Source organism: Diabrotica virgifera, chromosome 1 (assembly GCF_917563875.1).
Source record: "Diabrotica virgifera virgifera chromosome 1, PGI_DIABVI_V3a".
Classification (NCBI taxonomy): Eukaryota; Metazoa; Arthropoda; class Insecta; order Coleoptera; family Chrysomelidae; genus Diabrotica; species Diabrotica virgifera.
Genome location: NC_065443.1, coordinates 52123163 through 52184110, shown reverse-complemented (window position 1 = coordinate 52184110; position 60948 = coordinate 52123163). Strand labels below are relative to the sequence as shown.

At 34.3% G+C, this 60948-nt stretch overlaps 2 protein-coding genes and 1 long non-coding RNA gene across 3 annotated transcripts; 1 reads left to right on the top strand and 2 right to left on the bottom strand.

Moving 5' to 3' along the window:
* Nucleotides 1-6599: 6599 nt before the first annotated feature.
* Nucleotides 6600-26742, bottom strand: LOC114325532 (nucleoside diphosphate kinase homolog 5-like). The gene is made up of 4 exons (XM_028273604.2): nt 26552-26742; nt 24358-24624; nt 7917-8226; nt 6600-6812 (listed from the first exon to the last, which is right to left on the bottom strand). The coding sequence occupies exons 1-4, from the start codon at nt 26693-26695 to the stop codon at nt 6610-6612; spliced, it is 924 nt and encodes a 307-aa protein (XP_028129405.1). The 5' UTR covers nt 26696-26742; the 3' UTR covers nt 6600-6609.
* LOC126887012 (uncharacterized) lies at nt 23002-23832 on the bottom strand. The gene is made up of 2 exons (XR_007698918.1): nt 23503-23832; nt 23002-23446 (listed from the first exon to the last, which is right to left on the bottom strand). It is a non-coding gene; the product is annotated as an uncharacterized LOC126887012 (long non-coding RNA).
* A 13069-nt stretch (nt 26743-39811) lies between the features above and the next one.
* Nucleotides 39812-47742, top strand: LOC126879276 (uncharacterized). Its single transcript, XM_050642354.1, has 2 exons — nt 39812-40173; nt 47376-47742. Exons 1-2 carry the CDS (start codon nt 39964-39966, stop codon nt 47673-47675), a joined length of 510 nt encoding a protein of 169 aa, XP_050498311.1. The 5' UTR covers nt 39812-39963; the 3' UTR covers nt 47676-47742.
* The last annotated feature ends 13206 nt before the right edge of the window (nt 47743-60948 follow it).

Sequence of the window (60948 nt, the reverse complement as noted above, 5' to 3'; positions counted from 1 at the left end):
AAAATAAAAATATTTTGAGAAAATAAATTCCACAAAATTGTACGAGTTTAGTGTACACTCCCACTATTTCCATTAATTCTTCTTTTTTTAATGAAAGAGTAAGTTTATTTGAGCTTTTAATAGTGTGAGGTAGGAATTGTTGTGCTGTATGTTTCGTACTCTGAATCTGTCAAAAAGAATCTCGGTTGCACGTCATTATCTACGACAGAGATCCAAGTTAACATTGGTGTCAAATTACAAATCAATTCCCGGATTCATTTTAAATCAAATATATCACAATTATTACAGAACTGGATTATACAACAAAATAAATTAATATTCAATGTAATTAAATAAAAACATTAGAAATCGAAATCAAGAATTAACTAATAATCTTACGTTAAAGTAAATAAAAACAGTAAATATAATAAAACAATTATTTATAGTAAATAATAAAAACAAATCTGAATTGTCAACACCGCAACTGTCAAATAAGTGTTACCAGCTTATGTCAAAATGTCACCTTCGTTTGATTGCAGTTAAAGTGTGATCCGGACCAGTATGCTTTATAAAAACGGTTTATAATTCACTTACACAAATTAAATGAAATCAAGCTATGGTGTATTTCTTTAAGTTTATATTAATAGAAATCTTCAAATATTAGTTCCTATGGGGGTTAGGTGGAAGAGCAGCTGTACATTGCTGTCCTGCAGTGATTTACAAGCTGAACCTCGCCCTACAGACCGATTAATATTTTTGTTGTATACTTTTTGGAATGAAGACATTTATCCCAGATTTAGCCATACGGCTCACACTCCCTCTAAGGGGAAAATTTACTCATCCCAGATACCTACGGTATCAAAAGGATTGAGCTCTGGTGGGACTCTTTCCGTGTTATTGAGCCCTAGGTGACTTGGAATGCAGGTGTATCTCCCAAAAATTTTCGTACACTTCTGGCCGTCGCGAGTAGTACCGCTTTCTGCATGGTCTTATAAAGATGTTCATTTAGACCCAGCTTTTTGATGCTTTCGAGGAGGGTCTTCGGAATGACTCCAGTAGTAGACATAATAATCGGTATTGTCTGGGTACTTTGCATTCTCCATTGTCTCCTTATTTGAATTTCCAGATATCTGTACTTATTATTATAACATATATATTATGGCATAATAACATATTTATATTGAACTTACTTGCACATGGTATAGAAGTGCCAGGAATAAAGAGTAATGTAAAAAAAATTGCAAATATTTCAGAAATGTACATTTTGCTAGTGCAAAATTTAGAGGCTGGGGATTATGCTCTTGTATTGCATCAGGATATTCGTTGGAATACTTTATCGGAATGCTTAGGAATTTACTTAAAAAACTGGCCAATATTATTTCACGTTTGCTCAAACTATAGAATAAGTATTGCTAAAGATGTAATAAAGCTTGTAAATGATACAAATTTAAAGACAAATGCCTAAGACTATTAAAAAAATTAAAGTATATTGCAGTTGCTTTGGACAAAGTCCAAACCAATACTTGCACTATAGGAGAGGCTGTAGAGATATGACTTCTTTTCTATGCGAACTTTTCAGTAAATTTAGTACGTAGATTATTGTTGTTAGGAATCGCCACATCAATGAATGTTGTTTGTCTCGTTAATTTATTGACTAATACGAGATCTGATCTATTATGTGCCACTGTTTGGTCTGTGAGCACAGTGCGGTCCCAGTATAGCTTATAGTTGTCATTCTCAAGCATACTCTCAGGAACGTATTGATAATATGGGAGATGGTCCGTTTGGAGAAGTCCCAGTTTGATAGCTATCTCTTGATGAATGATCTTTCCAACTGAGTCATGCCGTTCCTTGTATTCAGTTGCAGCAAATGCCTGGCAGCCACCGGTAACATGTTAGATTGTTTCTTGGGCTTGACATCCATATCGGCATCTGTCGTTCTGGACTTGAGGGTCTTTGACGATGTATTTCAGGTAATTTCTGGTTGGTATAACCTGATCCTGAATGGCCAGTAATGAACCTTCCGTTTCGGGGAACATCTTTCCTGATGTTAACCATTAGTTCGACCCTATATTGTCGACATATCTTGGCTGACCTCATTGGGATGTCGCCCGTGCAGAGGTTTACCCATCCAGGTGCGCACTTCTTCGTCCTTAGTAAGGTGGTTTATGCGCAAAGACATTTATTATTATTATTACTTCTACGCCTATATAATAAAATATCTCTAGTGGGTGTAATTCCAGTGCACTTGGATAAACGATTCTAAAAAGGAACAGACCTACGACTTAAATATTTTGTGTTGCTATCATGTGACGTCACTTGCTATGACGCTGATGGCGTGCAATGGTATTTATACTGTACGAACGATACAACCATAACATGTCATTGAAACACATATTTTCTCCAAAGTGCTGCATTTGCTCACAGCCGACCAAAAACAATGAATTAATGATTAGTCTCGGTTTATTGTCATAAACAGGAGTTTTGTGTCAATATGTGACAATCGATGAAACATGGAGTCATAACTGCACTCCGACTCAAACAATAGTTAACTGAATAAATAGCAGCGCATAGTAGTCCGAAGAGAAAAGACTCAAACATTAGTTGGCAATTTTTTGACTTATTAAAATAATTATTGTACATGACCAAATTTGTATTGGCCAAAATGATCCCAAAAGTCACGCAAACTGAAAAGTGTATACCTGCCTATAATTATCTTAAGATTAAATAGAAAAAGACAAACTAGAAACAGAGTTAAACAGGAGAATAGGACTAACATGGACAACTTACGGAAAACTGAGGATTTTCATCAGTTTTTTTCTTGAAGGTTTTAGATCAGATATTTCCATGTGTTCGAAAAGGAAGGTCTTTGATCAATGTGTGCTTTCGCTTCCAACGTATTGGGACCGTGCAAGTTCGGCAAAACGACCTCTATTTCTACGCTCTGTACTTTTATTCGCACTTTTAATTATATTAGTCCTGGTTGCTGGATAATTGTCAAGGCCATAGTCCAAAAAAAATTAAGATACAGGTTATGTTATGCAAACGTAAACAATTGTATGTAGTAAATAAAATTAGTTATTAAAATGCAGTACTGCAAGCAAAATACAATTAATTAAATTTACCTTTATATAATAATTGCATATCATATCAATATTGTGGAGCAATATATAATTTTTCTGCTTCAATGACAGAATGTATGAAATATACGTCAAATTGACAATTTCAATTGACAATATGAATTATTTAAGATAGTTGCAATATTTCTCCGCGACTCGCGCACGGTCGTTTCTCGTTTCCCTTCCAAGTACTTGCACACCGCGAATAGGGAAGAAACACCGACTTTTACTAGAAAAGTAATAAATAAAATAGAAGTGGAAGAGAGATCAATATTGAATATATCTCTCAGAGACAGAGTTTCAAATCAAATAGTTAGGTATTGCGGACGCAATTTAAAGAATTTCAATACTGAAATGGAAATGAGCAGGCCATCTTGCCAGAGTTAGAGATAGAAAATGGACCAATTGAATGTTAGAATCGAGACCTAGACACGATGCTTATCGCACTCGAGAGCGTCCTCCAACAAGATAGTCGGACGATATCAAGCGCACCCAGCAGAACTGGATTCAATGTGCTCAAGACCGAAACCTATGGAATTATTTGCGAGAGGCCTATGTTCAGCAGGGGACTTCAAACAGCTGATGATCTTTTACGAATGCGACCGATTTCAATAATACGAAACCAAAGAAAAAGGCAGCATCTACGATCAGTCTAACAGAAAAAATGTATATACCGGGTGGTGAATTGGAAAACGGGCCATAGGAAACTCAATGTAAAATTCTAAATTGTTGAATTCCTGCTTCCCTAATTATTTTACATCAAAAGTCATGACGAACTATTTGTAGAGGATTAAAATCTGTATTAAAAACAAAAGTTAAAATTGTTCTACGATTTAAACAGAGTCCAAAATTTTGAAAAATAGAATCCATTTGCCATACCTAAGTAAGTGCGTAAAAGTAAGGCCACACGTTACTATTTCTGACAGTACGCAAACTATTGACTGAATAAAACATCTTTATTGTTACTACTTTCTCCTCAACTGGGGACATCTTTTCGACTTTATTGTTTTTTAAACAATAAAAAGGATAAAATAAAAATACTGACAGTTCAAAATATTGTTAATATACACGGTTCTTAGACATTACTACGGTTGCCCAGATCGACTAACCAATGAACATTAAGGGTGCGATTACGTCACGAGTATACTGTCATTTGAATCGTAATATGATTTTTTTCGAATCCTGAGAAAACTAGTATTTTAGAAGAATTTAAACGCAGAATGAAAGATTACGTTATTACCGAGGGCTGAAAGTCCCTTAGAGTAAATAAAAAGTTTCTTTGGAATGAAATATTTGTAATTAAAAATCACACTTCTCTTTTATTTTAAGCCCTGTAACTTATTAAAATAAACATTATAGAAGTTTTCAGGGACTTTTGGCCCTCGGTAATAATGTAGTCTTTCATTCTGCGTTTAAATCTTTCAAAAATATTTATTAGTTTTCTCAGGATTCGAAAAAAATGAATACATTTAAAACACATTGAGAATTTTGACGTGCGTCAAAATTTTGCATTTGGCTCCATTCCCTTAATCGGTATTTATATGTCTTTGATGGATGGAAAATAGTCAAGATAGTTAAGAAATAAAGATGTTTAGTGGATTATAATACCTAATTATGGAAAACTGTTGATATTTATCCATGCAATATTTACGAAAATCTAGGACTTCAATCTCCATTATACACTGAAAATTTGTCGATGAATTTCCATTAATACTGGATTAACTATTGAATACATACTATCCTTAGAGGTCAGCTAGGATTATGTGAATTAGAATTACTTGTATAATTTATTGTAAAAATTTAAATAATACGTACCTAATAAATTTGGCCACACTACCTGACATTCTAAAATATCATCAGCATTATTATTACTTTAATACATAATGGGATTTTAAAGTTTTCTACCTTATAAATATATATTCTTATTTAAACTCCTACAATAGGTACGTTGTACAACTTTCATGAATAATTCAAAATAAGTGTTCATAGGAAACAACACCAAAATTACAAATACAAAAATATACAGTAAACTAGGATATACCGGTACCGGGTGGTGAATTGGAAAACGGGACATAGGAAACTCAATGTAAAATTCTAAACTGTTAAATTCCTGCTTCCCTAATTATTTTACATCAAAAGACGTTAGAAACTATTTGTAGAGGATTGCAATCTGTATTGAAAACAACTGTTAAAGTTTTGCTACGAATTAAACGTATTCCAAAATTTTGTAAAAATGCGTAAAAATACGTTTTTCAGCCCAAAATTAGGCCACACACAGTGCAATAATGTGCCACAATGAAGTTATTATTTTCACATTTTTAAACTCTCAATATTTTTATTTTATCATTAAAAGCAATACAGTTGATAAGATACCCTCAGCTGCGGACAAAGTATTAATAATAAAGATTTTTTATGCAGTCAATGGTGTGAGCACTGTCAGTTAAATAGTAACGTGTGGCCTAACTTTTACACGCATACCTACTGTGGCAAATGTATTATATTTTTCAAAATTTTGGAATGCGTTTAAATCGTAGAAAAATTTTAACTTTTGATTTTAATACAGATTTCAATTCTCTACAAATATTCTCTCATGACTTTTGATATAAAATCATTAGGGAAGCAGGAATTCAACAGTTTAGAATTTTACATTGAGTTTCCTATGGCCCGTTTTACGATTCACCACCCGGTATAAGATAAAATGTGTATTATTTGTCTTATTATTTGATAATAACACAAATACTACACATATATACACAATAGCCCGCATTCAACGATCGAAAATCATTTAAAAATATGAGATTCTGTATTCTTGTGACGTAAAGTCAAAAATTTAAGTCTCCCCACCACCGTCGATCATGCGCAACCGTAGTATGTCTAAGAACCGTTTCATTGTGACCGAAGGTAACCTTATACACATTCTTGCACTGTGTGTGGCCTAAATTTGTGCAAACACTTTGATAAAGTTTATTATATTTTACAAAATTTTGGAATGTGTTTAATTCGTAGAACAATTTTAACAATTGTTTTCAATAAAGATTTCAATCCTCTACAAATAGTTTCTCATGTCTTTTGATGTAGAATAATTAGGGAGGCAGGAATTCAACAGTTAAGAATTGTACATTGAGTTTCCTATGGCCCGTTTTCCAATTCACCACCCTGTATACGAAAGGCACTACAAAAATAATATGAAAGACCAAAAGACACATAGTTGAACAGTCCATAACAGGATGCTTGGATGACAAGGAGGATGATCTGAGATTGATGAACATAGTAGGATGAGGAAGAAGGGCACATGACATAGAGTTATATGACCAAAATACTGTATTCAACACGGCTAGCTCTCACTTTCTAGCGAACATTGACGTTTGTTCAAAAAGTTATATATAAAGCACCTGTTCAGCCAATCTCTAAAAATTGAGCACAAAAAGTTTAAAATATAAACAAAAACTAGATAAAAATAAACTTAAAATTAGCTCTATATAGAACATTTATTCTATAACTATTGGTGTAGTTAAAGAGGACTCAGAGCTATTTTTTCAGGAAACTTCGGCTGGTATGGGTTATTTTGCAGAAGCCATTCCGCTAGAGAGAGAACAGGATCGATTGGTTTATTTTTAACCACTTGTATCAAGCCTTCTAATAAGACAGAAGCTATACGATTCTGTATATAGTCCGAAACCTTTTCTTCATATATAGGTATGGGCTCCAAAATATCTATAATATAAACAATATAAGAAACAATAGTACACCGAATTATGTAGCCTAAAAGGCATACCTTTAATTAAAGCCTTCAAAAAAATTGGAATATTTATCAAAATTGGATTAAAATTTAATAACTTCATCATTTTGCTTATGTATTCGCTCCGTGTGTGACCATGGTGGGGATACACGAAGCTATGACAACTTTGGCGAATAATGATTGAATAATAATTTTTTCCAATAGATATTTCCCTTACCATATTATTGCCGTTTTGATTTTTAATACATATTTATATTTTCATACTGACTTTCTTTCCTTCCCGATCTGGTGGTATATTCCTATCGTCGTCTATATTCAGTTTGTGTGTATTTGACACACACACCACAAAATTAGTAGTTCAATAGACGCAGCTAATGTTAAAATCTGTTACTAATTCACACTGCCTAATTATTGCTTTCGATGTACACTTAACTAATGTTAACATCGACAACTGGACTATAACAAAAAAGCAAAGAAAAACTCTTAAAATTGATATTTTCTTCAGAATACTTCCAAATATCCGCTTTTTAATTTGACGTTTATTTGACACTCGAACTTATTGTTTGTATAATAAATTTTATCAAAAATGGTAAAATATTACATTAACGTCAAATATGTCATATGTGTATCATATGTTTAACGTCAAATTGTGTTCGCCAAAAATTTCAGGCGACTACGCTAGGTGTCACGTCAGTCATGCACGGAGCGAATAGGAGTAGGATAAAATAACATAATTTATAGTGCAGTTACTGAAGGATTCACCTCTGATTTCGTTGAATCGCCATCGATTTTCATGAAAATTTGTGACTGGTGAGTAGTTAGAGGATACCTCAAGAGGCAAAAGTTACAAGGTGACAACTTGCGTTTTTATCTTGAGGGTGAATGCCACCCCTTCTCGGAAGTGAACATTTTTTACACTAATACCCAACAGGTATTAGTGCAAAAAAACCTGTCAGTGCTCTAGAATTTTCTATGAGTTTTAATCAGATAAAATCTGCCACGGGAAAAAATTACCATGCCCTTTTAAAAGCTACGCTTAAATCCCTTTTGTTGTAGAGGACTATTTGTAAAAAACTTACTTCGAGGAAAAAAGTATCTGTTCTCCCATTTAGCTTCTGTAATATTTTCTGAAGCATGTAGAACGTCCGTAATATCTGACTGAATTCCGAACCGAGTTCGAATACTGTAGGGAAAAAACCATTCCTCTCTTAAGAGCCCATACGGCCCGACCATAGTTTTCCATTTGTCCACCACGTTTTTTTCTGCAAGCGACAGCACTAATATCGGTGAAATACTCACTGATATTACAACGTGAGGAAATGAGGGGGTGCCATATTGCTTAGCGTAAATTTCTGAAACTTGTTCGGGTGATAGATGGACGATTCTTTCCTAAAAATTAAACAATAAAAATTAAGTTAATTTAAGTAAGTACATATATGTGTATATGGGATTGGGCCAGAATTATTGGTGTAATGAAAATTACATTTTTCTATGGATGCTATACAATGTGCATCTTCTCCTACTACTTACATACATTCAAAACGAACAATTTCTCACGCAGTGAGAAAAATCGGCCATTTTTCTCACGGGTTCTCCGCCCTTTTTCCATATACATATGATCGCCGTTTCCATGGTAACATGCAGAATACAAACACCATTAGTGTTGTTAAACAAAATGTGTTGAAACAAAACTTACCAGGAATTACATTTTAAAACTGTTCAACTATAACTGTTAATTATAATTTTAAATAAATAAAGTAGATATATAAATATTAAGAATATTAAATACCTACATGTGTATAATGTATTTTGTTTCAATTTAGGCTTATATAATATACCTAAAAGCACCTAAATGATTTAATTTTGAAGTTTGAACTCTTGACAAAAACGCATCCATGGAAAAAGTACAGTGTACAACACGTGAAAAAATGACATATTTCTCCCTCGCTTGATTTGCGAGACTTCACAACAAACTTCTGCGCCCGTGAGAAATATGTCTTTTTTCTCACTTGCTGTACAATATACTATTTTAATTAATTAACTAATGTTTGATAGAACAAATGTATTGAACAAATTTCTGATGGACATCAACAATAAAGAAGAATCCATCAAATTCGCCATGGAACAGGAAAACAATAATTATTCACTTCCTTTTCTGGATGTGCTAATTACAAAAGAAGATACAGGATTATGCAACCAAAGTCTACAGAAAACCAACCCACACAAGTAGATATTTAAATTACCCATCCAACCACAACATAAACATCAAGATAAGAATTGTCAAATCCCTATATGATAGGGCCTAAAGTACCTGCTAAAATGAAAATGCATTTCAGGAAGAAAAAAACCTGCTTTTAAAAGCTTTTGACTAAAAATGACTACCCGTTATCATTCATAAACAAGGAATTCCACAAGATTACATACAAGAAACAACAAAACGCCACAAGCATTCCAGAGACACTGACAGGAAGGGATTTAAAGATAAGAACAACACTATATGTAAACAGTTTATCAGAAAAATTAAAAAGGACGGCAAACAAGTACCTACAACGTACAAGAACAACATTCAGAAAAACCAATACTCAGATCTATCCTGTCCAAAACTAAATCCAACAACACACAGGAAAGATCCAAAACCTGCATACTGCATCTATAAAATACTCTGCGAATGCAGCAATTTGTATTTGGGAGAAATTTAAGACCACTTTAAGTGTCAGGGTAAACGAACATGAAAAATACATCAGGAACAGAGACTTCGAGAAATGCCAGATACGCAAACAGGGGAAAGGCGGGCAAAATGGGATACTTAAGGTTTAAATTGGGATTTAAAAAAAATCTGTAACTTTTAAGGTCTTAACATAAGACAAATATCCTTGTTATAGTAGTAACTATTTATTAATATAATTTAAATTTAAAAAAAGTCAAAGTTTTTTTTGTTATATGAAAAAACAGAAACTAATGTAAATTGCCCCATTATGCCCGTCGTATAGGGTAAAATGGGGTACCAAATTGAAACCAAGAAAAGCCTATTGACAAAATTCGTATACAAGTACTACTTCATCATACTCATCTTCTACACCTGCACATGAATTTTTAGCCCATTTAAGGCAACTGGATCAGCTTATCCATCCTTCTGTGGAACTTGAATAAAAGTTTCCGCAGAACCAGTCAGTGTCACTATCTTCGCCTTCTGAATCTGACTCTACTTTTTTAGTTTTATTCAATTGCTATTTCTTACTCGTCTGTGATTTGGATTGATCATCGGCTATCTTATTTGGTATGGTAAAAGGGTAAAGAGTACCAATAGGTATGGTAAAAAGGGTACCCCATTTTACCCTATACCTATTGGTACCCCATTTTGCCCAAAGAGCAGATTTTGAGATTATGACCTGTTTAAATTATTACAAGTTTTTATTTTTTAACATAATGACAAACGAATACTCTATAATACATTCACTGTTCGTTGTAAGTAATGATATTAAATATAGTCTGGGCTGATTATCGGAGAATAGGCCATTTTTGGGAAAAGTTATTTACCAGAAATTTTATTGCTGAAATCGAATTTTATGATTGTATATATTAATAATATAGATATGCAAAGTCCGCAGATAGTGTGCTACTTTTTTTATAAACAAAATGGCGCCCGAAAATCGTGTTTTTTTCAATTTTTGCTCTATAACTCCAAAGATTTTTAACTTTACACCAAAAACACCCAAATAAAAATTCACCGCAATTAAATTCTGCATAGAGATGTGTTTTTTCCGATTTACTTCGACGAAAACTTTCTCCGGAAAAAGCGGGTTTTTCCAACAAAATCTTTAATTTTCAACTAAAGTTTTAGATAAGTAGTTGTTAATCAATAATTAAATAACTTGGTAACGTAAAAGCCCTTTCCGTATATATTATAATTCCAGAAGCCGATGGAAATTGAATGAACAGTTTAGCAACAATTGAAATGTTAATTAAAAATTTACGGTCGCTATAATAACGACAATAATTATGATGCATAAGAATAACTGATTTTTTCATAAAAAGACACTATACCTATCTAATGTACTTTACAGAATTGAAATTGGGCTATTTAAGCGGCCTCAGGAATATTTTAAAATTATAAACAATTTTTTGGCTTATAAAGAAATAGAATATCTCGGGAAATATTAAACTAAATTAAATTGTGAAAACGGTATTCGAAAGACAGCGGCAGGACGCTTCTTCTAAAAGAAAAAACTTTTAATTATGACGAGTGGTTCCTGAGATACAACCGGTCAAAGTTGACCGAAATTTACGGCAAAGATATAAACAATAGGATAATAAAAATCAAAAATGAATAACCATTTTCAATTTCGTTGCAAAACGAAAATACAGCCGAACCATATTCCAGTCCAATCAGAGAGTGCTGCAAGCACCTCTACCGGTTTCGAAACTTATTAGTCTCTCATCAGGAGGCACATATGCTGCTCTCCCTGATCCAACCAAAACAAACCCCAGCGTGCAGTCCCGAATTGCAACGAACGAAATGGCATAGATGCCCTAGCGGCAACTGCTAGCAAAAGACTAAGTTTTCACTCTAATGGCATATAACATATCCCACCAGAATGAAAACAATGGGAACCTTCTCTGGTTACACCTCCGAGGCTTCTACAATTTGCAAGCCATACGGATGCTGAGACTAAGGAAGATGAGGGAATTCTACAATTTACAATTCACGTCACATCTGCTCAGCGCGGTAAAGTTCCAACGAGACTGGTTCCCTTCATACTCCACACAGAGTAAATGTAAATCAAAAATGAATAACCATTTTCAATTTCGTTGCAAAACGAAAATACAGCCGAACCATATTCCAGTCCAATCAGAGAGTGCTGCAAGCACCTCTACCGGTTTCGAAACTTATTAGTCTCTCATCAGGAGGCACATATGCTGCTCTCCCTGATCCAACCAAAACAAACCCCAGCGTGCAGTCCCGAATTGCAACGAACGAAATGGCATAGATGCCCTAGCGGCAACTGCTAGCAAAAGACTAAGTTTTCACTCTAATGGCATATAACATATCCCACCAGAATGAAAACAATGGGAACCTTCTCTGGTTACACCTCCGAGGCTTCTACAATTTGCAAGCCATACGGATGCTGAGACTAAGGAAGATGAGGGAATTCTACAATTTACAATTCACGTCACATCTGCTCAGCGCGGTAAAGTTCCAACGAGACTGGTTCCCTTCATACTCCACACAGAGTAAATGTAAATCAAAAATGAATAACCATTTTCAATTTCGTTGCAAAACGAAAATACAGCCGAACCATATTCCAGTCCAATCAGAGAGTGCTGCAAGCACCTCTACCGGTTTCGAAACTTATTAGTCTCTCATCAGGAGGCACATATGCTGCTCTCCCTGATCCAACCAAAACAAACCCCAGCGTGCAGTCCCGAATTGCAACGAACGAAATGGCATAGATGCCCTAGCGGCAACTGCTAGCAAAAGACTAAGTTTTCACTCTAATGGCATATAACATATCCCACCAGAATGAAAACAATGGGAACCTTCTCTGGTTACACCTCCGAGGCTTCTACAATTTGCAAGCCATACGGATGCTGAGACTAAGGAAGATGAGGGAATTCTACAATTTACAATTCACGTCACATCTGCTCAGCGCGGTAAAGTTCCAACGAGACTGGTTCCCTTCATACTCCACACAGAGTAAATGTAAATCAAAAATGAATAACCATTTTCAATTTCGTTGCAAAACGAAAATACAGCCGAACCATATTCCAGTCCAATCAGAGAGTGCTGCAAGCACCTCTACCGGTTTCGAAACTTATTAGTCTCTCATCAGGAGGCACATATGCTGCTCTCCCTGATCCAACCAAAACAAACCCCAGCGTGCAGTCCCGAATTGCAACGAACGAAATGGCATAGATGCCCTAGCGGCAACTGCTAGCAAAAGACTAAGTTTTCACTCTAATGGCATATAACATATCCCACCAGAATGAAAACAATGGGAACCTTCTCTGGTTACACCTCCGAGGCTTCTACAATTTGCAAGCCATACGGATGCTGAGACTAAGGAAGATGAGGGAATTCTACAATTTACAATTCACGTCACATCTGCTCAGCGCGGTAAAGTTCCAACGAGACTGGTTCCCTTCATACTCCACACAGAGTAAATGTAAATCAAAAATGAATAACCATTTTCAATTTCGTTGCAAAACGAAAATACAGCCGAACCATATTCCAGTCCAATCAGAGAGTGCTGCAAGCACCTCTACCGGTTTCGAAACTTATTAGTCTCTCATCAGGAGGCACATATGCTGCTCTCCCTGATCCAACCAAAACAAACCCCAGCGTGCAGTCCCGAATTGCAACGAACGAAATGGCATAGATGCCCTAGCGGCAACTGCTAGCAAAAGACTAAGTTTTCACTCTAATGGCATATAACATATCCCACCAGAATGAAAACAATGGGAACCTTCTCTGGTTACACCTCCGAGGCTTCTACAATTTGCAAGCCATACGGATGCTGAGACTAAGGAAGATGAGGGAATTCTACAATTTACAATTCACGTCACATCTGCTCAGCGCGGTAAAGTTCCAACGAGACTGGTTCCCTTCATACTCCACACAGAGTAAATGTAAATCAAAAATGAATAACCATTTTCAATTTCGTTGCAAAACGAAAATACAGCCGAACCATATTCCAGTCCAATCAGAGAGTGCTGCAAGCACCTCTACCGGTTTCGAAACTTATTAGTCTCTCATCAGGAGGCACATATGCTGCTCTCCCTGATCCAACCAAAACAAACCCCAGCGTGCAGTCCCGAATTGCAACGAACGAAATGGCATAGATGCCCTAGCGGCAACTGCTAGCAAAAGACTAAGTTTTCACTCTAATGGCATATAACATATCCCACCAGAATGAAAACAATGGGAACCTTCTCTGGTTACACCTCCGAGGCTTCTACAATTTGCAAGCCATACGGATGCTGAGACTAAGGAAGATGAGGGAATTCTACAATTTACAATTCACGTCACATCTGCTCAGCGCGGTAAAGTTCCAACGAGACTGGTTCCCTTCATACTCCACACAGAGTAAATGTAAATCAAAAATGAATAACCATTTTCAATTTCGTTGCAAAACGAAAATACAGCCGAACCATATTCCAGTCCAATCAGAGAGTGCTGCAAGCACCTCTACCGGTTTCGAAACTTATTAGTCTCTCATCAGGAGGCACATATGCTGCTCTCCCTGATCCAACCAAAACAAACCCCAGCGTGCAGTCCCGAATTGCAACGAACGAAATGGCATAGATGCCCTAGCGGCAACTGCTAGCAAAAGACTAAGTTTTCACTCTAATGGCATATAACATATCCCACCAGAATGAAAACAATGGGAACCTTCTCTGGTTACACATCCGAGGCTTCTACAATTTGCAAGCCATACGGATGCTGAGACTAAGGAAGATGAGGGAATTCTACAATTTACAATTCACGTCACATCTGCTCAGCGCGGTAAAGTTCCAACGAGACTGGTTCCCTTCATACTCCACACAGAGTAAATGTAAATCAAAAATGAATAACCATTTTCAATTTCGTTGCAAAACGAAAATACAGCCGAACCATATTCCAGTCCAATCAGAGAGTGCTGCAAGCACCTCTACCGGTTTCGAAACTTATTAGTCTCTCATCAGGAGGCACATATGCTGCTCTCCCTGATCCAACCAAAACAAACCCCAGCGTGCAGTCCCGAATTGCAACGAACGAAATGGCATAGATGCCCTAGCGGCAACTGCTAGCAAAAGACTAAGTTTTCACTCTAATGGCATATAACATATCCCACCAGAATGAAAACAATGGGAACCTTCTCTGGTTACACCTCCGAGGCTTCTACAATTTGCAAGCCATACGGATGCTGAGACTAAGGAAGATGAGGGAATTCTACAATTTACAATTCACGTCACATCTGCTCAGCGCGGTAAAGTTCCAACGAGACTGGTTCCCTTCATACTCCACACAGAGTAAATGTAAATCAAAAATGAATAACCATTTTCAATTTCGTTGCAAAACGAAAATACAGCCGAACCATATTCCAGTCCAATCAGAGAGTGCTGCAAGCACCTCTACCGGTTTCGAAACTTATTAGTCTCTCATCAGGAGGCACATATGCTGCTCTCCCTGATCCAACCAAAACAAACCCCAGCGTGCAGTCCCGAATTGCAACGAACGAAATGGCATAGATGCCCTAGCGGCAACTGCTAGCAAAAGACTAAGTTTTCACTCTAATGGCATATAACATATCCCACCAGAATGAAAACAATGGGAACCTTCTCTGGTTACACCTCCGAGGCTTCTACAATTTGCAAGCCATACGGATGCTGAGACTAAGGAAGATGAGGGAATTCTACAATTTACAATTCACGTCACATCTGCTCAGCGCGGTAAAGTTCCAACGAGACTGGTTCCCTTCATACTCCACACAGAGTAAATGTAAATCAAAAATGAATAACCATTTTCAATTTCGTTGCAAAACGAAAATACAGCCGAACCATATTCCAGTCCAATCAGAGAGTGCTGCAAGCACCTCTACCGGTTTCGAAACTTATTAGTCTCTCATCAGGAGGCACATATGCTGCTCTCCCTGATCCAACCAAAACAAACCCCAGCGTGCAGTCCCGAATTGCAACGAACGAAATGGCATAGATGCCCTAGCGGCAACTGCTAGCAAAAGACTAAGTTTTCACTCTAATGGCATATAACATATCCCACCAGAATGAAAACAATGGGAACCTTCTCTGGTTACACCTCCGAGGCTTCTACAATTTGCAAGCCATACGGATGCTGAGACTAAGGAAGATGAGGGAATTCTACAATTTACAATTCACGTCACATCTGCTCAGCGCGGTAAAGTTCCAACGAGACTGGTTCCCTTCATACTCCACACAGAGTAAATGTAAATCAAAAATGAATAACCATTTTCAATTTCGTTGCAAAACGAAAATACAGCCGAACCATATTCCAGTCCAATCAGAGAGTGCTGCAAGCACCTCTACCGGTTTCGAAACTTATTAGTCTCTCATCAGGAGGCACATATGCTGCTCTCCCTGATCCAACCAAAACAAACCCCAGCGTGCAGTCCCGAATTGCAACGAACGAAATGGCATAGATGCCCTAGCGGCAACTGCTAGCAAAAGACTAAGTTTTCACTCTAATGGCATATAACATATCCCACCAGAATGAAAACAATGGGAACCTTCTCTGGTTACACCTCCGAGGCTTCTACAATTTGCAAGCCATACGGATGCTGAGACTAAGGAAGATGAGGGAATTCTACAATTTACAATTCACGTCACATCTGCTCAGCGCGGTAAAGTTCCAACGAGACTGGTTCCCTTCATACTCCACACAGAGTAAATGTAAATCAAAAATGAATAACCATTTTCAATTTCGTTGCAAAACGAAAATACAGCCGAACCATATTCCAGTCCAATCAGAGAGTGCTGCAAGCACCTCTACCGGTTTCGAAACTTATTAGTCTCTCATCAGGAGGCACATATGCTGCTCTCCCTGATCCAACCAAAACAAACCCCAGCGTGCAGTCCCGAATTGCAACGAACGAAATGGCATAGATGCCCTAGCGGCAACTGCTAGCAAAAGACTAAGTTTTCACTCTAATGGCATATAACATATCCCACCAGAATGAAAACAATGGGAACCTTCTCTGGTTACACCTCCGAGGCTTCTACAATTTGCAAGCCATACGGATGCTGAGACTAAGGAAGATGAGGGAATTCTACAATTTACAATTCACGTCACATCTGCTCAGCGCGGTAAAGTTCCAACGAGACTGGTTCCCTTCATACTCCACACAGAGTAAATGTAAATCAAAAATGAATAACCATTTTCAATTTCGTTGCAAAACGAAAATACAGCCGAACCATATTCCAGTCCAATCAGAGAGTGCTGCAAGCACCTCTACCGGTTTCGAAACTTATTAGTCTCTCATCAGGAGGCACATATGCTGCTCTCCCTGATCCAACCAAAACAAACCCCAGCGTGCAGTCCCGAATTGCAACGAACGAAATGGCATAGATGCCCTAGCGGCAACTGCTAGCAAAAGACTAAGTTTTCACTCTAATGGCATATAACATATCCCACCAGAATGAAAACAATGGGAACCTTCTCTGGTTACACCTCCGAGGCTTCTACAATTTGCAAGCCATACGGATGCTGAGACTAAGGAAGATGAGGGAATTCTACAATTTACAATTCACGTTACATCTGCTCAGCGCGGTAAAGTTCCAACGAGACTGGTTCCCTTCATACTCCACACAGAGTAAATGTAAATCAAAAATGAATAACCATTTTCAATTTCGTTGCAAAACGAAAATACAGCCGAACCATATTCCAGTCCAATCAGAGAGTGCTGCAAGCACCTCTACCGGTTTCGAAACTTATTAGTCTCTCATCAGGAGGCACATATGCTGCTCTCCCTGATCCAACCAAAACAAACCCCAGCGTGCAGTCCCGAATTGCAACGAACGAAATGGCATAGATGCCCTAGCGGCAACTGCTAGCAAAAGACTAAGTTTTCACTCTAATGGCATATAACATATCCCACCAGAATGAAAACAATGGGAACCTTCTCTGGTTACACCTCCGAGGCTTCTACAATTTGCAAGCCATACGGATGCTGAGACTAAGGAAGATGAGGGAATTCTACAATTTACAATTCACGTCACATCTGCTCAGCGCGGTAAAGTTCCAACGAGACTGGTTCCCTTCATACTCCACACAGAGTAAATGTAAATCAAAAATGAATAACCATTTTCAATTTCGTTGCAAAACGAAAATACAGCCGAACCATATTCCAGTCCAATCAGAGAGTGCTGCAAGCACCTCTACCGGTTTCGAAACTTATTAGTCTCTCATCAGGAGGCACATATGCTGCTCTCCCTGATCCAACCAAAACAAACCCCAGCGTGCAGTCCCGAATTGCAACGAACGAAATGGCATAGATGCCCTAGCGGCAACTGCTAGCAAAAGACTAAGTTTTCACTCTAATGGCATATAACATATCCCACCAGAATGAAAACAATGGGAACCTTCTCTGGTTACACCTCCGAGGCTTCTACAATTTGCAAGCCATACGGATGCTGAGACTAAGGAAGATGAGGGAATTCTACAATTTACAATTCACGTCACATCTGCTCAGCGCGGTAAAGTTCCAACGAGACTGGTTCCCTTCATACTCCACACAGAGTAAATGTAAATCAAAAATGAATAACCATTTTCAATTTCGTTGCAAAACGAAAATACAGCCGAACCATATTCCAGTCCAATCAGAGAGTGCTGCAAGCACCTCTACCGGTTTCGAAACTTATTAGTCTCTCATCAGGAGGCACATATGCTGCTCTCCCTGATCCAACCAAAACAAACCCCATAATAATTTTCAAACCATCACCTTTTTATTTTTGTCCTCTTTCTCCACACCAATTTTCATATCTTTAAAATCCTCATAACATATATTATTATAATAAAAACTATCGATAATACGTGTGAAAATTGCCAAAAATAGCAAAATTCCAATCAAAAATTAGGTTGGAGAAAATGTAACCCTCAAAGTTCAAAATCGGTATACGTTAAAAAAATGCATTTTCTCGGCTTCCCATGGAGCAATTTCCTTCATTCTTTTTTTTTCCCAAGTAACTTGAGTAGGGCCATCGAACTAACGCATTATTAAATGTCAAACTTGCTTTTTTTTTGTTATAATAAATTAATTTATTTATTGCAACACAATATTTTAATTTGTTTAAATAAAAATTGTTTAAATAATTATACAGCTTTCAAATGAGAATATTTATGTTTTTAACTTTAAAAGGTACACTGGTAGTGAGTGTATCTAAAAAAAGCCTACAACTGGAAAAAATATGTAATTTTCTGTTCTTATAAATAAATTAATCTATTATAACAAAACAAAAGCAAGTTTGACATTTAATAATGCGTTAGTTCGATGGCTCTACTCGAGTTATTAGGGAACAAAAAAAGAATGAAGGAAATTGCTCCATGGGAAGCCGAGAAAATGCATTTTGTTAACGTATACCGATTTTGAACTTTGAGGGTTACATTTTCTCCAACCTAATTTTTGATTTTAATTTTGCTATTTTTGGCAATTTTCACACGTATTATCGATAGTTTTTATTATAATAATATATGTTATGAGGATTTTAAAGATATGAAAATTTGTGTGGAGAAAGAGGACAAAAATAAAAATGTGATGGTTTGAAAATTATGATCCTATTGTTTATATCTTTGCCGTAAATTCCGGTCAACTTTGACCGGTTGTATCTCAGGAACCACTCGTCATAATTAAACGTTTTTTCTTTTAAAAGAAGCGTCCTGCCGCTGTCTTTCGAATACCATTTTCACAATTTAATTTAGTTTAATATTTCCCGAGATATCCTATTTGTTTATAAACCAAAAAATTGTTTATAATTTTAAAATATTCCTGAGGCCGCTTAAATAGCCCAATTTCAATTCTGTAAAGTACATTAGATAGGTATAGTGTCTTTTTATGAAAAAATCATAGTTATTCTTATGCATCATAATTATTGTCGTTATTATAGCGACTGTAAATTTTTAATTAACATTTTAATTGTTGCTAAACTGTTCATTCAATTTCCATAGACTTCTGGAATTATAATATATACGGAAAGGGCTTTTACGTTACCAAGTTATTTAATTATTAATTAACAACTACCTATCTAAAAGTTTAGTTGAAAATTAAAGATTTTGTTGAAAAAACCCGCTTTTTCCGGGGAAAGTTTTCGTCGAAGTAAATCGAAAAAAACACGTCTCTATGCAGAATTTAATTGCGGTGAATTTTTTTTTGGGTGTTTTTGGTCTAAAGTTAAAATCTTTGGAGATATAAAGAAAAATTGCAAAAAAGCACGATTTTCGGGCGCCATTTTGTTTATAAAAAAAGTAGCACACTATCTGCGGACTTTGCATATCTATATTATTAATACATACAATAATAAGATTCGATTCCAGCAATAAAATTGCTGGTAAATAACTTTTCCTTGTATTTTGCTAATTAGCCCAGAGTAATAATAAATTGTTTTAGTAATACTAACGATGGATTATTTTTCGGCCGATATTATAACTTGGTTAACTAAAAACGCACATGTACTCTTCACTTCGCAACAATCGACTAACAGTTAATTATATCTGCTTTATGACAGAAGGCGTAAACAGGCGTCTATAATATAATTTCATTAACGTCGTATAGATGGAGCGAGTGATATTAAAAAAAAGGGGGTACCCCGTTTTAGGCAGCTACCCCGTTTTGCCCGCCTTTCCCCTACCTGGGACAAGGAGCACAGAGTACCTATAATGGAAAGATGCATCAATAATTATGAAAGAAACAGACATAAAAAAGAATAAAAGTCAAAGAAGCCGTTTTCATCCTACTTAACGAAAAGAAATGTGTAGCAAACTCATCAGTAGAATGCAGCAGGCTTTGGTTGCCAATTAAAAAAAAAAGAAGTCAACAAAAAGAACATACCAACAATAGCGGAATAAAGGAAGTCAAAGAACAATTCACAACAATCTCACACACAATACACGAATACACTCTATCTACAAAACTAAAAAAATTAATTGTATATAACCACATCTTTGATACTGTTTTCACAAATAAATTAACACAAAACATAGTCAGAATTTGATACCCCTAGGGTTATAACATCACCTTCAAGTAATTTTTTACTACTACTTTACCTCACAGGCTACTTGCTGTAGCCTGTGAGATCTAGGCCAAATATATCAATGGTTGCGTTCATCAAACAGAGAGCTTGGAATCGGATTGCAATCGGATTGGAAGCTCTTTTACTAGTGAACGGTGCGCTGAATTAATCGGATTGGAAGCGCTCGCCATTTTATTCAGCCTTAAATTTGTTATTGTGCTGTGCTAGCTGAATCCCGCCAACTTTAAAATTAAGTTCAAAGTAAAATGGACAATTTAATTAAAATTGAATATAAATACAATAATTATTGTATGTAATTTATTGTAAATATTTGTAGTTCTTATTTTAGTATTATTAATATGTATCCTATATATATAGTTATTATCTAAATTAAGTTAGAAATATTTGTGTTTTTTTATTTATATAGTTACTAGAAATATTAACACAATATCTGTATAGTAGGTACCTACCTCATTTATTTTCCAACAATCCAGTTTTTGATTGATTCACAAATCTTATAAAAATTGGTATTGATTGCATACCAACTATTTGTAATTAATATTTACCTACAATAAAATTAAATTTAATATAGGTAGGTAGGTACCTATACAATAATACTCAATATTATTAGTTATTTTCAATAATATTTCCAATTTTTTATTCTTCTTCACCCACCGTTATATTATTAATTTCTTTATTTAGCATACCTACTCAATATTGCATTTATCCAGAACATTATTGCCTTCTATATTATAAAATTGTGTAAAACACAATGTTCGTTAATCGAATATTTTCTGTATCAAATTTTAATCCTCTAAATTTGCATTTTATTAGTTCAAACTAAGATTTCATTAAGTTAATGAGGAGTATCTAGATATGCCGAATTTTGAATGAGATTTATAGTCGCTGGTAAAATGGAATTTGCTCGAGTTAAATAGTTAATAGGCCTGGATCCTGCATACCAAAAGAAAGTTTATTAATAGCAAGCTGAAAATTTGTTATTAGCTTAATGGTGTATAGTAGGACATACTTTGATGTTTTAATTTAAAACAAACACTGGAACGGGAAGTTTTAATCGTTGAACAGGTTACAGGTTTCGAACGTCAGACTACAAAAACGTCTCATGTATTGTGTCGGACAGAACTTCCAATTGATTTGCTACTCTTTCATTAGCATGCAAAATCAGACTGCTATTTACCACCAATATAATTCCTATCCTCTGACATGTTCTACGTGTCGGAATTATTAAAATGCCCAACATAGAGAGAGACATACTTTATTGTTACAATGTACCAAAAGGCCATCGACCGAAGTCTTTCAGCCAACTGCCCAACATATTTTTCAGACAAAAATTTTTTCATATATTATATACAAAGTTTGCTATTTAATAAACTTAAAAACAACCTGCTAGTTTTCACAATCATAAACTTGTCAGGATGGCACCTTCCACAATTAAGGCTTCCCTGTTCCAGTGTTTCTATACATCAAAGTGTGTCCAACTAGACACCGTTAAGCTATTAACAAATTTTCAGCTTGCTATTAATCAACTTTTTTTTTGGTATGCGGGATCCAGGCCTAGGTACGAAATTTTTAAAAGTAGATGTTTTAAAAAAATTTAATTATACAGTTTAAACAGCTTTTTCAAAACTATTTACAATCATATTATTTGTTGTCATTTCATGGAATTAGGCATACCTACTCCAAATTTAATATAAGTACTATGAAAAAAGAACTAGAGGGAGATATAATCTATTTTTTAATAAGATTCTTTGATCACAACCAACTAACTCTTGAGATAAACTGGGAATGCAGTAGACATCCCTTTATGATGCTCATTCAGAAGCACATTTCCAAGCAATCTTACATTACAAAGTTGTTGCTGGCATCCTATAAAGGGAAAAAATAATTATTTTGCATGGTTACGTTATCTTGAAGCTGTATTCGATAAAAAATTCTGAAACGAGAAAGCTCACTTTAATACTTATCTGGGCAAGACATTTTACTTCCATATAAAAGACATGGCGTTTCGGGCCTATTGAGCCCCACTTGCTCGGATAAGGGTTAAAACAGTAAAAGAAAACGGAGCAGCATAAGGTACTGTTGGTTGGGAGCACTCTGAAGACCACCATGTGTTTGTTGTTCTCTGATAATACCATCAATACAGATATAATTATTTCTACGAGTATGGCTATGTCAAACGAAATAAGGATTGAGAGACCTTTTAGATGCTCTCAGTGAAACAAATGCAATTTTAGAGCCACAACCAAATACTAGGAACTCTAAGGAAGAAATTCCTCTTATTAAAAAAAGAATGGAGGGACAATTCTTGTTAACAAATTCTGCTTAACAATGGAGGCGGAAGATATATGAAAGGTTGTGTTACAATACATTTAGTTTTTATCTAAGCATGAAAATAAATATTATGAACACATTTGTACTACATTTATTTTCAAACAAACCAGTTTTTTATTGATTCACAAAAAATTTTTATTGATTACGATTTACAATTAACCCATTCGCAGATACGACTATATATGCATGTACTTACAAAGGGAAATTACTGTCTGCATATGAAGATGTGTCCACAAATGGGTTAATACAATATTTACAATAAAATTATATTATAGAATATTTACAATAAAATTAAACTCAATATACACATTGATATTCAAGATTAGTTATTTCCAATTTTTTGTAATTCTATATTATTTGGGTGAAAATCTTATGTCCAGAGCTCTTTGGCAAACCAAACATATCCCCAGCAACAAATTCTCTGGTTTACTTAGCATCCAAATCATAAACATTAATTTTTTTCCAATAGAATTATTCTGTTTTCAAATTGGTGGATATGACCAATACAATTAAATAGTTCCTGGAAATATAACAATATAATATACATGATGTTATTAATTTTTTATACAATTTTACCTGGAAAGTAGTTCTGGACATAGGAAAATGTTCTCTAAATTGGATATTGAATTATGGTTTATATATATTTAATTTCATCTCATCCTTCTGGAATAATTTGAGGTAGGTACATCTGCTAAATGTATAACGGCATTTGCTAATTTCGTCCCCAAACAAAAATTCTTCAAGAATATTATCCATTTTAGTTTAGCATTGGTTTAGACCAGTTTAGACCAGTTTAGACACAGTTTCAGTTTTATTTAAAAACAAAACTGTCTAGGTTATAAATTATATAAACAAAGAATAAAAACATAAACAAATGGAACACAGAACACTCTCAATCGAATGTCAAACGTCGGTCGTTCACTAGTAAAAAAACTGTCAGCGTTTCAGCGCAAATTAATCGGATTGCACTCGGATTATTCTGGTGAACGCGACTAACGCGACCAATGTTTGAAAATACGTACATAACCTAATAAATCTAGATAATGTTCACAGAATTTTTAGAACTATCTTTATTGAGAACGATTTCCGGAGTGGAAATCGAAACGTCAAATAAACAATACTTAAATTAGACATGTCGCAAGAAAACAGTTTTAGAATCTTATTATTTGTGAGTTCACAGTATACAGTGCTGCGCCGGTACGTGGTAGCGCCTGTGTGGCGCTATGTGTAAACATTTAATGGCGCCCAAAAAATAAGCAATTTTTTAAACAATAACTAAAAATTCTCTAGAATAACTCTACTGGCGCTCCTTAATTGCTGGCGCCTGTGTGCGCCGCACACATTGCACACGTGGACGGCGCGGCCCTGACAGTATAAGGCATGACAGATACCTTCTCAGTGTCTAGAATGTTAATGAATATGTATAATTACCTGCAGAATTTTTATACCAGCGCCTTTAATAGCTCTAACAATAACATCTTTATATTTCATTCCATCCGGTTTCACTATCGCCAACGTTCTTTGCAAGTCAGGTTCTTTACAAGATAAAGTAGAAGCAGAAGAACTCCCGTAATGATCACCTTGTGGCGGTAGCTCATATTCAGCGAATTGTTGATAGTAAATATCGCCTTCCAGTTCTGTTACTGCAGGCGTTGTTGCTGGTGAAAGATAATGAACAGTGTCTTTTGCTTGATATGACTGAAAAAATAATACATGATATATATTATTTTTTAATACATATATTATATATGTAATGTATTACCATTGTTACCAATTAATATGAGGAGATTTACTTAATAAACAGTTTTAAATTATTGTTAACACTAAAGTTAATGTCTTAATTTAAAGAAATAAACTGCTCGTCAAAAGAAAGGGATATTATCAGAAAATGCGTTAAAATCAAAAATATTCAAACGTAAATGATAAAAATTCTATATTATAAAATAAATTAATATCACTACATTTCTTTTGTACAAAAAATCTACCAACTCAAAAGATTCCTAAAAAAATTAAAAACTAAAATTAACAAAATTTCTTGTAACACCCGAATATAATTACATACGCATCTCTTGCATGGGGTCACATAAGTCAAAGTAACAAAAAGAAGATACAAGCGGCACACAACAACTGCCTCAGAGAAGCTGCAAACGTGCCCAGATACGTCGCCGAACGGTTCTTATTTAGAGACCTAAAACAAATAAGAGTACTGGATATTATGGAGGAAAAAGCCAGAACAAAATTTGCTGAGCTAGAAGACCACCCAAACCGGATCTTGCAAGAGATATTAAGGTATGATGTGTACCATAGATGGAAACATAGGAGACCCAAACAACAAATATTATTAAATATATAATAAAGGCTAGATAATCGTAGCTCTATCAAAAGAAGACAACTTGCTCACCTTTGGCATCTCATTATATTTATTAATGTTGATTTTTATAATTTTCAGACATCCCTCAAAAAAAATATACAAAAAAACTTCAAAACGGCTTCAGCCACTAAACAAATCAATAAAATATTAACAATAGGCGAAAGCCACAAAAAAAAATATTAGTAACAAAACCCAAAAAAGGGCATGAGGGGCCCACATCCTCGAGCGCCGAGTCGCCGAACTGGACATAGCCCAGAGCGGGGACTCGGCGCCCGAGCAAGCAAAACAGATCGAAGATAAGTCACTAGAGATAGCGGGAATAGAGCGCCTCACGCTGGCCTGCATTGATCGGGGTAGGATTTCATATGGGAGTCCGTGTACCCAAGACTCCCATATGATAAGCACTTTGCTGATTGAGAGCCCCTATAGCGCATCAGAGTGCTATCGGGGGGTAAGTGGATGGTCTGGAGCATTGAAGCGGGGTGGAGTGATTCCTGCTTACGGGAGTTAATCCTCCTCGCCCCAATGAATTGTATCACCCGAATGTCATTCTCTAGGGGTGAGCAAGTCTCTCAGGCTGGGTTAAATCACTATGCTTGCTTGCTTGCATTTTCAACATCCAACAAAAAACTATTTGATAAGCAGTGTGTCCTCCACGAGCCTCAATAACTACTTGGCAACGTATTGGCATACTTTTCACTAAATTTTTAAGCACAACTTTCCTGATTCTAATCCAAAGTTGCGGCAATAGGTTTCCAGTATTACCAATATGCTCAACTTATAGTGAAAGGAAAGATCGAGGAAGGAAAAGACTTATAGGAAGGACTTACAGGAAGGAAAAGACTATCGTGACTCAGAAACATCCGACAATGGACAGGGCTAAATTTTGAACTGCTATTAAGAACAGCTGAAGAAAAGAGTTTGGAATTGTAGTATCTAACCTCCGGTGAGGAGAGGGCACTGTAAGAAGAAGAATGCTACTCTTGACTTGACTTATTCAAGAAAGCATATCTCGTTAGCAATAATAAAAAAGAAGTTACCAGTAAGAATATAATATTTTTGTTTTCTGGTTCTTCAACCTGAGAGAATAGTTTGGTTACAACTCAAGGCAATTGTTCAGAGCAGCTACCTCGAAGGTCAGAATAGCCATTATAATTGCCAACCTTCGCCGCGGAGATGGCACTTAAAGAAGAAGTCTTCAAGAAAGTATCAAAAATGTAAGCTGAGATAAAATTATTTTTGAACAAGTCTTACGTGACATGACGAATCTGAAGTACTCAAAGGTGTATGGCTTCTTTGTGTGTTTAGATTGAACGGCACCCCCGTTTTGACGGTTTCTTGATTTAACAAACGTATTCGATCTCTTGAATTTGCTTGTACATCTTTATAATTCGACATTTTAAAAAAATAACAGTCAAAATACTATTGAACTGTTAAAATTTGACTTTGACATATTTTTAATAGGGTAAGGTAGCTGCTCTGAACAGTTTTAGAAGTGTCCAATAAGTGTATACAAACAGTTTTCTGAGAATCGAACTTATACAAAATTAGGAGTACAAAAAATATACAGGGTCATAGCGTAGGTAAAGAATGGGCCATAGCGTAACCTCAGGTTCCTGAGGTTAAAATAGGTCGATTTAAGCTAACTTACCTTAGTACGAAAGTTGATAATAACCGAAATACAGGGTGTCAAAGTTAAACTTTTATTTTATTTTATTTATTCTTGAATATTTTCCAACAGGCATAGGATAATAACACGAAATTTGGTAAACGGGAGTTTTTTGGGACAAGAAATCTAAATTCGCAACCAAAAATGGTGTATTACCCAGAGGGCGCCACATACGCCTTTCAGCGCTCATTTAATAGGTTCCATTTTTATTACCGACTCTACATACTGTTTGGATCAAAACTTTTATTCTCTTAATATTTTTACTTTAAAAAGATATACTACATTCATCTCGCTAAACTCAACCGTTTTCGAGATAAACGTATTTTAAATGTGCGAGGCAACATAATTTTTTTCATAATATTGTAGTTATACCCGAAAAATAACTTAAAACCATAAAAATTTCCAAAAATGTATCGCAAATTTCTTTAAATGGAATTTGCGATGCAATGACATAAATATGAGAACTGGCACATTTATTATGGTTTCAAGTTTATTTTTCGTGTATAACTACAATTTTTTTTTTTTTTATTAATGGCTTTGACATAGCCAATTAGCCAGACTATTTGTTTTTTTTTGTATGGTATTACAATAACAATTTAAAGTTAATATCTAAGCCTACTTATTATCTAAATTTACAGGGTGTTAAATATATTAATGAATACATTTTTCAATTTTGTGTGATATTTTTACAATTTTTAATTTTATTATCTAAGCCTATTTAAAATTTAAATTTACAGGACGTTACATATTCGTAAAGACATTTTAACGTCTGCTTATTTTTTGGAAAAAGAATTTCGTTTAAATTGACAGGTAAAGGACAATTTAGATCAATTAACTTTTCATACATCACTTTAATATTTTGTCTGTACTGTCCACACTCCAATATTAGGTGCTGTAGATCTCCCATTCCATCACAGTGTAACAAAAATGATAATCTGTTGGAGTGATATACTCCAACAGAAGTAATGAAAAAAAAAAGAAAAGACTAGGTAACTAAAAATGAAGAGAGTGTGGGGTTTGTAAAGAAAAGGTGAAGTGACTTCTACGGTGAGAAGCCGCAATAGGAAAAAATACTACTTTGCAGGAGTACTGAAGAAAGGGGGATTAGAAGGGATAGAAGTAGAAGTGGGAAGAGACAGAGGCAAACTGAATAGAGTTGGCTAGCAAGAGATGCAAGAAAACCACTTGACACTCAAGGATGGATACGGCTCGTTTGCATGCCTGTCGAAGAACAGTAGCTCTATATAGATAGTAATGATGACTAAAAGATGAAATAATGAAATAAGAATAATGTACTGAAACTGAATGAAGATGGATAATTGCTAAAGACGAACAAAATAAAGAAAACTCACAAATCATGGGCGCCATGAAAATGATCTTCGATCATTTTCACAGGTATCTTATACTGCTTTCAAATATTAAATATATTAAACCTGTAATAATGAACATAAAGGAATAATAAAATAATTGATATACAAAATAAATACATTTATTAAAATGAACTACCAGATTTTTAACAATCTCTGAGTTAAACAAGTTCATATTATGTGACTCTAACATGACAAAAGTTTGCAAAAGTTATGTTCAACCTAAGATAACAACAATGTTACCTGTTACAAAATTACAGGTATAAGTACCTCTCACTAACATATAGGGTACAAAATTACATAAGTCTTCTACCAAATGGTTAAAGTACGCCTGCTACGTACAACTAAAAGAAACTGACAAAGATGAAAATACTACAAATAAATAGGCCCAAGCCTCACTAAGGGAAAATACAATAATGAAGTACGCAAGTTAAATATACAAGGAATGAAATAGAAATGAAGTTGAGATAAATACCGACGATAACCTAAATTAACCGAACAAACGGAATAAAGCGAATAACAGTAAAATATCTGGGAAACAAGCAAGTAATATTACAAAATAAATTTAACCGAATTACATAAACCAATATCAAAGCAATAATAAAGTATTAAAAACCTAATTTTCTCTAGGCTTATTCCTGTGCACAAGAAGTTACCGTAGATACAAAGTTTGGGAACCAAATAATCTAATATACAAATATGTCAAAAAAAAACCAGAGGTAACCTAAATCTGGAAAAAAAACATAGTGTATTTAACAGATAGTCTGAAATATAAAAAAAAACCAATAGTTACTAAAACACCTCACTAAATGTTCCCAAACGAGGTTGCGGTTGCATCCTAGAAAATGATGCACCAGGATGGTGCGACCCCATGACTCCTATAGGCCCAGGTGTCAAGACGAAAATTGAGCTGGAACGCTCCCATAGCTTGCTCCCAATTAGACATATTCCCAATGGTGACTTGACTGTGGCTGTAGTGGTTTCTCTAGGTGGTCAAATAAGGTCTATGACTTCATGGTAGGGTTTCTCCCAAATGGCTAAAAAACATTCCCAGTTTTATTTCTCATTTTAAACATGAGCAAAAAGTAAAGGGAAGAAGAAATAATTGAGGAACTTTTTAGAAGCAATAGTATAGAAAAACCGACCATTAAAACTGGAACAAAAACCAATCTCAGGTAACCTTGAACTGTTTTGAGTGTGAATACATGGACAAATGACATTGAAATGATTTATTTGAGGAAATATCTGTAAAAATATATTGAATTTATAAAATATTGGATGTTGAATAATTTAAAACCTACAGAGAAATGGTAATTATTTTCAATATTAATTTGAGGACTTCAAAAATGTTTGGTTATGTAAAACCAAAAACCACATTAATATAAAAGATCGATATAAAGATAATATAAAGATCGAAATAATCTATATCCTTCCCTTAATAGATTGACTAAGAAAGTTTAAAAATGAACCAAGTATATCAAATGTTCCATAACAAAAAACAAGGCTATACATAAAAAAATTATTATGAAAAAGTAGATCTCACTGAATGATTCCTATTTAGACTCCAACAGGAGTTGTCACCCACATGTCTCCTCACTCCAGACAATCCTTGGTGGTAACTTTTTACTTTACTTTAAATTGCTTGATGTTATAAAATAAGTTGGATGAAATCATCCGCCATTCTATATGGTACCTCTATTCGACACAACAGCCAACAGTCAAGTAAAGAACGAGAGGCGCTTCTCCGCCAATGTAAACGTCAAACTCTCTCAGAAAACGAAATCATTCTCGATAGGTGGAGTACGTTCCATCACCGAGGTATGACGTCACCCCAGTAGTCCTATACGAGAAATTAGAGAATTTAAATGGAGACCGAGGAAAAATAATTATAATAATAATTAAAGAGCTAATTTTGTAACGTGACCGTTACAACAGGCGCAATATATGGGTTATCACTGATACCTATGCTGTGTTTGTATGCTGGGGTTAGTGCGTGATTTGACCTCATTCTGTTTATTGTTTTTATAAATAGCCTATTTGATTCTTGTTTAAACCATCTCTCATTGGGAATTAGTGGTTGGCAATTTCTAAAATTTATTCCCGTTGTACTTTGGTTATATACACGTTGCCAATTTTGTTTGCAATGGTTTTTACTGATATTATCTATATCGGTTACTGGTAGAAGTATGTTGTTTATGTTTCGTTTGGTTAAAGCTGCAGATTTAGCTAATTTGTCGACTTCTTCATTTCCAAATATTCCAGAATGTCCTCTAACCCAACAAATAATAATTGAACTGCCCGAGGAAGTAATATCATAATACAGACTCTTAATTTCTATCTCAATGTGGTTTAGACTTTTTGTCGATTGGATAGAAGTGAGTTTGTCCACAATACTTCTACAATCGGTGAAAATGATATAATTGTCCATGCCAACAGATGCTATATATTTTAGCGCAAGTAATAAAGCTGATAATTCGGCAGTATATATTGAAGCTTCATTAGGCAATCGGCATGATTCTTTGTATTCAGAATTCCAGTGATATATTGCACTTCCGGTTCTATTTTGAATTTTGGAGCCGTCAGTAAAAATATATTGAAACATAGGCCACTTGTCTTTAATTATTTTGTTGATAATACTGCCTGGAAGGTTTGAATCCATGTAATCCGTTTGTATTATCTTGGAAAAGAGAGTTTCAGGAGGTTTAGTGTAAATTGGAGGTATATAACAAGTATATAACAGTATATAACTACAATGATATGATGCAAAAATTTATGTTGCATTACAGATTTAAAATGCGTTTATCTCGAAAACAGTTTAGCGAGATGAATGTAATATACCTTTTTAAGTAAAAATCTATATAAATAAGAGAATAAAAGTTTTGATTCAAAAAGTATATGTACATTGGGAGATAAAAATAACTGAACGTATTAAATGAGCCCTGAAAGACGTATGTGGCGCCCTCTGGGTAATACATCATTTTTGGTAGCGATTTTAGATTTCTCATCCCAAAAAACCCCGTTTACCAAATTTCATGTTGTTATCCCATGCCTGTCAGGAAATATTCAAGAATAAATAAAATAAAAGTTTAACTTTGACACCCTGTATTTCGGCTATTATCAACTTTCGTACTAAGGTAAGTTAGCTTAAATCGACCTATTTTAAGCTCAGGAATGTAAGGTTAAGCTATGGCTCATTCTTTGCCAAGCATTACAAAATCTTACCCATAAACAACTACAGGCAGTGATTAATCATTTAAATATTAACAAAATGAATTTATGAATGTTAAATAATTTGATCCACACTTCTTCTAAATATCCCCCAATACTCCCCTGGTTACTTGGTAAATCAAGGCAACATAGGTTTTCTGTGTTGCTGCATTGCTTAGAGCAAGACGAGCTGCAATACAATCAAATATACTGACAGATGCACAAGTATACAAGTTAAGAATAGAGTAAGAAGAAGAAGAAGTGGTACAAGTGCGTACACGGGGTAAGTGTGAGTTATACAACAGCAGGTAATGCCTGGTTGCACCAACAGATCTTAAGCTTAAGACGTGCTTTAAGCTCAGCTTACGAAACATGCACATTGCCACATTGAGTCTTAGATCAATTTTCAGCTTGCCACAACGGATTTCCACGTGGATTGCTTAGATAAAAATCGAAAATTATGGTGTAACATAAGTGAGACTTAAGACAGTTCTATCTGTAAGTTTTTGCTGGGCTAAGCTGGAGCTTAAGATTTGTTGGTGCAACCAGGCATAAGTGTTTTTTCTAAGTTTTGTCAATCTCGTATTGCTGACTAGATTTTAATTTTTGTTGAATATTTTCGGTTAGTATTGCAGATATTTGAATTGCTGTGATACCATCAGTGGTGGATTTAGGGGGGGGGCTAGAGGTGCTGTAGCACCGGGCCCCCAGGTTGAAGGGGCCCCCAGAAGACCTACACATTTGTCTAAAATTACGTATTTGGCATTCTGACGCGCCGTCGTACTTACCCTACCAAACTCCTCTTATTTATTGTAAAAATTACTTTGAAATTATTGTTGTATTGACAATTTCATATAATATTTTTTCTGAGAGAAACGGAAAGGAACACCCGATAACCACCCTTTTATGACATGACACAAATGGCAACAGATTAGCAGGTATACTTTTACATCTCCTTTTCGGAAATCTTACAATACAATGCTTTTAAATCGCTCTGAAAGTTAAAGGTGTTTGACAAAAATAGATGTCTTTCAATGGGTGCCATAAAGTTAAGAAATGAAATATAAAATATACCTACTTTACCCTTTAAGCTTAACAACAAGTAAAGCTTTACGGAAAGTGGAACTTTAGTAAAAATCCTTGAGAAATTTGAAACTGCTTTTTTAACCGTATTTTGGAACGAAATTTTAACACAACTTGGAACAGTTAGTACAATTCTTCAAAAACGTGGTCTGGATTTAAACACTGGCACACTTCTACTACAAGGACTACACAGTAGTATACAAAATACCGTGAAAATTTTGAATACTTTGAAGAAAAAGCAAAAAAAATTTAGTTTATACGTTAAATTTGATTATTCAAAAAAAACGAGCAGATTAAAAAAAAAATTCCAGACGGGCCCTCTTCACATTTAGAAGGTTCAAACAAATTTAAAGTCGAAACATTTTATTTATCGATCGATACATTAGTGACAGAGTTAGACAAGCGACGTGAAGCATACGGTTATATATCTAATCTTTTTGCATTTTTTGGAAATTTTCGCACTATTGAAGGTGGAACATTTATTTTAACTATTTATAATGGGAAATAAGCCACAATATTATTAAAAAATGATTTTTATTAACGTTTCGACGCCCAAATCGGGTGCCGTTGTTAAAATACAAAATACTACTAACATAAACAAAATGTTGTTGCTTAGTAAAAAAATTCTTCTAATTTGGGCGTCGAAACGTTAATAAAAATCATTTTTTAATAATATTGTGGCTTATTTCCCATTATAAATAGTTAAAATTGTAAAAATGCCACAAGAAAATAGCTTCAGAACAACATTGTGAAACATTAAAACAATATGCGCGAAATCTTATCGAAACGTACCCGCTTGATATAGATCAGGCATTTATCGAAGATATTATATTTTTTCAAAATTTAATTTTATCTCTTCCTAATTCCGAAAATTCTGTAGTAACACCTAAAGACATGTTGGATATTATTATCGAAAAATACCTTGTTTCAGTGTTTTCAAATACCTATATTGTTTTAAGAATATATTTAACTATACCTATCACGAACTGCGGATTCGAAAGATCATTTTCAAAATTAAGCTTTATTAAAAATAAATTAAGGTCCTCAATGGGCGAGAACAGATTAGTTTCGTTATCGATCTGCTCTATTGAGAATGACGTATTGGGGGAAATTGATTTTGAAAGTGTCATAAAAGCATTTGTTGAAAATAAACAAAGAAAAAAAGCGTTACCTTGTCTTAGCCTTGTATCTTCTGCATAATTTTAAATGTACTGAAGTTTATATTGTTTTAATTTTTAAAGTGCCTTGTCAAAAAAGAGTTGGGTAGGGCCCTCTACAAGAATTAGCACCGGGCCCACTAATGAATAAATCCGCCCCTGGATACCATTAGTGTTTTTTCGCTATAGTTTGTTAGTAATTAAGAGGTGCTCACTTGACTCAGAGATTTATTACATGGGACATGTGCGTTTTTTGTGTAGAAAGACTTGTGGAAGAGGAGGTGCAAAGGGATCAGGATAAGGTCCCGATCCACCGACATTCCATAGGCAGAAGAAAAACGACTGGCAGAAGATCTTCCCTAGCAATGGGGATTCGGTTTGTTCCATAAAGAAGTTTTAGAAATAACCTAACAGTTCATTACCAAACAACCTAAAAATTCAATTTAAAGATAGTAGACCATACCAGGTGAAGACTGGTTCTTAAATTTTAAAAGAAGACATGGCGAAGACATCAATTAAGAAACCGGAAATAGTTGAGTTTGCAAGGAAGAAGGCCATGAATCTGTTTGTTTTTAAACATTATTTTAGGTTATTAAGCGAAACCATTCAATCATTATTGGATTGGGGTTCACTAACAAACCTGAGAGAGTCTACGATATAGAGGAAACTGGATTTAGGTCTCTAGGTGCTGCATTTAAATATCGATTTATTTTTTCATAAATGCCCTGGTCGAATATTATGGGTTACGAATTTAATTTACTCAGTTGAACTTTGTCATATAAAAACTGGAACTCAGAATTAGCTCACTACAAATTCTAGAAGTAAGAAATCTTAGGTAAAAAGGGTTACATTTAAATTATTGTGTTTTGTGTTTACCACTAATGGCAACAAGTTTATTCGCGATTATTAAGTCACGTTGACGAACTCTCGTGGGTTTCGGTGGAACTAGCTTTGAGGGTGTTTTCAATCTCAAACACTGAGCGCACATGCATTTGGAACAAGTAGGTAATATTCATTCTTTATTTTTACATGTTTTAAATTAATTATTCGGTAATATAAAATGATTAATTGAAAACATATAAAAATAAATAACGAATATTACCCACTTGTTTCAAATGCATGTCCGCTCATACTCTGGGCTAATTAGCAAAATTCATGGAAAAGTTATTTACCAGCAATTTTATTGCTGGAATCGAATTATAAGATCCTATATATTAATAATATAGGTATGCAAAGTCCGCAGATAGTGTGCTACTTTTTTTATAAACAAAAGGGCGCCGACAAATCGTACTTTTTTCAAATAAAAATTCACCGCAATTAAATTTTGCATAGAGATCTGTTTTTCACGATTTGCTTCGACGAAAATTTTCCTCGGAAAATGCGGGTTTTCCTAACAAAAACTCTTATTTTCAAATAAAGTTTTAGGTAAGTAATTATTAATCAATAATTAAATAACTTAGTAACATCAAAGCTTTCTTGGTATAGATTGTAATTCCAGAAGCCGGTGAAAATTAAACGAATATTTTAGCAACAATTCAATTGTTAATTAACAATTTACGATCGCAATAATAAGCTAAATAATAATGATACATTGATCAAACTTATAAAGATTATAAAGATGAGATGCTTATTTAATACTTTATCGACAAAATATAAATTTTTCTTTTTTTTGCATAATCTTTAAATTTTGAAAAAAAAAATAGTTATAATACGCTTGTCTAATTAGTAAAGTACAAAGAAAGGTTATTTACCAGCAATAACAACCAAAATAATCATGACATTGATCAAACTTAGAAAGATTATAAAGGTGTGATGCCTATTTAATATTTTGTCGACAAAATATAAATTTTTTCATTTTTTTGCATAATCTTTAAATGTTTAAAAAAATTGTTATACACAAATTACCATTTCTCAGAAATTGTTTATTATATTCTAATTTTAAAAAATACTTAAAATGCGTATTTCATAGGTCTTGAAAATGAATGCTTTAAAAATTTTTTACAACCATTTGCAAAAAAGTTATGAAACAGCAAAGTTAATATAGGGGAAGTGCGGGTATTGCCGCCCACTTAAGCAATTTATTGAATTATTCAAAAACTACAGGTCTTGAAAAAAAATGTCAACTGTCAAAATACAGTCATTTTATCGACTTCTAATTATTTAAGCCTAAAAGTATTCATTTATTTTATTTTGCGGAGTATGACATTTATTTTCACAAACCTACACTTGGGCGGAATTATCAGACTATGCGGGTAATAGCGCCCACTGATGGTATAATACCGCCCAGGGTTTACATGGTATAAAAATCAAACACAAAATAATTATTTACGCACAAACAACATCTATATATTTTTTATATAAAAAAACATATTCAAAGAAATACTTAAGTAAAAAAACATTTCAAACTACACTCTATTTGCAATAATCGCATATAAAACTTTTGTGATTATCGTAACCACTACATCCTTTATGCGCCCATTTATGGCAAACTCCGCATCTGTACCACATTTCCGATTTTCCATATTCGCCACAATAGATGCACTCTTCTTCTACGTCGCTGCTGGGATCATCGGAACTGTGGTCATTGCAAATCTCCATTTCATCGTGTAGGGATGAACCGCTTGAAGAACTATCATCGAAGACTTTCCTCGTAACACGTTTAATTTTTTTATTAACGTGTTTTACATTTTTTGAAAGTTTTTGCTTTTCTTTCTTTTTAATTCCTGATTTTGATGTTGAAGGAGTGACATCTGCATGAGCTTCGTTGGCTTTTGATGTACTTGGAATAACATTAGGTTCATTTGTTTCCAAGACTGCATCTTTTGAAGGCACTCGATTTGTTTCAGAGGTACAGGGAGTAAGTTCAGTTTCAGGAAGTTGTAGTTCAACAGCGGGAATATTAGAAAGGGTAGAAGGCAAAAAATCTTCGTCCGTGAAAATATTTGGTCTATATGGAACAATACCGCTTATTTCAAAGCCTTTTTGAGCTTTTTCCATGGTAGCTACACGAACGAATGCTCGATTCAAAATTTCAGATACATCAAATGGTGTTATTTTTTTGTGAACATTTCGTCTCATATAGAGTGAATCATTTGAATAGGCAAATTTTAGCGGCCCAAAAAATGTCAAATCTAGTGGCTGTAGCTTATTGGACGTGTGGGGCGGAAACGATAACATAATGATCCCATTTTCACGGCAAAATTCATAAGCAGCTTAAGAACAATGACTGCTGTGATTATCTAGCAACAGCAATGCTGGGTTGTCGTTCGAAGTAGATGCGTGTTTATTAAAATGTTTAAGCCAAATCAAGAATAATTCTACAGTCATCCAGCCTTTGGCCGAGCATTCATATATGGCACCTACCGGTCCATTGCGCTTAAGCTGTTCCGACATTCGGATTCTAGGATAAATAAACATCGGAGGTATATATATACCTGATGCACTTACTGAGCAGCACAGAGTTGTATTTCGACCTCTCTCCCAACTTACAGCTTTTCCCAGTTGTTTGACACCTTTTGGAGCTACAATTTTGGATGGAACCTGCACCGTGGTAATGCCTGTCTCGTCAACATTAAATATGCGGCAGGCTTGAAAGTTATATTTTGTTAAAACTATATTTAAATTTTTGAAAAAAAGGCCTACACTTTCAGCATTAAAACCCGAAATTCTCCCTAAACTGGTTGCCTCGGGTTTCCTCAAACTAAGATTTGGATGCCGTTTTAAGAAAGCTTGAAGCCAGTCTTTACCGGCCATTTTTTTGTCATCGTTGAAGCAGTGTTTGATATTATTTTTAACCGCAAACTCGTAGACGATTTTTCGTAAATCAGTGGCCGTTAGACCATAGAACATCTTTGCCAAATAGATACAGCGATCAGCCACTCGCTTTTCTTGTTCAGTGGAAAATATAGGATGACGACCTAGTTGTGCTGCGCAAGCATTGTTTGTATTTAACCTATCTTTTAATGTAGAATATGGGATACCTGAAAAAAGAACATTAGAAAATGGATTAAAAAATAAAGAACATTGGAAAATGGATTAAAAAATAAATATCATATATTACCAAACTCTCTTGCACTTTGCCTTTTCCCCTTTCCGCTTCTAACTGCATTTATAGCTTCCTGAAGCTGTTCTGCGCTCCATGTTGCCTTTTTCCGCGAATTCATCATTGTCTTTGGCATTCTTTATCCTAAATTAAAAATGTATAAATCAATGTATAATACCGCCCACTGTAGGGTAATGCCGCCCAAGTTGGGCGAAATTACCCGCCATCGCCATATTTCAAACAAAATAATTGTTAATCGTTATTTCTCAAAATATTGAAAGAAACTGTTTCGATTCATATATATAAGAGGACCGGTTACTAATTAATAAAAAAATCAATAAATTAAGTATAAAAATAAGTTACTCACAAATTATTTTCGAGCCCCTAAAAATTATAGTGGCACCACACAAAACACGTTGACTTCTCTAAAACAACTAAATATGCTTATGGCCGGCGACCTTGTTGCACGGTTCTCTCAGTAGTATCACTAGTATCGTGGCGTCATTTCGATGTTGCCAAAGTTACTATTTCTCTATATTTAAGATATTTTATAGAGTGGGCGGTATTTGCCGCTGGGCGGTAATACCCGCAGTTCCCCTACGATTTCTCGGTTGTTTATAATTTGTTTTAATTGTTTCAAAGCTTAAATGTGAGTTTATGGTACAAACTAATTACTCACAAAGAATGTCAAAAATTACTGCAATGGTTATATTTTAATCAAAGATTAAAAAAAATTTTTGTAATTTTTAGCGCAAAAGTAGGCCTGATACAGGTCGGAGCTAAAATGTTCACTCGAAGCGACTGACACGCAGCATACATTATTTATTAAAAGTGTACGTTGCGCGGCCGGTCGTCGCTCCGAGTGAAAATTTTAGCTACAGTACTGTATTAGTCTACTTTCACGCGTGTAAATTACAAAAAAATATATTTATATATTATAATTAAAATATAACCATTAAACTGATAATCGATATTTTTTTGTAAATAATTAGCTTGTACTTTAAACTCACGTCTACGCTTTGAAAGAATTAAAAAAAATTATAAACACCGTAGTATTCGTATGTTTACTTTGCTGTTTCATAACTTTTTTGCAAATGGTTGTAAAAAAGTTTTAAAGCATTCATTTTCAAGATATTTGAAATACGCAATTTAGGTATTTTCTAAAATTATAATATAATAAAAACTTTCTGAGAAACGTTAATTTGTTTATAACTTTTTTTTTAAACATTTAAAGATTTTGCAAAAAGATAAAACAATTATATTTTGTCGACGAAATGTTAAATAGGCATCTCATCTTTATAAGATTTCAAAGTTTGATTAGTGTATCATATTTATTTTGGTTATTATTGCAACCGTAAATTATTAATTAACAATTGAATTGTTGCTAAAATATTAGTTTAATTTTCACCAGCTTCTGGAACTATAATCTAAACCAAGAAGGCTTTTAAGTCACCAAATTATTTAATTATTGGTAGATAATTACTTAGGTATCTAAAACTTTCTTTGAAAATTAAAGATTTTGTTGGGAAAACCCGCATTTTCCGAGGAAAATTTTCGTCGGAGCAGATCGGGAAAAACACGTCTCTATGCAGAATTTAATCACGGTGAATTTTTATTTGGGTGTTTTTGTTGTAAAGTTAAAATCTTCGGAGTTATAGAGCAATAATTGAAAAAAACACGATTTTCGGGCGCCATTTTGTTATAAAAAAAGTAGCACACTATCTGAGGACTTTGCATACCTATATTATTAATATATAGGATCTTATAATTCGATTCCAGCAATAAAATTGCTGGTAAATAACTTTTCCCAAAAATGGCCAATTCTCCGATAATTAATCAGCCCAGACTATCAGCGTTTGACATGGAAAACACTCTCAAAGCTAAGTTCAGCCGAAATTCACGAGAGGTCGTCGTTGGTCGTTGTGACTTAACATCGCGAATATAAAAAATTTAAAATTTAGTTGATATATGCGTAGTTGCATAATATGCGATGCGTTGCATATGCGATGTTACTGCAAATCGAAACTTATTTGTTTATATTTAACTTTTGACAATACGAAAGTGACTTTTCTCCTCCATTTTTCAGTGTCTGGAATTAGTATATGTAGAATAAGAATTCAATAGTATTGTGGTGTGAAACAATGTTCAAAAACAAACTTCCTACAGCAGATGTACAAGTTCAGACTGTTATCAGAGTGTACCCTCACATATTGGAAGGTAGTGACTTGCCAAAAATAACAACGGATAAAAAACTTCAGACAGTTTTATCGGAGTCTCCAAAGGACAGCGAACATTTTTATGCGCTGCTTAAATATACCCCATATTCGGATATCATAGAAAACAATATAAGAGTAAGTGTTCATTGTAATAGAATAGAGTGTATTTTCTTCTTCTAGTTCCATCACCATTATCGATCGTTGGATATCATGTTGGCTACCATATTCGCTATCGCTACTTTATTGACAGCATCTCTAAAAAACTCAAAAAGCTCAAAAAAACCCATACACAACTATTCCTCCCCTCCATAAACCAAATGGTAAATGGGCTCGTTCCAACAAAGAAAAAGCGGACGTCTTTGCTGAACATCTTACGAGTGCATTTCAAACCGAGCCACCAGACCCTGATGAAGAAGTGGAAGAACTAATTAGCGCAACATGTCAAATGTCCCTTCCAATCAAAAGTTTTACTCCTATAAAAGTCAAGAAAGAAATAACCAAACTCAACTCACGAAAGGCTCCAGGTTATGACTTAATCTCGGCACAAGTACTAAAACAACTTCCTCGTAAGGCCATTATTATGCTAATATTTAAACAGTAATATTTAATCGCATGCTAAGCTTATCATACTTTCCAAAAATATGAAAATTTGCAGAAATCATAATGATCCTTAGGCCAGGCAAAGCGCCCAATGAAGTAACATCTTATCGACCCATCAGCCTACTCCCAATCGTTAGCAAAGTTTTTGAAAGATTGGTGCTACAAAGAATATACGCAGATCATGAATTCCTAACATTACTACCAGAAAATCAGTTTGGTTTTCGGGAAAATCACTCTACTACACAAGAAGTCCATCGAATAGTAAATGAAATATTAAAAACTCTCGAAGAAAGGAAATACTGCAACGCTGTATTCCTAGATATCTCACAAGCGTTTGACAAAGTTTGGCACAGAGGTCTGCTTTACAAAGTAAAATTAGCACTATCTAGTAACTATTTCCTCCTAATCAAATCCTACTTATCAAATAGATATTTCTCTGTAAAATTCAAAGACCAACAATCCAACCTCTGTCCTATTAACTCCGGAGTTCCGCAAGGTAGTGTTCTCGGGCCGCTGCTTTTCTCACTCTACACAGCCGATATACCAGAGTCTCATAATACTACGATCGCTTCTTTCGCTGATAACATACTAGCTGTAAATGAAGGTCCCATACAAGCCTCACAAGACCTGCAACACCATCTGGACATACTCAGTGAATGGTACACAAAATGGTGAACAAAAGTAAACAAAACAAAATAATCTCAAATAACGTTTACCAACCGCCACAACACATGCCCACCTGTAAGAATGGAAAATGTACGAATACCAACAGTAACAGACGCTAAATACCTTGGCCGACCAACGTCTTACATGGAAGAAACATATCCAGACCAAAAGAAAACAGCTAGACTTGAAATTCCGGCAAATGTATTGGCTCCTTGGGCGCAGATCAAAACTCAACATCCAAAACAAAATTCTTCTGTACAAAGCAATACTCAAACCTATTTGGTACTACGGACTACACCTCTGGGGTTGTGCAAAGTCAACATCACTGAATATCATCCAAAGATTTCAGTCTAAAGTTCTAAGATCAATACTAGATGCACCATGGTACGTAAGTAATCAAACACTTCACGAAGACCTAAATATACCTTTCATCAGAGAAGAAATCCATCGAGCCACGGAGTCACAAAATGAGCGTACCATTCACCATGAAAATGAGTTAGTAAGGGAATTATTCCATAATTGCCCTGCCACAAGGAGACTAGATAGAACCTGGCCTCAGGACCTATTTTAAAACTTAAACATAAATAGAATAAGATGAGACGTCATTGGAAGTTTCTTCTTCATGCCCAAAAACATGGAACAAATTTACTTAATACTCTTTTAATGATGTAGATTGTAAATAAACATATTCATCATTCTCTTTGCCTTATCCCTATGCGGGGTCGGCTTCCCTAATTGCATTTCTCCATACAATTCTATCTTGAGTCATATCAATATTAATTCCCTTTACCAACATATCTTGCCCGATCGTCTCCCCCCACGTCTTCTTTGGTCTTCCTCTCCTACTCCTTCCAGGAATCTGCACTTCAGCAATTCTTCGTATTGGGTGATTAGCGTCTCGACGTTGAACATGACCAAACCATCTCAACCAATGCTCTCTCATTTTGGCATCAATTGGTGCCACACCTAGACTTCCCCTAATATACTCATTTTTAATTTTATCCTTTTTTGTCACTCCACTCATCCATCTAAGCATTCTCATTTCCGCCACATGCATTCGTTGTTCCTCTTTCTTTTTCACTGCCCAACATTGAGTTCCGTACATCATAGCCGGTCTTATGGCTGTTTTATAGAATTTTCCCTTCAACTTCATTGGAATTTTCCTGTCACACAGCATACCACTCGCTTCCTTCCACTTCATCCATCCAGCCCTAATTCTACTGCATGCATCTCCATCTATTTCTCCATTACTCTGTAATACCGATCCCAGGTACTTAAAACTATTGCTTTTTACAATCAGTTCACCATCCAAAGATACCATGTTATTTGTAGTAACTCCATCTTTAAATGAACATTGCAAATACATTTACATATTCACCAGGGACTCCTTTCTTATTGAGTGCCCACCACAGAATCTCTCGAGGAACTCTATCATATGCTTTCTCAAGATCAATGAATACCATATAAGCGTTTGTTTCTTTACTCTTGTATTTTTCCATCAACTGCCTTATAATGAAAATTGCATCTGTTGTTGATCTGCCCTGCATAAAGCCAAACTGATTCTCGGATATTTCGGTCTCTTCACGTATCCGTCTATCAATTACTCTTTCCCATATTTTCATGGTGTCGCTAAGCAGTTTTATAGCCCTGTAGTTTGTACATTGTTGTATATCTCCCTTGTTTTTGTAGACAGGTACTAGTATAAGTATACTGCTTCTCCATTCGTCTGGCATTTGTCCAACTTCCATAATTTTATTAAATAAACCTGCTAGCCACCTTGTTCCTGTCTCTCCCAATGCTCTCCATACTTCCCCAGGAATATCATGAGTCTGTCAAATTCTTCATTTAATAAGCTGTCAAAGTACTTTCTCCATCTCTTTTTGACATCCTTTTTGTGAACTAGTATTTTATTCAAATATTGAATGGGTTGCATATGTGAGTCCATATTACCTTTACTTCATTTAGTATTTTATTATTTTCATCTCGGATACATCTAATCTGGTTAAAATCTTTTGATTTTTTTGCTCTCTGTTTGGCTATTTTATATATCTTCGTTTCGCCTTCCCTGGTATCAATTTGATCGTATAGGCTTGAATACGCTTCTGCTTTGGCTTTTGCTACTGCTACTTTCGCTCCCTTTTTCGCCACCATATAGTTTTGGAGATCTGTGTCGGATCTGGTTTCTTGCCACTTATTATAATGTTCGCTTCTCTTTTATTTTTCCTTGTACTTCTTTTGACCACCACCAAGTCTCTTTATCCTCAAACTTTTTTCCTGACGTTTTCCCAAGTATTTCAATAGCAGTCTCTCTAATAATGTTGACCATTTTTCTCCAAATTGTGTTAGGGCTTCCTTTCATGTTCCAACATATTTTTTCTACTATTCTTTCCCGGAATAGACCTACTTTCTCATCTTTTAGCATCCACCACTTGATTTTTTGTGGTCCTCTTCGATATTTTTGTTTAGTTTCGCTTTTTACTTCGATGTCCAGAACAAGCATCTTATGTTGTTGGCTGACTCTCACTAACTATTACCTTGCAGTCCTTGCATTCACGTATGTCTTCTTTCCTTATCATGAAGTAGTGTAAATAAACATAATTACATAAAAAAATCTCTGAATAACTATATGTAGTCGATTTTCCATACCATTGCCTTATATTTTTCAGCCATGACGTTCTTCTTGTAAGGACCACGTTTACCTTGAATCTTTCCCTGAATGATCCGATGTAAAAGATCATATTTTTCAGGGTGTCTCATAATATGACCGAAGCATTCCAGCTTGCGTCTCTTTATTATATTGAGCAGTTGTGTTGCTTGGTTCAGCCGTCTAAGGACCTCCTCATTTCTAACTCTGTAGACCCAACTTATTTTTAGTAGTCTGTATACCCATATCTTAAAGGCTGTCAATCGTTTAAGCAGAGCATGACTTAGGGTCCACGTTTCTACTCCGTACAGTAGGACAGGAAAGATATAGCAATATGTCATTCGAATGAGAAGGTCAATACTAAGATTGTGACTGCAAAGTACGTTTCTTATTTTTACAAAGGTAGCTCGGGCTTGTTCCGTTTGGCATTCAATTTCTGCGGTTGCATCCCAGCTCTCATTGATATATGATATTAATGCCGACATACGCGATTTTCACTACTATATCCATAGAGAAATAAAAACAAGTTGTTTGTCCATAGAGAAATAAAAAACACTTGTTTTTATTATTTCTCTATGACTATATCCGACTTTTATACTGTCATCCTGTGTGTAATCTTGTTTGCTAACTATCACAGATTTACTTTTCGTAACATTGAGTTTTAATCCATACCGATAACAGGTCTGTTTTATGGTGTTCATTAGATTTTGAAGGTCTTCTCCGCAATTAATAAGCACTAAAGTATCATCGGTATATCTAATATCGTTCATGGTTACTCCATTCACAATAATATCTTCGGTTGTCTTCATTAAGGCTAGGCTACCTTAAATATTTCCTCCAAATACAAGTTAAAAAGCTAGTCTCACTTCTCTTTTTATATTTATTTCATCAGAGACAGTTCTTTTTCAATGTTTATTCTTGCCACTTGACCTTGTAATCATTCGTAAATCGTTATCATCCATTCCAGCTGTGTTCAGTATTTCTAACATTTTGTTATGTCGGACCTTGTCAAAAGCCTTTTCAAAATCGATTGCACAGATGTATACATTTTGATTTATATGTCTGCATCTCTGTATTAGTACTTGGATACTATACAAGGCTTCTCTTGTACTAAGCCACTCTTAAACCCAAATTGAGTATTGCTAATTCTGTCTTCTAACAGCGTGTAAATTCTGCCGTGTATTAGTCGCAGGAAGATCTTCAAAACGTGACTCATCAGACTTATTGTCCGATAATCACTGCATGTCTTTCGATCATGTTTTTTTGTTATTGTGACAAATGTCGAATTTAACCAATCCGTTGGTAACATCCCAGTGTCATAAATTCTGTTACAAGACATCACACAGTGGCACAGTGCTTTAATTCCAGTTTCTTCCAAACACTTTATTATTTCAGCACTTACTTCATCCGGGCCAAGTTCTTTTCCATTTTTGCCATTTTTATTGCACGTGTAACCTCACTTTATGTTATAGATGGACCTGCTACAGCAATCGGTGTACCTATAGTGTTCTACTCTCTCATCTTTAAATAATTTAGAAATGTAGCTTTTTCCCATTCTTTTAACTGTTCATTGTTCATTGATGCCTAATATTCTTTGTCCGTTTCTGTTTTCTAAACTTTGGGATAGGAAATGTTTCCGGCGACCTCTTTTAATTTCTTGTACAGATGAAATGTCTCATGTTTCTTTTCATATTGTGTAATTTCATTACATTCTTTACTATGAACTTTTATGTTTTCGCGGGTCTTATCTTTGCCTGATTATTGCGTGGATCCTCTTGTATTCGTTTTTTTACTTAAACACTTAACTTTGTTTCTTGAACGGTCTTTAATACACCTTTAATAATTCTATTCCAGTTTTCCTTAGTAGGTACCTACATTCCTCTTTGCTTGATGTTAACTTCATTTTTTGTTCTAATATTCTTTTTACATTATGTTATAATTTACCGCGTTTTAATGCTTGTTTGTAATTGGTTCAACCTCAGGCTAGCTTACACCACTGTTACGAAATTTTGACACTATTAGCATTTCATAGGTTTTTTTATCGACATTAGTCATTTAGCCAGTTGCAATAGATTTTTCAGTCAGACATATACACAATCCTATCCCTAATACGAAATTAACGGATAATAATTAATAGAAGAAAATACGATTAGGAAAATACGGGGTCACTTGCTTCTCGTCTAGGGGCCCATCAAGACATTTGTAGTAGACACACAATACTGGACCATGGATAAGGTGTTATAACATTTAGTTAGGATAAACAAAGGATGCAAATCTAAATTTCTACACGAGTATGAAAAATTCCATACCCGCGTACAAATCTTATAGAACCGTGCATGTGTCTGACAAGAAATTTATAATGGGGTATTCCTCGGTATATTTGTTGCTAGCCTCTAGCCAGCAGAGATTGGATATTGAATGGTGCATACATATTTTTGATTAAGTTTTTATAGAGGGAGTTATTTCATAGGTTAATTAAGTTATATTTTATCGGCAATTTTTTGTGTTTTCTGCATTATACCTTTAATTTTTAGATGTTTAGTCTGCTTTTATATAAAAACAAGTGTTTTTAGAACTCTTTAGCGACGTATTACAATGGTATCAGTATAATATAATATTTATGGATTACCGTGGAAGGCTGACATGATTAACCAACAAAGAAGATGTATTTGGTGATTTTTCTAGTGACTTTATTGGGTGTGAATCTGTTTTTTTTTAATTTACTCCTCCTAGTTTAAAAACATGCTATAGTTATTTTTTATTTTACAGTATCATTTGACATTTTTTCTCTATTAATAGTTACTGCTTGCTTATTTGTCCTTGTAGCCCTTTTCAATCTCAGTCTTATTTTTTCTACTAAAATACAGTAAAACCTGTCAATAACGGCCACTAAAAATGAAAGAACTATTGGCAGATATAGAAAGGTGGCCGGTTTTGCCAGTTTTTGTAATCTTCATATAATTGGTTTGGGGAATTTTTAAACTGGCCGTTAGTACAGGTAGCCGATTTTGGCAGGTGGCCGGTAACACAGGTTTTACTGTATTGTGATCTGTTGGTACATCTAGACTTGGATATGTTTTGACTGCTATATTGAATGTCTGTATCTCTTATTTATACATATTAAATCTATTTGGTTACGAACTACTCGTTCTGGTTCTGATCTCCAAGTGTAAAGACGACATTTTGGAATTTTGAAAATTGTGTTTGTTCTTACTAGTTACTTTTCTGCACAAAAAGATGCCAGCATATCTCATCCTCTTTCATTTCGTATTCCCAGACCATATTTTCCTATGATATCTTCCTGTTCTCCTTCGCCAGTCTCCCATGATAATATTCAGATCGTGTTTCTTTGTAGGTGCTAATACTTTTTCTAAATCATAATAGAATTAGGTATAGTTTATGGTCTCACTAATACTCTCATTTCTAGATAATAGATATACCAAGAAAAAAGAAGTTAACGTTTCGTGCTTTAGCCAGTTCTTCAGAAATCGAGGATCATATACGGGAACTAACTCTTAGCGATGATGACGGGGTGGGATATTTATGTGCAGAAATATTAAGGGGACGGGAAACTCAACATAAACAACATTTTTCTGACAGTCACACTCAAACTGATGTCCTGGTGCATCCTCACATTTTGGAAGACCAAGATGTAGCTCTTGTTTGTGAAACCAAAGCAACACAAACTGTAACAATGACTAATTGTCATGGAAAAAACAATAACTAAACCTAAACGTGCCTAAACATCCTTTATTATTTGTAACATTTAAACCGTAATTATACCATTACCTATTTATAGTTAGTCATTCAATAACTTGAAATAAATAATATTTAAATACATATTGAAATGAAATTATCATTTAAAAAAGTAAAAAATTAATAGAATTAGATACAACTACCCACTAGAATAAAAAAGAAAAGAATATTATTTATATATTTTTTAATATCAATATTTTTTATATAGAACCAAGTTACAGAAAATATGCGGAAAAACTGTAAAAAACATGCCACGAGAAAACTGAAATGTAGCGAAGTAAAAGAAACCTATATCAAAAACTAAAGTTATGGTCATCAGCAAAAATAAAATTAGAGACGCCCAACTGCTTATCAAGAATACACCAGTGGTTCGAGTAAAACAGTATACCTATCTTGGAACAATAGTAAACGAACAATGGGATCCCTCACAAAAAATAAAATGTAGAATAGAGAACGCTAGGAGTGCATTCAATGACATGGCCAAACTCTTTAAAAGCCACAACCTTAATCTGAAGATAAAAGTAAGGCTCCTACGATGTTATATCGCTGGCAGTGGCGGCTAGTCCTATGAGGCAGGTGAGGCAGTGCCTCACCGGTATATCAATCGACTTTTTACGTTATTTCGTTATTTCATCATCAATTCTTTAAATACAATTTAACTGTTTGAAATTTGCTAAATAACTTTATTTTCGTTATTTCATCATCAATTATTTAAATACAATTGAACTTTTTGAAACTTGCTAAATAACTTAATTTTTATTATAAAACTTAATAACTTTATTTTTATGATAAAAAATAAAAATAGGTAGGTACGGCCCTGACCCCGTATCTTTGTAGTTAAGCGCATAGAGAAATAAACTATGATCGGTAGGTATTAACTACCCTACGCGGGAGTATATATGCGTCTCATTCTCACTTTCTCAAATTATAGCAGAAGCACTGCCTCAGATGGGTCCTTGTCTAGCATATTACGAAGCCGGCGGTGATCGGCCGGCCGCAATAAAATTTAAACTGAAAATAATTTTTGGAGCCGGGATTAAATATCCTTTCAGAGGCTGGCAAAAATATGCCTCTAGCGTGGTTTTGCAGTTTTTGTTAAAGCAGTTTGTTCTGGTTACGTGTACTTGGCCTTCTTACACTCTGGTTACTTACTATTATGTAGATGTTTAGAATATGTTATCATGCTGTGACTAACTGTATGCCATTTTCCAAATGTCAATTAAATAAGTAAATTAATAAAAAAATTAGAAATTATTATTTCTTTCATAATAATTTTACTTTTAAGCACGCTGTTTAATAAAAAATATAAAAAACCAAAAAAATAAAATTTAACCCTTAGTTTATTTAACATAAAAAATCAATCTTATAATATAACAGTAATTTGCTTACTTGCTTGTTTTTATTTCCTATATATTCAATACATTTACAATATAAGATTGGTTCCAAATGAAATTATCACGTGTTTGAAGGTATATTGATTGCGCACAATAATTTCATTTTGGCAAGTGATTAATAATAAAAGAATCAGTCAACAGCGTAACCAGGATGATCCTAAGGGGGTATGGGTTAGTGATGTTGGAAAAGTAACTATTCGTTACAAAGTACTCGTTACTTGCGAATACCGAAAGTAACGATTACTATTCAGAGAGACAAATCGTTACTTTGATTACTCTGATTACTTCGTAACTTCGTACCAATCGTTGATTACTTTGATTACTCTGATTACTTTGATTACTCTGATTACTTTGATTACTCTGATTACTTTGATTACTCTGATTACTTTGATTACTCTGATTACTTTGATTACTCTGATTACTTTGATTACTCTGATTACTTCGTTACTTGATCGTATCAGAGCGAGTAACGACTATTGTATATATTTTGATTACTTTGATTACTCTGATTACTTTTATTACTCTGATTACTTCGTTACTTCGTACCAATCGTATCAGAGAGAGTAACGATTATTGTATGTGCAACCATTACACTTGATTACTTTCTAGAATGACCGTAAAAATGTGGAAATAATGTTTCTATAGTATGATCAACAACTTTAATTTTGTATGTGTTGCATTAGTTTTATTAGACCAAGACATTTAGCACTAAAAGCATCGGAATAGATAGATTTTTAAATAAAGCACCTAGAGACTTGCAAATTTTTGCATCGTGTTCAGTATGAACTCAAGAAAAAGGTTACAGTAGAAAAATGGGTAGAAATTCATAAGTGCATTTTAAAATGTATAAAATGCATCCAAAAGTGCATAAACATTATTCTGCGTCTCCCTATGCTTCTCTTTCCTTGAATCATTCCCTGCATAATCAATTTAAGCAGGCTGTATCTCTCTACGTGAAATGTGTTCGAGATATTCCAATTTTCTTATTTTGATGGTATTTAGGATTTCCATCTCTTTATTCATCTTTCTCAGAACCTCTTTGTTTGTGACGTGTTCTGTCCACGATATTTTCAGAATTCTTCTGTACACCCACAGCTCGAATGATTCTAGTTTTTCATTGATGCAGTATTCAAGGTACAAGCTTCCATTCCATAAAGCAAAGTCGAGAAAACGTAGCACCTAGCCAACGTAACTCTTAGCTCCAACTTCAAATCTCTTGTAAAGAGCACTTTTCGCATTTTGTTAAAATTTGCTCTAGCCTTTTCTATTCTGATTTTGATTTCCTATAAATTATCTCCTGTGGAGTTGATCATTGTTCCAAGGTATGCATATTGGTCAACTCGTTCGATATTGGATCCGTTTATGAAGATATTGCGAGAAATTAAGTTCTACGAACCGCTTTTCTTTCACTTCCTTGACACGTTTTTGTGTAGAGTTATATCTACGTTTAATGGCAATTCTTACAAAAGGCAAGGTTTTTGAAAATTCAAAAGCCACTCATAAATTTCTCTTACAACATATGGATTTACAACTGAGCGACAGGTCTATATAGTTGTGCCCTTATCTTTTTAAGTACTTTTTTGAATAAGTGTGAGTGAGATAAAATAATTTGTCTTGTCTTGTCAATTATTGTGTATTATTTCGAATTTCGAGTTGCTACGAATGGGATTATCATAATATGGGAACCATATGTGTGTTTTTTGGCCATCGAAATTCAATGGACAAAAGGACAAAGGGTTTAACTTTCTCTCTGGATAGAAGAAAGGGGGTTAGGTATTTCGTAATTTAAAAATGTTATTTTTTAACTATGTTTTTTAGCCTTAAAATTGTCATTTTCCTGTTTTTGGTTTTAATTTGTTTATAACTCGAAAATGATCAAGTTAAGAGAAAAATTACAAAACACCTTTTTTGTTTCGAATGGTCCAAAAAATCTAAAATCCTAATATATACTGCACGGGCCTAAAGTTAAGTAGAATTTATAAACAAAGTCATTTTTTAATTATTAGATAACTAATTAGTCTGGTCAAAATTTATCAGGCGCCCTTTGTTATTTGTAGTTTTTAAAATCCTAAATTATGGAAAAAAGGCAAATATCGAGCAACTAGGTGATATCTGATATCTGCCTTTTATTTCCATAAATTTCAAATATTCGAGGATTCAATCATCTCCTATTTTACATATCAAATCATTTTTATCCATTAAACAGATCGGTGAAGGTCATTGTTATATCGGAATACCTATACAAAATACCTACCTACTGAAAAATACGATTCTCGATATTATTACCGGTACTCAAATACAAAAGTAATCATAGTAATCAAACTAACGAATACTGTAAATGATTACTTGTTATATCCGAATACCTATACAAAATACCAATTTACCGAGAATTACGCTTCTCGATATAATTAACGGTACTCAAATACAAAAGTAACGAAAGTAATCATAGTAATCAAAGTAACGAATACTGTAAATGATTACTTGTTATATCCGAATACCTATACAAAATACCAATTTACCGAAAATTACGCTTCTCGATATAATTAACGGTACTCAAATACAAAAGTGACGAAAATAATCATAGTAATCAAAGTAACGAATACTGTAAATGATTACTTGTTATATCCGAATACCTATACAAAATACCTATCTACCGAGAAATACGAGTTTCGATATCATTACCGGTACTCAAATACAAAAGTAATCAAAGTAATCAAAGTAACGAATACTTTAAATGATTACTTTATACAAAAGTAACGATTTGTAACGATTACTCGAAAGTAACTATAATCAACATCACTAGTATGGGTCTCCGGGGGTATGGAATTAAGGAGGATGTTAAGGGTATGGGGCGCTTATAACCCCTAAAAACCCGCTGGTTACGCCACTGAAATCAGTTGTACGTTCTTGTCATGTAGTATGTAATGTAAATTTTGCTTAATATGACTGTACAACGCTGATGAGACCAAGAAAGGACGAAACATCTGATTAACACTGTTTTGATATGTGGTATCATATTAATTATTTTTAGCTAAAAAATAGCTAATAAGAGTATGAACGATGTTATAGACTTAGAACTTTCGACTTTCTTTTGCGAATAAAATAATTGTTATTTAATATCGTTTGAAAGCCTTAAAATAAATACGGTGCCGTTTTGTGACGTTATGACGCCACAAAATCGACCTTCCGGCTATTAAAGAAAAGCTAACCATAATAATACAGGAAACTCCCTCTATAACGAGAGCTGAAATGGCGTACTAATTACCTCGTTATAAGCGGATCTCGTTATATCAGACAACAATATTATGTAATATATTATGTTTAGGATGTAAAAGAAGAAGACCAACGACAGACAGATGTCAGCGACGTAACGCCATTCTGGCTAGCGTCATGTAACTTGTAAGTTGTAGCTTCTTGATTGCTAATAAAGATTTGTAAGAACAATACTGTTTAATATTTGATTTACATGACGAAAAGAACTTAAAACAGTACATATCACCACTACTGAAATGTTTTTAAGCCTCCTACATAGTTTATTAGGTGTCGATCATCGACTTCAACAATGAAACTTGGCCATCGCAAATTGTAAATTTCCTACGATATTCAATATCGGTCGACAGATAAATAGGAAGGAAGTTACAGGCGGTGGAATTTATTACAGCACTGGCCTCGGTAAGCACACAGATGTTGGACATACCTCGTTATAAGCGAAACTTCGTAATACCCGTGTTCGTTATAGAGAGAGTCTACTGTAATATTCCTCAAGTGTAGTGTGCCTCACCATCTTGTACTATCACGAGCCGCCCCTGATCGCTGGTACATACGATTAATTTGATTCCTAATACATTTCCAGTGAAAATAATAACTCTTTGATAAGTATTGGCGATTACAATTTTTTTTATATGCGTGTCCGCGAATATTATAACTCCCAAAATATTTATAATGAAAAGATTTAGTTCATAATAGAAGCCGACGAAAACAATTATTTCCCTTTCTGTTTCTGCCGACGAAGACAATTATTTCTGAGAACTTTTTACTAATTATAATTTTCCTGAACCCACAAACAGAAATGATGTTTTTTGCCGATACTCCTCAAAAAATAAATTTTTTCGCTAACACTTTATTAGGGATTATAATTTTCACAGTCATATAATTGAAAATAATATTTTTCGCGGCGATCATTGAAAGTTTTACTCTTAACGGCATTTTTCGGAGTTATACTTTTCGTAGGCGATACGTTCTCAATATTACACTACGGAGTTGAATCCTGGACACTCACTGAAGCGATGGAGAAAAAACTTGAAGCCTTCAAGATGTGGCTATACAGGCGAATCCTAAGGATATCATGGACGGACAAGATAACCAACGAGACCGTATTACCAAAAATGTTAAAAGAAAGAGAGGTGATGTATACCATTAAAAGGAGAAAGTTAGAATATCTCGGTCACATAATGAGAAACTGCACTAAATACAGATTACTACTTCAAGGCAAAGTATTCGGAAAGCGAGGAATTGGGAGAAGAAGAATATCATGGTTAAAGAACCTGAGGAAGAGGTTCTCCACAACAACAACTAATCTATTTAAAGCATCAGTTAATAAAATAATTATAGCCAGAATGATCGCCAATATTCGAAACGAATAGGCACCAAAAGAAGAAGAATATCATTCATCTAACTCAGCGTTTCTTAAACTGTTTTCCGCGGTACCCCGGGGTTCCACGGAGATCACACAGGGGCTCCGTGAAAGTTCAATTGCCTTCTTCTTCTTCTTCTTCTTCTTCAAGTCCGTCTCCTATCGGAGGTTGGAAATCATCACAGCTATTCTTATTTTACTGGCGGCTGCCCTAAATAGGTCGATGGAACTGCAGCCGAACCATTCCCTCAGATTTCTTAACCAAGATATTCTGCGCCTACCGATACTTCTCTTACCCCTGATTTTACCCTGAATGATCAGTCTCAGCAGCGAGTATTTGTCACCTCTCATAACATGGCCAAAGTATTCAAGCTTTCTTCTTTTAACAGTAAGTACAACTTCACATCCTTTTCCGATCCGACGTAAAATTTCGGCATTCGTCACGTGGTCCACCCAAGATACACGTAGCATTCTACGGTAACACCACATCTCAAAAGCTTCAATGTTTTTAATGCTGCCCATCTTGATGGTCCATGACTCAACTCCGTATAATAAAGTGGAGAAGATATAACACCGCAGCATACGCACTCTCAGATCAAGATTTATGTCACGACTACAGAGAAATATTTTCATCTTGTTAAATCAATTGCCTAAAATCATATTAAACCTTCATGTATAGAGATGGTAAAACGTGGGTTAGGTGAAAAATCTGCAAATTAAATAGCTAATATTCCACTTTCGACTGACATGGTAGCTCAGCGTATCAGAGATTTAGAGCAGCCAATATAAAGAATTAACTTACTTCTCGTCTGAAATCATACAAATTTTTATTACAAATGGATGATTCAACCGATGTAGCTGGACTCGCAATATTAATTGTAATCATTAGATATGTACATCAGCACGACAATGTATTATTGGAAGATTTTCTTTTATGAAAATCTCTATTAACACCAATAGGTAAGTAGGTACTAGGTACTGAAGTCGAAATATTTGGTCTTCTAAATTCTTTTCTTGAAGAGAATAAAATAGGTACCATGCGTCTATTAATGGATGCTATAACATATATCCAGGGTCAATCTACGAAGAGTAGATTGAGGTAGCAGTAATTTGAGGCTAGAGAAAGTATTCAAGAATGCACAGAAAAAACATACCATGATAATAAAAAGTTGATGATAAAAACTGATGATTTGAGACAAAATTCCTCAAGAATCTTTGGACCTTATCACGTCCCGAATACTAACCAATACCTAATGAGAACAAATGTCGTGGTCAAACAGATGTATAGGGGTAGCGACGTAGTCCAAGAGATTAAACCCCAACGTCTAAGATGGGCGGGCCATCTCCATAGCCTCCCTAATAACCGCATTGCCAAGTTACTCTGGGAAGAAGGCTCTTTGGACGTCCACGAAGGCGATGGAGAGGTGACATACAGGCTACCCACTGACTCAACTATCATGGTTTGAGATGGAAGAGAGTTGTGCAGTCAGCTGACCCACCATCCCAGCTAGCAAGATTACGTTACCTTAACGTTAAATTTAGGTTTTTTGTATTGTTACATAACATCTATCAAAAAATGACGTTACTGATACGAAATTTTAATACGTATATTATACGTATGAATTTATTCCTTTCTGACACGTCCCACATAACAATTTCATGTTCTTAGTAGATTCATAGAACATACTTTTCAGAAAAAGTATATACTTAGAATATGCGTAATTACCATTGCGAATGTGCAGAGCATATACTGAGTGTATACTACATTACAGTACTTAAACGTTCTATGTATATACTTAGAATGTACTACCGCACTTCTTTTCAGTATATACCAAGAACATACTTTTTAGAAGATTCTAAGGAGGTGCTATAAACCTTCTATTTATATACTTAGAATGTACTATCGCACATATTTTTAGTATATGGGAAGAATATTCCAAGGAAGTGCTATATACCTTCTAGTTACATACTTAGAATGTACTAGGGCACATATTTTTAGTATATGGGAAGAATATTCCAAGGAAGTGCTATATACCTTCTATGTATATACTTAGAATGTACTATCGCACATATTTTTAGTATATGGGAAGAATATTCCAAGGATGTGCTATATTTCTCAGAAGTATGTTTTCAACATCACCCAATCTCATCCTAGGTTCTACTAATATATTATATTTACATATTCTAATTGCATATGAGAATGTATAGTTATTGCATTCTACAATATTACGTAAAAAGTAAGTATAAAATGTATAAACTTTAGTTAGTTATATAGGTACCTATGTATAATAAATATTATATGGGTAAGTAGCCTATATATAAAATATAAGTAATATATTTAGTTATTATGTGCACATCAAAATAAAAATGCTGCTTATATAATTATATAATAGCCAAATATATAATATAATATGTATGTAAATTACTAAAATTTATAGGTATCTATATACATTATACATACTTTTACTTACTAGGTATTTAGGAAATATTGAAGTACCAATATGAATTTATTATTTTCAAGCTGCTTTTTATGTTCTTAAAATGTTTTAGTCCTTGTAGCTAGAAATACAGTCGCTTCTTCCTCACAGCGTAGACATAAATGCCTTAACTGTACTGCTATGCTGTACTGGAAACTATTTTCATATTTTGCCTTTTTGTTACCTACCCCCTTCCCTTGTGCAGGTATAAAATATGCAATGCAAGGGTCAGAATAACAATGAATGGCCGTTTCCGGATTCCCGAAAATTATAGGTAAAAATATTTTTATGGTATAAACTCAAATCAAAATGGTGTATTCATTTCAATTGAAAACGAAACGAGAATTTCTCATTTTTCTTCAATAGAATTAAGTTTTAAACTTTTTTACCATACAATTAAAACGGTTTAAAAAAAATGATGAATTAGATAGTTCAGTAGTACCTACCAAAATACCTAAATTTGATTAATTATTCTTAACGCGAAGTTGATAATCTATAGGCTAACATTATTCTTCTTCCTATAGGTACATACAGTATATTCTTTTTAAGATATTTTAAAAGTATATACAAGTATGTGTTAAGCATATACTTTTGCATATACTTACGCATATACTAAGAATATTCGATTAAGGTATATTCTAAGAATTAACTTTTACGAACATTCCGAGATACTACGTACACGAATGTGCTCAGTATATTCGGTGCAAGAATATTCTTCGAAGCACATGCAAAGAACATGAAATTTAGAATGTTTTTTATGGTACATGCTATGCTTGTACTACGCATATACTAAAAAGGATATACTTCGACGAATGTTGGCAGGATATGCTTAGAACATGATGCGAACATCATTGTTATGTGGGGTGGCTCTTTGGTAGGTATTTAATACGTATGAATTTATTCACAGGACTTTTCTTCGATTGTCATTTGTTTCGAGCTACTGTCATATCTTGTATTAATCTGCGTATAATATTAATTATACGCCCTATAGGGCTTTTCAGTCACAGTCATTTGTTTCGAGCTTCTGTCATATATCGTATAATCCGCAGTGGCGACGCGTGACTTTTTCTAAAGTGTTACCAAAACCACATGTAAAAAAATCTTATTTAAAAAAATATTTTGAACCTCCCAAATATAAGTTTTTGTTTTCAATCCTGTGGGATAAAATTAAACAAATCACTATTCCCAAATGATATATGTATGTAATTATGTATATGTAACAGGTATAACAATAAATAATAAACAAACTAAACATATTATTCTACCATAATATTTAACATAAAAAAAATGATCAAGTAGGAAAAAGAACAGATTTTGAAAACTATTGTTTATATTTTAATTCTTCCATTTTCAATAATATCATTTTTTTCTTTAAAATAATATATAAAAAAATATACAAGTATACGTAGCAACACTCTTCCATGTTTAAATGCACGCACACTGTAATCTGTAATAGGTACTAAACCAACGTTACCAATCTTCAAAATGGTTACAATACTGATATGCACAGCGTGCCCGCGCGCCGTCTCTAGACCCGTCGCTCCTTCAAAATTTTCAGAGCTAGTCCCGAGCGATAGCGAGGTTTCTCCCGCGTATCGTTACCAGTGCCAGTATTGGTAACAGCATATGATAACGTGCCATGGATTCACATATCTCGCCAATATTTTCGTGCGTCTAGTTGGCTATTTACTGAATTAGGTACTATTAACAAGTATTTCTGTTGGTAAAAAATATAAATGGAATTATCTCGTAGTAGTCATAAAATATTTATTTGCAAGATTTGTAACTGTTACCAATGGTAACAGTGGTTACATGGACGCTTCGCCACTGGTAATCCGTGTATATTAATATTATACACAGATTATACAACATAATATGACAGAAGCTCGAAACAAATGAACAGTGGTCCACATACGTTTTCAAATATGTAGTTAAAGTGGTTAAAGTTTGTTAATTAATTTTGTGCTGTAACCGTATTATGGAACTTAAAAATATAGAAGTATTCACATGCAGTTTATCAACAAAATAAAACTTTTTTATTATCTAATAAAATATAGATACATTTCTATTAAAATTTGTCTTTTGTCAGATCACATTCAGTGGCGTATCTACAAATTTTTGGGATGGGAAATTTGCCTTAGGGGAAACTTTAAATGAAACACCAACCAAAATACATAAAGTGGATAAACCCATAGACGTAAATAATATTTTACTTATATGCATTAAGTTTCCTTAATTTTCTTAAAAGGGGCACTGGGTTGAATTTGTATGTCTGTGCTTTAAGCTTCATGTCAGCTAATATAATGTTACTATGTTTCAAGTTTCAACTATATTTTTCTTTAATTTTGTACATTGTTAGGTGGGAAATTTGTCCATTTTCTCTCCTCGTCGATCCGTCACTGATCACTTTATTGTAATCCGTGTTGCCTATGTCTAGCATCTATATCTATTTATTTTTTCATACTGGAATTATTACTCAGTAGGTACCACAAATATTTAAATCATTTTTTTTAATAAACCAGTATCTAATTAACGTATAGGTATTACAGGTTTATTAACATATTTTTGGTTTAAAAAAATCTTTGTCCTAAAATAGATGCAACATTTTTTTTTACGTTAACAGCCATAACAGCTGACACGGTGACTGTTGACGTCTGTCGTCTGTTTATTGATGTCAACAATTTTCTGACAAGACAAAAGTGCAGAAAATTAAAATAATCAATTCTAAATTGTGTTTTTAAAATTTTTACTGAGATCTTTCTCTTTGGAAGCTTTGAGAACAAAATAAATTTTCTTTTTATTTGTACATAACTGACTGTCAACTTTTTTTTGAGCTTAAATGGATTAGAAAAATTGAGTGCCTAAATGGATCACAGTGAATATGTGCTTTTATTTTACTTATTTTTGTAATTCAGTTTACCTATGGTGACAATAATAGTGTTAGTTGTATGCAGAAACTAAGAATTGAATCTCATGATGAGTAGCAGTAATTATTTGAATGAAGACACCCCATTCTTGTTCAATAGGGTAAGTTTATTTTTCCTTGTATGTACCTAGTGAATTTTTGTTTTTGTACCTATATTTTATATTGTATGACAGCTTTACTAGTCAATATGTGCAAACATGATCGAATTACACACACACAATCATATATGAAAGGGATCCTTATAGTAATAAGGGTGCTTCTAGTTATTCACCCTTAAAAGTCTACAAATTGTATATAGTTCTGCAATCGACTAAGAGAGTCATTGATATTCTCAGGGGATACTATTGCTGGAAATGTGTACTTAAATAAACAAGGGATCATTCCATAAAACAGGTAGATCCCTTGCTGATAGAATTTCACAATTTCAAAGAATAGCACCCTGCTGAGCTGACTATTAATAACTCTCTTAGTTCTATTGCAGAACTATAATAATATACTGCACTGTGAGCCAAGGTGGCTCATGGCTTGGTTTACAAGCTTCCTCAATTCCTGTTTGTTCTTAGCGTTTTCTTTTCAATTGCTTACATTAAGATACCTCAGGTCATCATTAAGTTCATAACTCCATTGAATGCTACGCCTTCCTTTTCTTTTTTTACCATCTATTGTAGAGCTTAACAAGACTTTTGGCATTCTATCTTGGATCATTCTTTGGGCATGTCCTAACCATCAAAGACTTTGTGCTCTTACTACTGATGATGATATTATGCAGATGACATTGATATTATGCAGATGACATTGATATCATAGCAAGAAGAAAGGCAGACCTGGTTCAATTGTTCATGGTATTGGAAACAGCATCAACGAGAATGGGGCTACAAGTTAACACTAATAAAACTAAGTATAGGAAGGTCACAAATAATAATCAAGTAGCAGAACCTGAAGATCTAACGGTTGGAACATATACTTTCGAAGGATTAAGAGAGTTCGTATATGTAGGCTCACAAATCAACCAAAGTAATACAGTAACTGCAGAAATTAATAGACGTATATATCTATCAAATAGAGCATATTATGGTTTACTTCATCCCACCACACAGAAAGTTTTACAGGTTTAGTTGATTATTTAAGAGTTTAGGCGCAAATATTTTACGGCTATCCCTACTTTTTCTGTCTTTGTCTGTAGTAAAATTCTCACTGGCATGGATAAGTAAACATTACTTGACAATGTCATCATTAACTTTAAAAAGATGGCTTTTGCATGTTCTTGGATAACTATTACTGACTTGTATAATTGCATTATTAATTCAGTTAATTAATATGATAATTCTTTCACTAACTATGTATTCAGTCATTGTAATAATTTATGTACTGTACAACAAAAACTAATACTCAATTGATAAAAGAGGAAAAGTGATAAAGTGATTTTTTAATAATATATTGTTACTATGGAACGCTTACAATTTTGAACATCTTTAACAACAAAATACTTGGATCACAGAATATATCCTGGTGTATTCTTTGCTTGGATCTTCCATAAATAATAAACAATAAATAAATTTTTAATAAGTTAACATCTTAAATCAGTTATTTATCAATAATACACTATCAATATTATTTAATCAACAACTCAAGATATTCCCGATGCCATGTCAAATATTTAAAGTTGTCACTGTCTTCTCACCATATTCTATTCGACTCAGTGCATTGTATGACAAAGATAGCGAATGTTCGATTTGGAAAATATCACCACGGACATGGTGTCCATTTTTTTTCGAATCCCGAAAAAACTAATAAATATTTTAAAAAAATTTAAA

Excerpts from the sequence above, each read along its gene's own strand:
- LOC114325532 (XM_028273604.2), bottom strand. The coding sequence starts at position 26,695 with ATGTCGAATTATAAAGATGTACAAGCAAATTCAAGAGATCGAATACGT. Across the intron at positions 24,625-26,551 it reads CTTCAGATTCGTCATGTCAC|TCATATCAAGCAAAAGACAC; the intron begins GTAAGACTTGTT and ends TTATTTTTTCAG. Across the intron at positions 6,813-7,916 it reads CAGATACTTTTTTCCTCGAA|ATATTTTGGAGCCCATACCT; the intron begins GTAAGTTTTTTA and ends TTTATATTATAG.
- LOC126879276 (XM_050642354.1), top strand. The coding sequence starts at position 39,964 with ATGTTCAAAAACAAACTTCCTACAGCAGATGTACAAGTTCAGACTGTT. Across the intron at positions 40,174-47,375 it reads TCATAGAAAACAATATAAGA|ATAATAGATATACCAAGAAA; the intron begins GTAAGTGTTCAT and ends TCTCATTTCTAG.